Here is a 72089-nt window from a genome sequence, read left to right as displayed (position 1 = left end):
TAGCGGTGTAACCTCTCTCTTAGCCGCTATAATCTCTACTTAAACATGGTGCTCAATGCTATATATTATTTCCCAATGATGTATGGCTATCCTATGATGTTTGAGTAGATCCGTTTTGTCCTAATGGTTATTTGATGATCATGATTGGTTTGAGTTGCATGTTTTATTATTTGTGCTGTCCTATGGTGCTCTTCGTGTCGTGCAAGCGTGAGGGATCCCTGCTGTAGGGTGTTGCAATACGTTCATGATTCACTTATAGTGGGTTGCGTGAGTGACTGAAACACAAACCCGAGTAAGGGGGTTGTTGCGTATGGGATAAAGAGGACTTGATGCTTTAATGCTATGGTTGGGTTTTACCTTAATGATCTTTAGTAGTTGCGGATGCTTGCTAGAGTTCCAATCATAAGTGCATATGATCCAAGTAGAGAAAGTATGTTAGCTTATGCCTCTCCCTCATATAAAATTGCAATAATGATTACCGGTCTAGTTATCGATTGCCTAGGGACAAATAACTTTCTCGTAACAAAAAGCTCTTTACTAAAACTAACTTAGTTGTGTCTTTATCTAAACAACCCCTACTTTTTATTTACATGCTCTTTATTACCTAGCAAACCTATCCAACAACACCTACAAAGTACTTCTAGTTTCATACTTGTTCTAGGTAAGGCGAACGTCAAGCGTGCGTAGAGTTGTATCGGTGGTCGATAGAACTTGAGGGAATATTTGTTCTGCCTTTTGCTCCTCGTTGGGTTTGACACTCTTACTTATCAAAAATTGTTGCGATCCCCTATACTTGTGGGTTATCAGTGCTACGTGCTCCTGCCTCCCGTGGCCGGCTGTGATGCCGCGGAGGCCTCACCACCCCTACTACTCCCACCGCTGGCCAGGCCATCCCTCTACTCACCCACACCCCCTGCTATTCTGCGGCGACGACAGCCTCACACCGCAGCTGAACCAGTGAACCCTCGTACTCCTCTCCGCGTGGGCATCCACTGCCGCGTCTTCCCTGGCTCTGCGTCGTCCCCTTCCTAAGCCTCGCCGTTGTCCACCGCCTCGGTGCTCTCGGCGCGGTGTGGTCAATGTGGTCAATGACCGACTTCCATTGGAAGAGTACTGTATGTGGAGAGGCTGACAGCTGGGTCCACAACAGCCATAAGGAAGTGCCTCCTTATTACGCGCAAAATAATTATTCCTGCACCTGACAGTGGGGACCCACCGGACGGGCCACCGTATTTTGCGAAAAAATGTTCCCCCCTGACTGCTGGGACCCACCAGCTACATCTTTGCACGCAAGGAAGTGCGTTCGAAAAAAAACAATTCGCTCCCTGACTGCTGGGACCCACGAGCTATATCTTCGCACGCTAGGAAGTGACTGACAGTCGGGACCCACCTGGTCGAAGCGTACGTAGTGTTGTCATTCTGGTCGCGAACATGTACATACATACTGGTCGATGTAGAGCGCGCATGTGTCATAGTAGAGGCGCGCATGTAGCATGTACACGTACGTACAACGGCCAGTGTGCAAGAAAGAAAATACGGCCACATACGTACATACGGGCAGGGTCTGGAACGCCTACTCGCGCATACCTACGGCCAGGGCTCGTGTACATGGCTGGGTTGGAACAGAGAAACTGCGTCGTCATCATGTTCATGGGGAGCCAACCGGCTGGATCGGAACGGAATGCGTCGTCGTGTTCATCAGGAGGGCTTGGACGGAATAGCCGATGGAAACGAGGCCTGGCGTACCGCAGAACGGAGGAAACGGCCTTGTGTTCGACCAGCCATGGTCGAAATGGGATCCTGTTCATCGAGAGGGGTCTGGCGTACCGTAAAACGAAGGAAACGGACCTCCTACGGTCGAAACGGGGGTCCTGTTCATTGGGAGGGGTGTGGCGTACCGCAAAACGGAGGAAACAGACTTGTGTTGGAGCGATACGGTCGAAACGGGGGTCCTGTTCATCGAGAGGGGTGTGGCGTACCACAAAACAGGACTCCACGGGATACTGTTCATCTCCACCGTCAACCCCGTCCAGCCTCCACAGGCTACTATTCATCCACCATCGACCTCCTCCAGCCTCCACCTGCGACTGTTCATCCACGGGCTCCTGTTCATCCAGCCTCCACCGCGCGCTACTCCAACGGCTACTATTCAACCAGCCCTCTCCACGGGCTCCTGTTCATCCAGCCCTCCATCGTCTACTGTTCATCCAGCCCTCCACCATCTACTGTTCATCCAGCCCTCCACGGGGTGGTCCTGTTCATCCAGCCCTCCACGGGGTCCTGTTTATCCAGCCCCAACCGGCTCGATCGATCGGGGTCCTGTTCATCCAGAGGCAACACCACGGGGTCCTTGTCGGTGTCAAAACCGGCGGATCTCGGGTAGGGGGTCCCGAACTGTGCGTCTAGGCCGGATGGTAACAGGAGGCAAGGGACACGAAGTTTTACCCAGGTTCGGGCCCTCTCGATGGAGGTAAAACCCTACGTCCTGCTTGATTAATATTGATGATATGGGTAGTACAAGAGTGGATCTACCACGAGATCAGAGAGGCTAAACCCTAGAAGCTAGCCTATGGTATGATTGTTGATGTGTATGTTGTCCTACGGACTAAAACCCTCCGGTTTATATAGACACCGGATAGGGTCAGGGTTACATAGAGTTGGTTACAATGGTAGGAGATCTGAACATCCGTATCGCCAAGCTTGCCTTCCACGCCAAGGAAAGTCCCTTCCGGACACGGGATGGAGTCTTCAATCTTGTATCTTCATAGTCCAAGAGTCCGGCTGAAGGTATAGTTTGGCTATCCGAACACCCCCTAATCCAGGACTCCCTCAGTAGCCCCTGAACCAGGCTTCAATGACGACGAGTCCGGCGCGTAGATTGTCTTCGGCATTGCAAGGCGGGTTCCTCCTCCAAGTACTTCATAGAAGATTTTGAACACAAAGATAGTGTCCGGCTCTACAAAATAAGTTTCCACATATTGTCATAGAGAGAATAATATTTACACAAATCTAATCTAGTGACGTACTCCGTAGTGTGACATCACACCACGGCCAAGCTTTTATTCGAACCGTTTTACTGTCCCATCTTAGCGTGTTATGCGAGGCGGTTTCCTTGGCACGTCTTGTTAAAGCAGAGATCGTGTCCCCTTATTCCGAGATTCTCATCAATACGGGCGTGGGTAACCCAACTGCGCCGTTGATTACGGCGCTTGGAGATAAGCGAGTATTACCAGGCTGGTGGGGACACGTAGTTGCGTCCACCCATATAAGGGGATAAGGATCCACCTTTTCACCCACGCCTTCTTCCTCCTTTGCCTATCCATTCTTGCGCACTCGAGCTCCATCGCCCAAGTCCGCACTACCACCTCAACCTTCTCCAGTCATGTCCGGAGCGGGAGGCAAGTGGATGGTCTCCTCCATCACGGAGGGACACATCAAAAAGGTGAGGAAGGCTGGATATCTGGCTAGCAACATTGTGCATCGGCTTCCCGAAAAGGGGCAGCTCATCCCCACTCCTAGGCCCCATGAGAGGGTGGTATTCCTCCCCCATTTCCTCTGTGGACTGGGCTTCCCTCTGCATCCATTTGTCTGGGGGCTCATGTTCTACTACGGCCTGGATTTCCATGATCTGGCCCCGACCTTCGTCCTCAACATCTCGGCATTCATCATCGTGTGCGAGGCGTTCCTCTGCATCCGCCCCCATTTCGGCCTATGGCTTAAGACTTTCAACGTCAAGCCAAAGGTGGTGCGCGGCAGCCAGGCGGAGTGCGGCGGTGCCATGGTTGGCAAGATGGCCAATGTCCTGTGGCTCGAGGGCTCCTTTGTGGAGACCCTGAAGGGGTGGCAATCATGGTGGTTTTACATCACCGAGCCGCGCGACGCCAAATGGGTCGCACCCCCTGAGTTTCGATCCGGCCCCCTACGCGGCTCACCTCCTAGAAGGAGACAGGCCTGTCTTGGGGTAAAAAAGGAGAGCTGACCGGACTCCAAACATGCATCCAAACCCTGGTGGACAAGAAGCTCAAGCTTGTCAACGTAGTCCAGGTTATGCTCATCCGCCTGATCCTCCCGTGTCAACGACGGGCCTTCAATCTGTGGGAGTTCGACCCGGCGCAGCATCAAACTCTAAACAGGCTCTTCGACACGACATACGAAGATGCCTGGAGGATGCTTTTCAAGGGCGCCGAGGCTCCCGCATTCGCTACCGAGGATCGCGGATTCAGCGTGCAGCGTCACGCGCTCGCGGTAAGCTGTTTTTTCCTTTTACAGGATATCAGTTTTCCATAGTTTGACTCTATGCGGGATCTAAACTCCCTTACCTTTGACAGGATTGGCAGGTGACGTTCGGACGGATCAACTATCCGGCTCCTTTGCCCGAAGGCCCAGCGGACGCTCACTTGGCGAAGCTGCTGGTTCCGGCACCCTATGTGGTGCCGGAGAAGAAGGTCAAGAAGAAGGCCACGGGGACTCGAAAGAGTGCCCGACGCCCGGAGGTGTCGGATTCATCATCCAACGAATCCAAGACGCACTCCTCCCGTGAAGACGAGGAGGATGAAGAAGAGACCCCTCCCCCTCCAGCGGGGGAAGGGAAGAAAAGGAAGGCCGCTCTCTCTGAGGAGGCCGGAGGGTCCAAGAAGGGGAAAACCCTTCCTTCGGACTACCCCGCCGACGTCGACAATGGCGGAGATGAGTGGCAGCCCAGGGACAAGCCCTTGGCAAAATCGTAAGTATCCGGACACCGGAGTAATTCATAGTATTCGTTTATTACACATCTTTCCCTTATGTCGAATATGCTTATGCAGCCCACCCAAAGACCGGCTCGACGCGTCGTCGAGCGGCTCACTGGACTCGTCGGATGTGAACTCGCTTCCGACGGCTTCCTCCCCCCGCCCTACGGACGACACCGAGGTGTTGTCCCAACAGATTCCAAGCAGGGAGGAGGTGGTCCCGGAGGCGCTGCAAGGCGACCTCCCGGACTCCAGGAGTAAAGGGGATGAAACCCCCCAGGGCTCCAAGTCCGGCTCTAGGCTGGACACCGCTCCGGAACCTTCAAAGGTTCCAGAGTCCGGCGGGGGACCTCCTTCCAAGAGGAGCAAGTCCACCATGCCGGCGGCCTCCGTCCAACCGGAGGCGCCGGACAATATGCTGGAGGCGCTCCAAGGCGCCTCCATCAACGAGGAGCACCGTGCTATTATGAGTGCGGTGGTCCAGAAGGTTCAGTCTGCAAAAAACGGACTGACTGATGCTTGTACTAGCCTTTTGACATGCTTCGAGGTAAGTAAAGAAAGTGTAAATAATAGTACCGCATAGAAGTAGCCCCTGATGCTCTGTTTGGCGTTTGGGAAGAAAAGCCGAATAGAGGATCAAATAGAATTCGCAGGAGTCTAACAAAAATGAGTCAATATGCATGTGCAGGCTACCCTGCTTGCGTCCACCGCACTGACTGCGGAAGTGGACACGCTAAAGTAGGACCTTGAAAGGTCCGAGCAAGAGCTCGAGCGTGCCAAGAAGTAGCTCGAAGACAATGAAGGTAAGAAATACCTTGTTAAAAGTATATATATATATATATATATATATATATAAAAGGTGCAATTGCAAAAAATGACAGGATTATCGTGGCTATTGTAGGGGCCACGTCTGAGGTGGCGACCCTTAAGCAAGCGTTGGACGAGGCCGAGAAGAATTCGACCTCGGAGCGCACCGAGCGGGAGAAGTATGAGGCCGAGGTTGGCAAGGTGCGGCAAGAGCTCCAGGCTCTCATGGAAAAACATGAGAGTTTGGAGCATGACTCGAAGACGCAAGCGTCCGAGCTTGGGGTGGCTATGGAAAATGCCAAATCTGCCAAGCCGAATCCCAGAAGACCCTCCAGGAGTTGGATGAGGTGAAGAAGATAGCAGCGGGTAAGGCATTCTTTATGCAAAGCAAACACATAAACATGAGTTACGTGTTACTTACCCGAATCCGGAGCTCTCCAGGAGCGTTCGCAGATCTTCCCCGGAGTGTATCCGATGCCGCCGCATTCTATCGAGCCGAGGAGGCCAGCTCGACGGAGAAGGTGTTCTGGTCTCAGTACGCTGAGGCCGGACACCCCGTGCCCCTGAGCGACCAGCTAAAGCAACTGGTCGAGCTCCACAAGGCGGCCGAATAGGCCATGAAGGGCCTCCTAGTTCGGCCGTGGCCCGGAGAGGCTCAGCCTGGGAGCTATTTCGGGCTGGTGCGGCGGCTGGTGGAGGCCTGTCCAAGGCTCGAAGTCATCAAGCGCTTCGTCTGCATTGAAGGAGCCCGTAGGGCCCTTGCCCGTGCTAAGGTGCACTGGGGGAAGCTGGATGCTGAGAAGCTTGTGAAGGATGGGCCACCGCTGGGGAAGGAGCATCACAAGCCTGGGAATTACTATAAGGATGTTCTGAAGGGTGCCCACCTTGTGGCGGATGAATGTTCTATGGATGTAATTTTTGAGTAAAACTCGCTCGTTTTGTCCTGTACGCTGAAAACTTGTTCATATGCGCTAGGCAATGCTGTTTGGAATTTAAAATATTACCTTCTGTGCGGCTGTTTATCAATTCTAAGAGATGGCGAGTCGTCGGCTTCTGCCCCCATGCTGCTAGTGCTGGGGTGTTCGGGGATAAACCTGAGCTTTCTTTTTCCCATGTTTGGGTCCTTCGAGGGAGGCGCTCAGCCCAACGAACAAGGCAATCGGACTATAATGCGTGAACACTCTCACTTAGCCATAGAATTCTATAATTTTAAATTTCATCGAAGCCCCTAGTATTCAGAAGACCGAGTTCGGGGCGCTATCCATGCCTTGGCCGGACATAGCCGGCTCCTCGTCCTAAGCGGCATGAGTCTTTAGGGACTCGAAAAACCTCTCGGACAGCGACCAGCTCTCGCTTCATCATGACAGTCAGTTTTAGCTTTCTCCACTGAGTTGCTCGACCCAGCTCAACCAGGGCACAATCGCAGTGGTTCTCCTAGTGCTACCTTAGCCGATATAGCGGAACGTAAGGCACCAAAACATTGGAGCCGGGAAAACCCAACTATTGACCCAAGACATGATTCGGAGCCGATGCATATAGTGCTATAAGTTCGGGGTGCCGCACTTGTGAAAGTGTTCGGACTTCTCACACCATATTGAGGGGTGTTAAAAGCCCCTAGCGTATTTTGGCCGTACCAAGTTGTACGGGTGCAACATGTCGTTAAGGAACATTTATTTATAAAAAGATAATGCAAAAAATAGACAAAAGCTATGCATTGTTTAAAAATAGCTGCGATCAAAGCAGAACGATACAAGTAATGCGATAAATGAAAAGTTGGACTATTTAACATGTCTGCTCCAGGGGCAAGCTGCGGAATAGTATGCGAAACAGGTATACTGCTCGTGATAGAGACCACCTGGGATTTCCGTAATGCGGCATGGCTTGTCTGCTTCCCTGGTCCTTGCATCGTTTGTGCGGCAATTGAACTGCCCAACAGGCCTTCCGAAGAGTAGAGTCCTGGAAGTAAGAGAAAAGTAAAAAATCGGCAGCCCCTGGTGCGGTTTAAGCCGTGTTTTGGGTGTGCCGTGATGGTGCCCCTCCCCATATGCCCATGGTATTTACAGAGCGTAGTTATGGAAGCGAAGTACTGGCGTCACCTTTTTGCGAGCGTTGGGGTTGGGGCTGCACTGCTACGCCTGCTCAGAACATGCCAGGCGGTCTTGTTGTAGGTTACTCCAGGCGCGCTTGACGGTGTCCGGACGTTTAATGGCCTGACTGGAGAACTGCCTGAAGAGGCTGCTTTGTACTTCCGCTGCAAGGGCCGCCGTGTGCTCCTCCGTTCGGAGGGAGTGTTCGGTGTTTCCATTGACCATAATTACTCCACGAGGGCTTGGCATCTTGAGCTTAAGGTATGCGTAGTGCGGTACCGCACTGAATTTGGCGAATGCGGTTCGTCCGAGCAGTGCATGATAGCCACTGCGGAATGGGACTATGTCGAAGATCAATTCCTCACTTTGGAAATTATCCGGGGATCCGAAGACCACTTCAAGTGTGACTGAGCCTGTACAGTTGGCCTCTACACCTGGTATTACGCCTTTAAAGGTCATTTTGGTGGGCTTAATCCTCGAGGGATCGATGCCCATTTTTCACACTGTATCCTGGTAAAGCAGGTTTAGGCTGCTGCCGCCGTCCATGAGGACTCTAGTGAGATGAAATCCGTGAATAATTGGGTCTAGAACCAATGCGGAAAATCCGCCATGACGGATGCTAGTGGGATGGTCTCTTCGATCAAAGGTGATCGGGCAGGAGGACCATGGGTTGAACTTTGGGGCGACTGGCTCTACCGCGTATACGTCCCTTAACGCGCTCTTCAGCTCCCTTTTGGGGACGTGGGTGGCGTATATCATGTTCACCGTCCGCACTTGTGGGGGAAACCCCTTCTGTCCATTGTTGTTCGGCGGCCGGGGCTCCTCGTCGTCATCGCTATGCAGCCCCTTGTCTTCATTGTCGGTGCTTAACTTGCCTGCCTGCTTGAATTCCCAACAATCCCTGTTGGTGTGATTGGCTGGCTTTTCGGGGGTGCCATGTATTTGGCACAAGCGGTCGAGTATTCGGTCCAAGCTGGACGGGCCCCTAGGATTCTTTTTGAATGGCTTCTTCCGCTGACCGGATTTAGAGCCTCTGAATCCGGCATTAACTGCCGTATCCTCAGCATTGTCGCCGTTAATGCGGCGCTTCTGCTTGTTGCGACGCGACCTGCCACTAATGTCCCTGGTGTCCGAACTACCAGGGTTCTTGGTCATATTGTTGCTACGAGCGAGCCAGCTGTCTTCTCCCGTGCAAAAGCGGGTCATGAGTGTCGTGAGTGCTTCCATAGATTTCGGCTTTTCTTGTCCGAGGTGCCGGGCCAGCCACTCGTCACGGATATTGTGCTTGAAGGCTGCTAGGGCCTCAGCGTCCGGACGGTCGACTATTTGATTTTTCTTTGTTAGGAACCATGTCCAGAATTGTCTGGCCGATTCCTCTGGCTGCTGGATTACGTGACTTAGGTCATCGGCATCTGGGGGTTGCACATAAGTGCCCTGGAAATTGTCGAGGAATGCGGCTTCCAGGTCCTCCCAACAACTGAGTGATCATGTTGGCAAGCTGCTGAGACAATGTCGAGCTGGTCCTTTAAGCTTGAGTGGGAGGTATTTGATGGCGTGAAAATCGTCGCCGCGGGCCATGTGGATATGAAGGAGATAATCCTCGATCCATACCGCAGGGTCTGTTGTGCCATCATATAATTTGATGTTTACGGGTTTGAAACCCTCGGGGATTTGATGATCCATTATTTCGTCTGTAAAGCACAGTGGGTGTGCGGCGCCTCTGTACTGGGCGATATCATAACGTAGCTCCAATGAGCTTTGTCTACTGTGTTCGGCCCTGCCGAATTTGTGGCCAGCGTGACGGTTACCGTCTCGAGCCGTGGGGTGCCCACGCGATCCGTAGATCGATCGTGTTTGCCTTGCCTTGTCCTCCAACATGTCTCGTAAGTCTGGCGCATATTCCTGTGCCTTGGTACGGGGTACGGCTTGAGTGGAGGGCTGGGAGGCCTCTCTGTCGCGGCCACGAGGTGGCTGTTCGGCCGCATCAAGTGCTTCCTCCTCTAATCGGGGTAGCAACTTGCACTTTGGGTGACTCTTGGAGGGGCGTTCAAGTTTATGCTCTTCGGCCGCAAGGACTTCAGTCCATCTGTCAACCAGTAAATCTTGATCAGCTCTGAGCTATTGCTGTTTTTTCTTGAGGCTTCTTGCCGTGGCCATAAGCCTGCGTTGGAAACACTTTTGCTCAACAGGATCCTCTGGCATGACGAATTCATCGTCGTCGAGGCTTGCCTCGTTTTCAGAGGGAGGCATATAATTATCGTCCTCGACCTCTCTGTCTGTCGCTCTCTCATGAGGGCTGGTTTCTCCATCCTCCTGTGCTAAACCTTGCTGGAGGGGGTTTTCTTTGGCACTCTCTGGAGTATTATTATCTCCCGTGCTGGAATCACCGTTTTTGTGTTGGCGGGATTTTGAGCGGCACCGCTGACGCCGGCGCTTGGGCTGTTTCTTGGAGGGGTCATCCTCCGCTGTTCCATCGCCCTCTCCCTCTTTTGGGGTGTCCACCATGTATATGTCATATGACGAGGTGGCTTTCCAGGGCCTAGTAGGCGCTGGTTCTTCATCATCTTCTTCATTGGCGTCCATACCGTCGATGTCTTTGGAGTCGAAGTCGAGCATGTCGGTTAAGTCGTCGACAGTGGCTACAAAGTGGGTGGTGGGTGGGTTTTGAATTTCTTTATCGTCCGTACCCCAATCTTGCTGACTGTAGTCCGGCCAGGGCTCTCCTAATAAAGAGAGAGACTTCAGCGACTTCAGGATATCGCCGAAAGGCGAGTGCTGAAAGATGTCTGCGGCAGTGAACTCCATGACCGGTGCCCAATCGGATTCGACTGGCAGGGGCACGGAGGGTTCGGAGTCCGGAGAGGAGTCCGGCTCCTTGGAGTCACGAGCCTCGCAGAGTACGGGGCTGGTGTTCGGCTCAATCGCCGTTTGGATCGCAGCCCCCGAGGTGGCGTCCAACTGCCCACCCTCGATCGGCGCAGTTGACTCCGAACTAAGGGTCAGAGCCGGTGCGGGTGCGGCCTCCAGGGCACCGTTCGGCGGCAGAGTTAGATCATGCTCGTCATGACAGTGCGGCGCGCTCGTCAGTGGTTCGAATCCATCGAAGATCAAGTCCCCGCGGATGTCAGCCGTGTAGTTTAAACTTCCGAATCTGACCTGACGGCCAGGGGCGTAGCTTTCGATCTGCTCTAGATGGCCAAGTGAATTGGCCCGCAGTGCGAAGGCACCAAAGACGAAGATCTCTCCGGGGAGGAAGGTCTCACCCTGGACTGCATTGCCATTGATGATCGTAGGAGCCATCGGGCCTGACGGCGACGACACAGAGGAACTCTCAATGAAAGCACCAATGTCGGTGTCAAAACCGGCGGATCTCGGGTAGGGGTCCCGAACTGTGCGTCTAGGCCGGATGGTAACAGGAGGCAAGGGACACGAAGTTTTACCCAGGTTCGGGCCCTCTCGATGGAGGTAAAACCCTACGTCCTGCTTGATTAATATTGATGATATGGGTAGTACAAGAGTAGATCTACCACGAGATCAGAGAGGCTAAACCCTAGAAGCTAGCCTATGGTATGATTGTTGATGTGTATGTTGTCCTACGGACTAAAACCCTCCGGTTTATATAGACACCGGATAGGGTTAGGGTTACATAGAGTCTGTTACAATGGTAGGAGATCTGAACATCCGTATCGCCAAGCTTGCCTTCCACACCAAGGAAAGTCCCTTCCGGACACGGGACGGAGTCTTCAATCTTGTATCTTCATAGTCCAGGAGTCCGGATGAAGGTATAGTTCGGCTATCCGAACACCCCCTAATCCAGGACTCCCTCAGTCCTGTTCATCCACCCCCACCGGGAACTATTCATCCAAACCCCCCAGCAACGCTCACTGTTCATCCAGAGGCAACATCGATCGGCTTCAGTTAGCAGCAGTAGCGAAGGAATCGCTCGATCGGGTTCAGTTAACAGCCATCGACCGATCGCTCGGGTTCAGCAACGGGTAGCTTGTAGTGCAATCGCTTGGGTTTAGTAGGCGAACGCCTCGCTCGGGTTCAGTTAGAGCCCAACGCCTCGCACCCACGCACATGCGTGTATGAGAGAAATGCGCAAACCTCCATGCATCGCTCGGCCCCGACCACCCACCGTAACCGGGAACACCCCGATATTTTCCTCGCCTTCGCTTCTACCATGGTTTTTTTGTCATGGACGGCCCAAAGAGTGTCATGTAGCTGCGTCTCCGGCCCGTCCAGGACGAAAAGCACATTTTTTGTCATGATTTTTTGTCATAGAAGTAGGAGCCCACCACATCTATGATGATACCGGGTTTTGTCACAATTATCACCATAGAAGTGTCATAAGTATGACAGAAAAAAAATTTCGTTCGGCCCAAAATTTCATGGATGTGTCTATTTTTTGTAGTGCCCCCATTCTTCTTATGGCCTGGGGAGCAATTTCATCACCTACATCACAAAGACCACTTTGCTCCACTTGGGAGCCGTTATTTTCATCAAACTCCATGTTACATGTCTCCTCAATGAGTCCGGTGGACTTGTTGAGGACATGGTAAGCATGAGAGTTTGTAGCATAACCAACAAATATGCCCCCTTGAGCTCTAGGTTCGGATTTAGACAAACAAACACCTTTCTTGAGAATGAAACACTTACAAGCGAACACCCGGAAGTACTTGAGGTTGGGCTTGTTGCTAGTAAGTATCTCATATGGAGTCTTGTTCAAGCCTTTACGGAGGTAGAGCCTATTGGAAGCATGACATGCGGTGTTGATGGCTTTAGCCCAAAAGTTGTACGGAGATTTGAATTCCGCCATCATGGTCCTTGCCGCATCCATCAATGTCCGGTTTTCCTCTCCGCCACACCATTTTGTTGAGGGGTATAGAGTGCGACATATTGGTGCTTGATCCCCTTGTCACTAAGAAACACATCCAAGGTGTAGTTCTTGAACTCGGTGCCATTGTCACTTCTAATCATCGAGATCTTTGCTTCATGTTGACGTTGAGCTTCATTTGAAAAGTTGATGACGGTTTGTTGAGTCTCACTCTTCCTCTTGAAGAAGTATACCCATGTATATCTTGAGTAGTCATCCACAATCACCAAGCAGTACTTTATTCCACCAAGACTGTCAAAGGATGGAGGAAGAAAGAGATCCATGTGAAGGAGCTCCAAGGGCCTTTTTGAGAAGATGATAGTCGATGGTCGGTGAGCCGTTTCATGAAGCTTTCCTTCGATACAAGCACTGCAAGCATGGTATTTGGTAAAACTCACATTTGTTAGTCCATGCACATGGTCCCCTTTGAGGAGACTTTGCAAAGATCTCATATTGACATGGGCTAGACCGCAATGCCAAAGCCAACCCACATCAACTTTAGCCATTAGGCAAGTCGCGGTCTTAGTGGGTCGCTCCAAAAAGTTCACCACATAGAGACCGTTCTCGACATGCCCAACAAAGGCTACTTTAAGAGTCTTGCTCCACAAAAGGGCCACGGTATCAAGATCAAAGAATGTTGCAAAGCCCATAAGTGCAAGTTGACGAACGAAAAGTAATTGTATGCAAGGGACTCAACAAGCATGACCTTCTCAATAGATAAATCTTGAGATATGACCACCTTGCCAAGTCCCAATACCTTAGAAGTTGAGGCATCACCGAATTGGACATGGGTGGGCATAAATGGAATTGGATGCACATCCACCACTAAGTCCTTGCTCCCGGTCATATGATTTGTTGCTCCACTATCGACCAACCAAGACACCCCACCGGAAGAAAACTCCTACAAGAGATCAATGCTTGGATTTAGGTACCCATTTTTAATTGGTCCTTTAATGTTAGTAACAAGGGTCTTAGGAACCCCAATAGACCATTCAATGTACTCATAAGAAGAACCAACAAATTTAGCATAAACATGCCCATCACTAGCACGGCACAAAACATAAGAGGGGTTAAAGTCACCGGCTTCGTTGATAAGGGCGGTTTTGCCCTTCTTGGCATTACCACCCACTTCGTTGTTCTTGTTCTTGTTCTTGTTCTTCTTCTTCTTCTTCTTCTTCTTCTTCTCATGAGCACCCTCACCCGCCTTGACAAAGGTGTCCTTGAGCGAGAGAGATTGCTTGGTCTTGTTCTTCTTTTTCTTCTTTGACTTGGGTACAAAGCCAAGTCCTTCCTTTCCTACCACTTCCTTTTGATTGCTCAAAAGGTCATTGAGGTTATTCTCGCCTTGTATGCAGGTCACAAGTCCCTTCTCAAGTTGCTCTTTCAACTTAGCATCTTCCTCCACGAGATGCACATGCTCGCAACAAGGGTTAGTAGCATGGGCATTATCAATTAGAACGAAGGGAGGACAAGAGGAAATCTCCTTCGTTAGCCTCACTTGGAGTTGATCATGAGACTCTTTGAGTGAAGCATGAGCACCCTTCAAGATCTTGTGAGCCTTGTCAAGTGTATCAAATTCTTCTTTAAGTCTATCATGGACAACCCCAAGTGCGGCCTGATGTCTACTACACAACCTTCTTCTTGTAGACGTTGTTGGGCCTCCAAGTGCAGAGGTTTGTAGGACAGTAGCAAATTTCCCTCAAGTGAATGACCTAAGGTTTATCAATCCGTGGGAGGCGTAGGATGAAGATGGTCTCTCTCAAACAACCCTGCAACCAAATAGCAAAGAATCTCTTGTTTCCCCAACACACCCAATACAATGGTAAATTGTATAGGTGCACTAGTTCGGCGAAGAGATGGTGATACGAGTGCAATATGGATGGTAGATATAGGTTTTTGTAATCTGAAAATATAAAAAGAGTAAGGTAGCAACTGGTAAAAGTGAGCATAAACGGTATTGCAATGCTAGGAAACAAGGCCTAGGGTTCATACTTTCACTTGTGCAAGTTCTCTCAACAATAATAACATAATTGGATCATATAACTACCCCTCAACATGCAACAAAGAGTCACTCCAAAGTCACTAATAGCGGAGAACAAACGAAGAGATTATTGTAGGGTACAAAACCACCTCAAAGTTATTCTTTCTGATCGATCTATTCAAGAGTCCGTAGTAAAATAACACGAAGCTATTCTTTCCGTTCAATCTATCCTAGAGTTCGTACTAGAATAATAACTTAAGAGACAAATCAACCAAAACCCTCATGTCACCTAGATACTCCAATGTCACCTCAAGTATCCGCGGGTATGATTATACGATATGCATCACACAATCTTAGATTCATCTATTCAACCAACACAAAGAACTTCAAAGAGTGCCCCAAAGTTTCTACCAGAAAGTCAAGACGAAAACATGTGCCAACCCCTATCCATAAGCTCACGAGGTCACGAAACTCGCAAGTTGATCACCAAAACATACATCAAGTGGATCACGTGATATCCCATTGTCACTACAGATAAGAACTTGCAAGACATACATCAAGTGTTCTCAAATCCTTAAAGACTCAATCCGATAAGATAACTTCAGAGGGAAAACTCAATCCATCACAAGAGAGTAGAGGGGGAGAAACATCATAAGATCCAACTATAATAGCAAAGCTCGCGGTACATCAAGATCGTTTCGAATCAAGAACATGAGAGAGAGAGAGATCAAACACATAGCTACTGGTACATACCCTCAGCTCCGAGGGTGAACTACTCCCTCCTCGTCATGGAGAGCGCCGGGATGATGAAGATGGCCACCGGAGAGGGATTCCCCCCCCCTCCGGCAGGGTGCCGGAACGGGTCTAGATTGGTTTTCGGTGGCTACAGAGGCTTGCGGCGACGGAACTCCCAATCTAGGTTATTTTCTGGAGGTTTCAGTATTTATAGGAATTTTTGGCGTCGGGAACAAGTCAGGAGGTGCCCGAGTTGTCCACGAGATAGGGCGGCGCGCTCGGGGGGTAGGGCGTGCCCCCACCCTCGTGGACGGCCCGGGACTCTTCTGGCCCTACTCTTTTACTCTGGGGGCTTCTTTTGGTCCATGAAAACTCATCAAAAATTGGCATGTCAATTGGACTCCGTTTGGTATTCCTTTTCTGTAAAACTCAAAAACAAGGAAAAAAATAGAAACTGGCACTGGGCTCTAGGTTAATAGGTTAGTTCCAAAAATCATATAAAATAGCACATAAATGCATATAAAACATCCTAGATGGATACTATAATAGCATGGAACAATCAAAAATTATAGATACGTTGGAGACGTATCAAGCATCCCCAAGCTTAATTCTTGCTCGTCCTCGAGTAGGTAAATGATAAAAACAGAATTTTTGATGTGGAATGCTACCTAGCATAATTATCAATGTAATTTTCTTTATTGTGGCATGAATGTTCAGATCCGCAAGATTCAAGACAAAAGTTTAATATTGACATAAAAACAATAATACTTCAAGCATACTAACCAAGCAATTATGTCTTCTCAAAATAACATAGCCAAAGAAAGCTCATCCCTACAAAATCATATAGTTTGGCCATGCTTCATTTTCGTCACACAAAATGCTCCCATCTTGCACAACCCCGATGGCAAGCCAAGCAATTGTTTCATACTTTAGTATTCTCAAAAAAAATTAACTTTCACGCAATACATGAGCGCGAGCCATGGACATAGCACTATGGGTGGAATAGAATATGATGATGGAGGTTGTGTGGAGAAGACAAAAAAAGAGAAAGTATCACATTGACGCGGCTAGTCAACGGGCTATGGAAATGCCCATCAATTGATGTCAATGCAAGGAGTAGGGATTGCCATGCAACGGATGTAGTAGAGCTATAAATGTATGAAAGCTCAACAAAAGAAACTAAGTGGGTGTGCATCCAACTTGCTTGCTCACGAAGACCTAGGGCACTTGAGGAAGCTCATTGTTGGAATATACAAGCAAAGTTCTATAATGAAAATTCCCACTAGTATATGAAAGTGACAGAATAAGAGACTCTCTATCATGAAGACCATGGTGCTACTTTGAAGCACAAGTGTGGTAAAAGGATAGTAGCATTGCCCCTTCTCTTTTTTTCTCTCATTTTTTTGTTTTTTTTGTCTTTTTGGACCTTCTCTCTTTTTTTGGCCTTTCTCCTTTTTTTTATTTCCTCACACGGGACAATGCTCTAATAATGATGATCGTCACACTTCTATTTATTTACAACTCAAAAATTACAACTCGATACTAGAACAAAATATGACTCTATATGAATGCCTCCGGCGGTGTACCCGAATGCGCAATGATTCAAGAGTGACATGTATAAAAAAATTATGATCGGTGGCTTGGCCACAAATAAGATGTCAACTACATGATCATGCAAGGCAACATGACAATGATGAAGCGTGTTGTAATAAATGAAACGGTGGAAAGTTGCATGGCAATATATCTCGGAATGGCTATGGAAATGCCATAATAGGTAGGTATGGTGGCTATTTTGAGGAAGATATAAGGAGGCTTATGTGTGATAGAGCGTATCATATCACGGGGTTTGGATGCACCAGCGAAGTTTGCACCGACTCTCAAGGTGAGAAAGGGCAATGCACGGTACCGAAGAGGCTAGCAATGATGAAAGGGTGAGAGTGCGTATAATCCATGGACTCAACATTAGTCATAAAGAACTCACATACTTATTGCAAAAATCTACAAGTCATCAAAACCAAGCATTACGTGCATGCTCCCAGGGGATAGATTGGTAGGAAAAGACCATCGCTCGTCCCCGACCGCCACTCATAAGGAAGGCAATCAAAGAACACCTCATGCTTCGAATTTGTCACACAACGGTTACCATACATGCATGCTACGGGACTTGCAAACCTCAACACAAGGATTTCTCAATTTCACAATTACTCAACTAGCACGACTCTAATATCACCATCTTTATATCTCAAAACAATTATCAAGTATCAAACTTCTCATAGTATTCAATGCACTATATATGGAAGTTTTTATTATATCCCTCTTGGATGCCTATCATATTAGGACTAAATTCATAACCAAAGCAAATTACCATGATGTTCTAAAATACTCTCAAAATAATATAAGGGAAGCATGAGAGATCAATAATTTCTATAAAATAAAACCACCACTGTGCTCTAAAAGATATAAGTGAAGCACTAGAGCAAACGAGAAACTACTCCAAAAGATATAAGTGAAGCACTAGAGCAAACGAGAAACTACTCCGAAAGATATAAGTGAAGATCAAGAGTAGTTGAATAATTATGCAACTATGTGAAGACTCTATAACATTTAAGAATTTCAGATCTTGGTATTTGATTCAAACAGCAAGCAAAACAAAATAAAATAAAATGACGCTCCAAGCAAAACACATATCATGTGGTGAATAAAAATATAGCTCCAAGTAAAGTTACCGATGAACAAAGACGAAAGAGGGGATGCCATCCGGGGCCTCCCCAAGCTTAGGCTCTTGGTTGTCCTTGAATATTACCTTGGGGTGCCTTGGGCATCCCCAAGCTTAGACTCTTTCCACTCCTTATTCCATAGTCCATCTAATCTTTACCCAAAACTTGAAAACTTCACAACACAAAACTTAACAGAAAACTCGTAGGCTTCGTTAGTATAAGAAAATAAATCACCAGTTAGGTACTGTTGTGAACTCATTCTAAATTCATATTGGTGTAATATCTACTGCATTCCAACTTCTCTATGGTTCATACCCTCCGATACTACTCATAGATTCATCAAAATAAGCAAACGACACAATGAAAACAGAATCTGTCAAAAACAGAACAATTTGTAGTAATCTGGAGGTTTCGAATACTTCTGTAACTCCAACAATCCTGAGAAATTAGGAAGTCCTAGAAAACTTGTATATTGATCTACTGTAGTTGGAATTAGTATTTTATCACTCTCTGGCAAAAAAGGAAAATTATTTTTGTGAGCGCATACTTTCTGTTTTTTCCAGCAAGATCAAACAACAATCACCCAAGAAGATCCTAAAGGCTTTACTTGGCACAAACACTAATTAAAACATAAAAAGCACAATCATAACAGAGGATAGATGATTTATTTATTACTAAACAGGAACAAAAGGCAAAGAAGAAAAATAAAATTGGGTTGCCTCCCAACAAGCGCTATCGTTTAACGCCCCTAGCTAGGCATGATGATTTCAATGATGCTCACATAAAGGATAAGAATGGAAACATAAAGAGAGCATCATGGAGAATATGACTAGCACATTTAATTCTAACCCACTTCCTATGCATAGGGATTTTGTGAGCAAACAACTTGTGGGAACAAGAATCAACTTGCATAGGAAGGTAAAACAAGCAAATCTTCAAGATTTTCAACACATAGAGAGGAAACTTGATATTATTGCAATTCCTACAAGCATATGTTCCTCCCTCATAATAATTACATGTAGGATCATAAGAAAATTCAACAATATAGCCATCACAAAACATATTACTAACACGATCCACATGTATGCAAAGTTGACACTCTTCCAAAATAGTGGGATTAACATTTACTAAAATCTTGACTTCTCCAAACCCACTTTCATAATGATCACAATAAGATTCAACACCATCCAAAATAGTGGGATCATTACTTCCTAAAGTTGACAATCTTCCAAACCCACTTTCATCAGTATAATCATCATAAATAGGAGGCATGCTATCATCAAAATAAATTTGCTCATCAAAACTTGGGGGACAAAAAATATCATCTTCATCAAACATAGCATCCCCAAGCTTGTGGCTTTGCATATCATTAGCATCATGGATATTCAAAGAATTCTTACTAACAACATTGCAATCATGCTCATCATCCAAATATTTAGTGCCAAACATTTTAATACATTCTTCTTCTAACACTTTGGCACAATTATCGGAATCCTTATTTTCATGAAAGACATTAAAAAGGTGAAGCATATGAGGCAACCTTAATTACATTTTTTTGTAGTTTTCTTTTATAGAATAAACTAGTGATAAAACAAGAAACTAAAATATTCGATTGCAATATCTAAAGATATACCTTCAAGCGCTAACCTCCCCGGCAATGCCGCCAGAAAAGAGCTTGATGTCTACTACACAACCTTCTTTTTGTAGACGTTGTTGGGCCTCCAAGTGCAGAGTTTTGTAGGACAGTAGCAAATTTCCCTCAAGTGGATGACCTAAGGTTTATCAATCCGTGGGAGGCATAGGATGAAGATGGTCTCTCTCAAACAACCCTGCAACCAAATAGCAAAGAGTCTCTTGTGTCCCCAACACACCCAATACAATGGTAAATTGTATAGGTGCACTAGTTCGGCGAAGAGATGGTGATACAAGTGCAATATGGATGGTAGATATAGGTGTTTGTAATCTGAAAATATAAAAACAGCAAGGTAGCAAGTGGTAAAAGTGAGCGTAAATGGTATTGCAATGCTAGGAAACAAGGCCTAGGGTTCATACTTTCACTAGTGCAAGTTCTCTCAATAATAATAACATAATTGGATCATATAACTATCCCTCAAAATGCAACAAAGAGTCACTCCAAAGTCACTAATAGCAGAGAACAAACGAAGAGATTATTGTAGGGTACGAAACCACCTCAAAGTTATTCTTTCTGATCGATCTATTCAAGAGTCTGTAGTAAAATAACACGAAGCTATTCTTTCCGTTCAATCTATCCTAGAGTTCGTACTAGAATAAAACCTTAAGACACAAATCAACCAAAACCCTAATGTCACCTAGATACTCCAATGTCACCTCAAGTATCTGCGGGTATGATTATACGATATGCATCACACAATCTCAAATTCATCTATTCAACCAACACAAAGAACTTCAAAGAGTGCCCCAAAGTTTCTACCGGAGAGTCAAGACGAAAACGTGTGCCAATACCTATGCATAAGTTCACAAGGTCACATAACTCGCAAGTTGATCACCAAAACATACATCAAGTGGATCACGTGAATATCCCATTGTCACCACAGATAATCACATGCAAGACATGCATCAAGTGTTCTCAAATCCTTAAAGACTCAATCCAATAAGATAACTTCAAAGGGAAAACTCAATACATTACAAGAGAGTAGAGGGGGAGAAACATCATAAGATCCAACTATGATAGCAAAGCTCGCGATACATCAAGATCGTTCTGAATCAACAACACGAGAGAGAGAGAGAGAGAAAGATCAAACACATAGCTACTGGTACATACCCTCAGCCCCGAAGGTGAACTACTCCCTCCTCGTCAAGGAGAGCGCCGGGATGATGAAGATGGGCACCGGAGAGCGATTCCCCCCCTCCGGCAGGGTGCCGGAATGGGTCTAGATTGGTTTTCGGTGGCTACGGAGGCTTGCGGCGGCGGAACTCCCGATCTAGGTTATTTTCGGGAGGTTTTAGTATTTATAGGATTTCTTGGCATCGGGAACAAGTCAAGGGGTGCCCGAGTCATCCAGAGATAGGGTGGCGCGCCCGGGGGGTAGGGCGCGCCCCCACCCTCATGGACGGCCAGAGACTCTTCTGGCCCTACTCTTTTACTCCGTGGGCTTCTTTTGGTCCATAAAAAATCATCAAAAATTGGCACGTCAGTTGGACTCCGTTTGGTATTCCTTTTCTGTACAACTCAAAAACAAGGAAAAAATAGAAACTGACATTGGCTCTAGGTTAATAGGTTAGTCCCAAAAATCATATAAAATAGCATATAAATGCATATAAAACATCCTAGATGGGTAATATAATAGCATGGAACAATAAAAAATTATAGATACGTTGGAGACATATCACGGCCTTGTCAGATTTAAGCACACGAGTAAGAACAATAGCATGATCAACATTGTGTGACTGCTCAAGAGTCAAACGAAGATCTCGCTATTCCTCTAGATCAATGGAAAGATCCGCAATCTCATCTGCATAGTCACGGCTATGCCCCTCCAACTTGGAGACAGTATCCTCATGCGACTCAATGATATCATTGGCCTCACCAAGTTGTCCCAAGAGAGCAACAAAGTGCTTCTTGGACTCACCCTTGAGCTTGCTCATAAACTAATAATCTACACAATCATCTACACAATCTAATAATGAAGGAGTAGTAATGATGGTGGTTTTGATGTTAGGAGTTATCTTGTTGATACCTTTGGCCATGAGACACTTGGCAATGGTATTTTCGTTGGGGGCGCCGAAAAGAGACACCTTAGAGGGAGAAGATGTAGCAATGGCAATGATTGTCGTTCCCATGCCTTCTCCACTTGTATCTTCCTCATCATCATCTTAGGGGTACTCTTCATGTGCCACCAAGCCCTTTGGAGGAGTCTTCTTGGTGAAGTTGTTCTTATTAGGGAAAGACTTGGCTTTGTCTTTGTGAATGAGTTTGCCACCATTGTCTTCCCTCTTCTAGTAAGGACTCCGCCAGAAAGTGACTCACATTGCCGCAATTGTAGCAAGTCCTCACTCGTTGCTTGATCTTTGACCCACTTGAGTTGTTCTTGGTGAAGTTGGGCCTTGAGTTCCTCTTGTTGCTTCAAAATTGCCTCGACGCAAGAGCCATGTGCTCATAGTAGGCATATTTGGTGTCCTCGGGGCAACCCTCCTCTTCTTCTTCCTCTTCTTCTTCCTCTTCTTCTTCCTCTTCTTCTTCTGGAATGGCCTTGGCCTTCAAAGCAAGGGTGGGAGTGCTTTTATTTGATCGGACATGATCAAGAGCATTGTCAGCGGTCTTGTTCATGATGTTCATGGCAATAAAATCATCCAACACTTCACTTGAGGTTAGGGTGTGCAACTCCGGCCTTTGACGAATCACGGAAGACATTGCCTTGTTGAATGGCATGATGGCATTGAGAAACTTACTCTTGATCCAAGTGTCATCCGTCTCCTTGCTCCCATGGTCTTGGAGAGCAACTGCAAGAGTAGTCACCCTCCAGTAGAGATCACGCGGATCCTCATCTTCAAGCATCACGAACTCATCGGCCTCATCAAGGACCACTTCAAAGTTGGACCGTTGGATGCTTGAGCTTCCCTTGTACATGGACACAATGTGCTCCCAACAATCCTTTGCACAAGTGAAAGGACGAAGGTGAGATAGATCTTCGGGTGGGACCGCATCTTGAAGGATGAACAAAGCGGAGTGATTGTATTGATTGTCCACTTCTTCTCTCAGGGTGAAGTTGTTTGGATCATGCGGGTAGAAGCCTTGCTCAATGATTCTCCAAAGGTTAGTTGAGCAATGATTCAAATGAGACTTAATGTGAAAGACATAATTAGTAAAATCTCCCTTAACAAGCTTGGGAGGAGGACCATGAATATTAATGCGAGGTGTAGGGACCGGTCTTCCATAGACCGGGGGAGGGGGAACTGAGGCAAAGGTTCCCGTCCATTCTTGTCATGAGGGGAAGGAACATGAGTACCTTTAGCCGCTTCCTTGGCGTAATTGGCCTCCGACTCCGATGTTGCGGGATTAACCACAAGCAAGCGACCGGGAGTGGATTTCATCCCCTCGAGTAATTCTTTAAACATGGACTTGACTTCGCCCGACATAGATGTATTTAGTGAAGCCATAGCTTCATTTAAGTCATCTCGAGTGATCGAAGTCAACTCCACAGCCTCGGGCACTTCCTCGTCGGTGTCAACCATACTCTTCGGGTGGTGAAACCCTTAATAAAGAGACGAGGCTCTGATACCAATTGAAAGGATCGATGTGTTTGACTAGAGGGGGGGGGGTGAATAGGCAACTACCAAATTTTAGCTTTTCTTAAAAATTAGGTTTAGCAACAAATATGTTGTCTAGATGTCCAACTTGGTGAGCTACCTATATGATGCCAACAATAAACAACAACAAGTGCAAGCAGATGATACAACACAATAAAGGCTTGCACAAAGTAAAGGGAAGAGATAACCACAAGTGGAGCCGGTGGAGACGAGGATGTGTTACCGAAGGTTCTTCCCTTTGGGGGAAGTACGTCTCCGTTGGAGCAGTGTGGAGGCACAATGCTCCCCAAAAAGCCACTAGGGCCACCGTATTCTCCTCACGCCCTCACACAATGCGAGATGCCGTGATTCCACTAGTGGTGCCCTTGAAGGCGGCAATCAAACCTTTACAAACAAGGTTGGGGCTATCTCCACAACTTGATTGGAGGCTCCCAACGATACCATGGAGCTTCACCACAATGGAATGTGGATCCGAGGTGACCTCAACAGTCTAGGGTGCTCAAACACCCAAGAGTAACAAGATCCGTAAAGGATTAGTGGGGGAATCAATTTTCTCTTGGTGGAAGTGTAGATCCAAGTGTTCTCAACCAATCCCTAGAAAATCAACAAGTTTGATTGGCTAGGGAGAGAGATCGGGCGAAAATGAGCTTTGGAGCAATAATGGAGCTTGGGGAAAAGAGGTAGGTCTTCTTGGGGAAGAAGATCCCCTTTTATAGTGGGGGAACCAATCCAACTGTTATCCCCTCTTCAGCCCGCATAGAGCGGTACTACCGCTCAGGGGAGCGGCACTACTGCTGGAGGCAGCGGTACTACCGTGGGTCCCAGTGATACTACCATGAAGACTGAGAGCAGGGGGCTTAGAGGAGGAAGGGGTACAAGAGGGAGAGCCCGGGCGACACTAGCTGTGGTGGTAGGGGTGGTACTACCGCTCGTGAGCGGTACTACTGCCACTACTGCCTCTCCTACTACCGCACAACCCGACACGAGAAGCGACGCTCTCGAATCGAGGCGGTAATAGCACGACATTGAAGCGGTACTACTGCTGAGAGCCCTGGGTGGTACTACCGCTGATGAACAACGGTACTACCACTTGTGGCTCTGGGCGGTACTGCCGCTCGGCGCCGCAGTACTACCACTGGATCACTATCAAGCCCACTTCCGACACAACGAAGGATCCTCCAAAGATGCAGGAAAGATTTGGGGGTGCAAAGGAGATGTGTACGTGTTGATTCCACCCTAACCTTTCTGATACGGACCCCCACTTGATAGTACGGAGTTTCCTACGAATCAAGTACACCAAAACTGAAACGAAGGAAACACACTCTCTTCTCCTTAGACACCGAGGGGAAAGAATCGTCTCGTGCCAATGAACGAATATTTGAAATGCTCAATGCACATGATTAGTACGCAAAAGTATTGTCATCAATCACCAAAACCACTTAGAGGAGACATGCCCTAACAACAGGGATTTGCTTTTGTACCAGAGCTCATTGTTTAAAATACAGAATAATTTATTTTGGGATGTGTAATTTTCAGTCAACGGTTTAATGACTGGGAGTCTCGTCATCTTATATGATAAACATGTGTGAGAGTGTTCCCATGCTTAACACTCCCCCTCCACCTTGACTTTCTACAAGCCATCACTAATGTAGGAAGGTCCTAAGGCGACACATGTATTGGAAACTATTAGACGAAATTGTGTGCGATGACAAATCGCAAAATGGAACAAAATATACTTGTGTGCCAGAAAACGAAATGTGTGCAACGGCCCATCCATCGGGCACGATGATGGTATGCAGATCGTGTGTGATATAGGACACACTGTTAGACGAAAAATTACGTGTGCAATATGTAGTTATAACGCGCACGGTTTCAATGTTCTAAGCGTATGTGTTTATTGGCAAACACTTTATAAAAACAAATTGTTTGCGATGGCTAGGAGCATCGTACACGATGCCTGGTGCAGGTACTGGTTTGTAATGATTTGAAATTACACATACGGTTCCTTATGAAAAACCCTGTGTGATAACATGTGACAACACATATGATTGTGTGTTGGTAATTGTGTGCTCTAATGGGCACAGATTGTAATTAAAGGAGTCATGTGTGATACTAATAAAGAGCGCACACAGTTGATGGAACAAGACATGCTCTAGTAGCTCGTGCCTAGAAGCCGGCCCTAGTCCAACCATTAATGGTGTGCACTAGCTTGTACCAACCCACAAACACCCCAGTGCAGAAATTAATGGCATTATAAACGTGTCATGCAAACCACGCCACCACTTCCCACCTATTCTCCCATCGGTTTCCTGCCAGGAACGAGTGGCTAGCTATAAGCCCCAGGCGGCAACATCAACGCACCGTAGCGACACTCCGTAGCTGCCCATACCCATATACATCTTCCAAGCATGCCTGACTGCTGAAGCATAGCCTCCTTCTTCAACCTCGATAAGGAGAATGAGCCGGAGCAGGCCAGGGAGCAAGAGCATCGTCAGCCAGTGGCGACACAGGTGCCACGGCCCATCGGCGATGTCAACGTGGGCATGGCAGCCATGATGGAGAGGAACCTTGAAGCGGATTTGGCCAGCCACCACATAGACGCGCTAGAGCGGAAACGCCGTGACATGGTCCCATCCCTCCGGCCATTGGCTCTTGTCTCCATCGGGAGGCCGAGGCCCCGTCAGGAATGGGGAGAAGGCATCTACGCGGCAGTTGCACAACATCCTTTCGGCCACGATGTCATTGCCGACGATCATGCCATCCTCGATGCCAACTGTCTGGTCGCGAGGCTCGAGCGTGTCCTTCATGGATATCACGTCCCCGGCGAAGTAGAGGGACATCACCATCGAATTTCGGCGATCTAGCTCTTTGATGAAGTAGGCTACTAGTGGGTCAACATCGGGATGGAGCAATACCACACGCGTGTCATGTGCTTGCTTGCACGCCTTCAAGAGCCACTAGACGAGGCCCATCCGCCCAAGAGTGCCCCAACAGCCCTGCAGGCAAAGACGGGCACCGTGGCCATGGGTCTGAAGACTAGGAATGTACGACGACACCCTTTTTAGCAACGTTGTCGAATAGCGGCGACATTGTCTATCTATTTTATTCTAATTGTATGGAAATGTCACTTATCAACATTTTAAGTCACTAATCATGCGTAAAAGCGGCAAAATTTACCGCTTATTTACAGGTAGTATCATCGTTTGTTTGAGCATTTATGTGTTTTAAAGCCCAGTTGCGGTCAGTTGTGTGTCACACGGTTTTACATTAATAAACCGCGTGCCATGCAAAATGGAAAACCCATATGTGCAAAGAAAAAATTGTAAACAAACACACAATTTTTAAAGCGTCGAAATAGATATGTCACTCATGGGTGCAAAATACGAAGCGCCTCTGATGAGTCATGTAACCACACATGGGTGTAAACAAACAACTATGTGCCATGCATCGCCTCACTGCCTAGCCTTAGCAATGGTGGCTGGTCGCCACTCGTAGGCTCCACTTAGTCTTCCTACGCTCCAGCCAAGGCTTCCCATGCAAGCGCCAACCATAGGGGTAAAATGTCAAATCCCCAATCCCCTAGCCAGTTTCTAGCTATAAATAGCCACAACAATGGTCGTATGTAGCGACTCATTGATCCCCTTGCTAGTTACCACCACACATATTGCCATACCCCCAATGGCTGACGACTGGATGGAGTTGGACGACGGCGGAATTTAGGCTGCCGGCTCAACCACCAGGTTAGCCAGGGTCGTCTTGAAAGTGGCCAGGGATTGCCATCAGGCAATATTGAGGGCTCGGCGTAGAGTGCAGTGGATGGTGCAGGCGACGGAGCAGGAACTGCGATGATGCAAGATGGCGGAGCCCGATCAAGCCGCAACGGCATTCATTACTCCATACGCCCCCTTCTACTTCAACACCATGCCTTTCGGGCTCAAAAATGCCGGTGCGACCTACCAACGCATGATTCAGAGATGCCTGGAAGCACAAATCGGCAAAATAGTGGAAGCATACGTAGACGATGTGGTAATTAAAACTAGACACGTCGAATCTTTGATAGACGACTTGAGGCTCACGTTCAACAATCTCCGAACATATGGCATTAAGCTCAATCCGGAAAAATGCGTTTTCGGTGTACCCGCCGGAAAGCTCTTGGGCTTCATTGTTTCCAACAGAGGAATTGAAGCGAATCCAGCTAAAATCCAAGCTCTATCATAGTTGGCTATCCCAACAAACCTCAAGCAAATCCAGAAATTAACTGGATGTGTGGCTGCCTTAAGCCGCTTTATCTCCCGACTGGGAGAAACGGCATTACCTCTTTATCGCCTTCTTCGGCACACCGAACACTTCGAGTGGACGGACGCGGCTATGGCCGGATTGGAAGAAATAAAAGCTGCCTTGGCCAGCAACCAATCTTGGCCATGCCAAATATCGGCGAACCAATGATGTTATATATAGCGGCAACACACCAGGTTGTAAGAGCAGTGCTCGTCGTTGAACGAGAAACGGTCGGACATAAGTTCCCGCTTCAAAAGCCGGTATACTACGTATCTACTGTCCTCATTCCATGCAAATCCCGGTACCCACATTATCAAAAGATAGCATACACGGTCTTCATGGCATCCCAAAAACTACGACACTACTTTCAAGAGTGTTCAATTACGGTGGCCTCCGAGGTTCCACTCAACGACATTATAAACAACCGCCATGCCACGGGCCAGATTGCTAAATGGGCTATTGAGCTCCTACCGTTCGACATATCATACAAACAACGGCGAGCCATTAAGTCACAAGTACTGGCCGATTTCATCGCCGAATGGACAGAAGCCGAACTCCCTAAAGAATAAGGCGTGTACTCCAACTAGATCATGCACTTCGACGACTCTAAAATGCTGGCGAGTCTGGGAGCAGGCGTCGTCCTGACATCCCCAACCGAAGATACAGTCCAATACGTACTCCAAATATTATACACAGACTCCAACAACGCAGCCGAATATGAGGCCCTGTTGCATGGTCTCCGGATGGCAGTCTCCATGGGCATTCAACGCCTAGAAGTGCGTGGGGATTCGAACCTCGCAATATCTCAATAAATGGAGATTTTGATGCCAAGGACCCAAAAATGGCGGCTTATCGCAATGTCGTCCTCAAAATGTCAGCTCGCTTCGAGGGGCTCGAATTCCACCACGTGGTCCTAGAAAACAATCAAGCGGCGGATATCCTCGCCCGAATTGGCGCTAAGCGCGACCCTGTCCCACCTAATATCTTCTTGGAAAGGCTGTTTAAGCCATCCGTGGTGTGGGAAGGGGAGACCGGCAACAATAGTCCGGAGCCGGCCACAACACCAGACCCCGAACACTCGGACATAATCGGAGGCTCCGCCACTGAGATAACACCTTCGGCCCACGTGATTATGTCTGTCATCGCCCCGTGGACAGAACCCTTCTTGTCTTACCTAAATAGGCAAGAACTCCCTGAGGACCAAAATGAGGCACGTTGCATTGTGTGGAGGTCTAAAGCCTACAAGGTCCACGAGGGAGAGCTTTATAAGAAAAGCGCTACCGAGGTACTGCAAAGGTGCGTCTCCGAGGAGGAAGGACGACAACTTTTGGCAGAAATTCATGCTGGACTCGGCGGCCATCACGCCGCAGCCCGGGCCCTTGTAAATAAGGCCTTCCGTACAGGTTTCTACTGGCCGACAGCTCGAGCAGACGCACATGACCTCGTTCAACATTGCGTCGGTTGCCAGCTCTTTGCAAACCAAAGCCATATGCCGCCTACCGCCCTCTAGACAATCCCCATTACTTGGCCCTTCGCGGTCTGCGGGCTCTATATGGTCGGAGCCCTTAAAGGAGGAAACCATAAGAAAAAGTACCTATTGGTCATGGTGGATAAATTCACCAAATGGATAGAGGCCAAACCAGTTAAAACGGCCAAATCCGGACCACTGATAGATTTCATATCCGGGGTTGTACATCGCTATGGTGTCCCCAACAGTATCATCACTGATAACGGCTCGGACTTTACAACCGATGAGGTAAAAACTTGGTGCGGCCACATGGGCATTAAGCTCGATTATGCATCCGTCTATCACCCTCAAACTAACGGTCAAGTCGAACGAGCAAATGGTCTTATAATGAGCGGCATTAAACCCAGACTAGTGCGGTCCTTGAAGAAATCAGATACACACTGGGTCGAGGAGCTCGACTCCGTACTATGGGGGCTGCGGACCACGCCAAATCGCACTACCGGATACACACCATTCTTTATGGTGTACGGCGCAGAGGCGGTACTGCCCTGCGACATCATTCATGACTCACCTCGCGCGCGCATGTACGAAGAAAAAGAAGCCGAGTTAGATCGGCAGGACAGTTTGGACGCCCTGGAGGTGGAGCGTGACATGGCAAAAGCCCGATCTGCATTCTATCAAGAATAGGCTCGACGGTATCAAAGCAGACAAGTACGGGCCAAAACTTATAATGTTGGCGAACTCGTTCTACGCCTACCAGAGAAGAAAAAGGACAAGCTCAAACCCAAATGGGAAGGTCCCTTTGTTATTGACAAAGTTCTGACCGGTGGAGCGTATCGTTCGCGGGATGCATCGGACAATCGACTCGAGCCAAACCCATGGAACGCGACTAGACTCCGAAGGTTCTACGCCTAGCGCCGAACTCTATGTTCGTCTCCTTACCTCCGTCAATTTTTTATATTTTTGTTATCTATATTTTTCTGTCTTTCTTCCTTTTCTTCGCGGCCTTCAAAGGTTAAAATGTGTCTTGACTGCACAATTTGTACGCGCTAAGCGTGCTCAGTATACCTAGGGGCTTCTTATAGAGAAGCTTAATATAATTATGATCCGGGCTCTATGCCTGCCGCACATGTGTTATTTTTACACATGCACCTTTTCTTTGCCATTATATGCATCGATATGACTTAAGTTTTGGCCAAGCTGGGTTGCCTGGCTCTCGTGTTTATGCCCTACGTTCCCGTTAATTCGGCTAGGGCATAAGGGGAGCACCTCTGCGATTGTTACTGCTGAGTCAGCCGGACGTGTACCTCAGACTGGGTGAAGCCGAAAGCTAGCGTTCTTAAGGGAATATTCGGTCGGCGAACAAAGGATGACTTTTTTACTTATTAGAATACATACCCCCAGATGTTTTATCCTGTGTCTCTTGTCGCAGTTCGCACATGCACATTAATGCATGCGTACCCAGGGAAAGGAACCCTTAACGGAACTATTCTCCCTGGAAGATGTTTCTTACTATCCATGTAATATAACATAACTAGTTGGGTACTTGTCTGTTCAAGCACTTATGACCCCTATGCCTGATTTCCCACGTACCCCGGTTTTTACATAACTGAGCGGGTATTCAGATACACTCCGGACTGTCGGGTCCGGAGGTCGAAGTGAAAAGGTCCGCCATGACAAATGATTTACAATCCGGCTAGGGACAATATATGTCACTCGAAGTACACAGTCACTTAGATTGACTAAATTCTTCTTCTATACCCTCCAACAGGCTGTCTAGCCTACAATCCCGTTGGGAATACTTTGCGGCTAATCTCACCTAATCATACACCAAGCTGACGGGGATCTCTTTCCCATCAGGTCCAACAGGTCTGACCTCGGCCATATGGTTTGGGTCAGCCTTGGTATATCGAGTCTTCACCATGGCCCAGGCTTCCCTTGCACCTTGTCGGCAGGCAGATATCTTCCATAATCAGAAGCGTCGCCGCGCTCCCTTGAGTATCTCTACAAGCTCCCCCATGCCTCTTGGCAGGGAGGCGGATGGCCACAAGGCCTGGGCAAGGTCCTGCATCATCTGCCGAACTTGTTCGTGCAGTTGTCAGAGCTCTGGTAGAAGATCTCCCGCAGACCCGGGCATCTCCTCTCCGGGAGGGCCCGTCAGCATACCTACAGATATAGCTCTGTTAGCTGGTTTCTTCTCCGAACTCTATAGAAGTTCGTGTTGGGGAACGTTGCAGAAAATAAAAATTTTCCTACGGTTTCACCAAGATCCATCTATGAGTTCATCTAGCAACAAGTGATTAGATGCATCTACATACCTTGTAGATCGCGAGCGGAAGCGTTCAAAGAACGGGGATGATGTAGTCGAACACGACGTGATCCAAATCACCGGAGATCCTAGCACTGAACGGACGGTACCTCCGCGTTCAACACACGTACGGAACAGCCACGTCTCCTCCTTCTTGATCCAGCAAGGGGGGAGGAGAGGTTGAGGGAGATAGCACCAGCAGCAGCACGACGGCGTGGTGTTGATGGAGCTGCAGTACTCCGGCAGGGCTACGCCAAGCACTATGGAGGAGGAGGAGGTGTTGGAGAGGGAGAAGGAGGCAACCAAAGGCCAAGGTATGAAGTCCCTCCTTTCCCCCACTATATATAGGAGGGCCAAGGGGGGGTGGCCGGCCCTAGGAGATCCAATCTCCTAGGGGGGCGGCGGCCAAGGGGGGTTTCCCTCCCCCCCAAGGCACCTAGGAGGTGCCTTCCCCTCCTAGGACTCTTCCCCCTCAAACCCTAGGCGCATGGGCCTATGTGGGGCTGGTGCCCTTGGCCCATGTAGGCCAAGGCGCACCCCCTACAGCCCATGTGGCCCCCCGGGACAGGTGGACCCACCCGGTGGACCCCCGGGACCCTTCCGGTGGTCCCGGTACAATACCGATAACCCCGAAACTTGTCCCGATGCCCGAAACAGGACTTCCCATATATAAATCTTTACCTCCGGACCATTCCGGAACTCCTCGTGACGTCCGGGATCTCATCCGGGACTCCGAACAACATTCGGGTTACTGCATATACATATCCCTACAACCCTAGCGTCACTGAACCTTAAGTGTGTAGACCCTACGGGTTCGGGAGACATGTAGACATGACCGAGATCGCTCTCCGGTCAATAACCAACAGCGGGATCTGGATACCCATGTTGGCTCCCACATGCTCCACGATGATCTCATCGGATGAACCACGATGTCGAGGATTTAATCAACCCCGTATGCAATTCCCTTTGTCAATCGATATGTTACTTGCCCGAGATCCGATCGTCGGTATCCCAATACCTCGTTCAATCTCGTTACCGGCAAGTCACTTTACTCGTACCGTAATGCATGATCCCGTGACCAGACACTTGGTCACTTTGAGCTCATTATGATGATGCATTACCGAGTGGGCCCAGTGATATCTCTCCGTCATACGGAGTGACAAATCCCAGTCTCGATCCGTGTCAACCCAACAGACACTTTCGGAGATACCTGTAATGCACCTTTATAGTCACCCAGTTACGTTGTGACGTTTGATACACCCAAAGCACTCCTACGGTATCCGGGAGTTACACGATCTCATGGTCAAAGGAAAAGATACTTGACATTAGAAAAGCTCTAGCAAACGAACTACACGATCTCACGCTATGCTTAGGATTGGGTCTTGTCCATCACATCATTATCCTAATGATGTGATCCCGTTATCAATGACATCCAATGTCCATAGCCAGGAAACCATGACTATCTATTGATCAACGAGCTAGTCAACTAGAGGCTTACTAGGGACATGTTGGTGTCTGTTATTCACACATGTATTACGATTTCCGGATAATACAATTATAGCATGAATAAAGACAATTATCATGAACAAAGAAATATAATAATAATGCTTTTATTATTGCCTCTAGGGCATATTTCCAACAGTCTCCCACTTGCACTAGAGTCAATAATCTAGTTACATTGTGATGAATCGAACACCCATGGAATTCTGGTGTTGATCATGTTTTGCTCTAGGGAGAGGTTTAGTCAACGGATCCGCTACATTCAGGTCCGTATGTACTTTACAAATCTCTATGTCTCCATCTTGAACATTTTCACGAATGGAGTTGAAGCGACGCTTGATGTGCCTTGTCTTCTTGTGAAACCTGGGCTCCTTGGCAAGTGCAATAGCTCCAGTGTTGTCACAGAAGAGCTTGATCGGCCCCGACGCATTGGGTATGACTCCTAGGTCGGTGATGAACTCCTTCATCCAAATTGCTTCATGTGCTGCCTCCGAGGCTGCCATGTACTCCGCTTCACATGTAGATCCCGCCACGACGCTCTGCTTGCAACTGCACCAGCTTACTGCCCCACCATTCAAAATATACACGTATCCGGTTTGTGACTTAGAGTCATCCAGATCTGTGTCGAAGCTAGCGTCGACGTAACCCTTTACGACGAGCTCTTCGTCACCTCCATAAACGAGAAACATTTCCTTAGTCCTTTTCAGGTACTTCAGGATATTCTTGACCGCTGTCCAGTGTTCCTTGCCGGGATTACTTTGGTACCTTCCTACCAAACTTACGGCAAGGTTTACATCAGGTCTGGTACACAGCATGGCATACATAATAGAACCTATGGCTGAGGCATAGGGGATGACACTCATCTCTTCTATATCTTCTGCCGTGGTCGGACATTGAGCTGAGCTCAATTTCACACCTTGCAAAACAGGCAAGAACCCTTTCTTGGACTGATCCATTTTGAACTTCTTCAAAATCTTATCAAGATATGTGCTTTGTGAAAGACCTATGAGGCGTCTCGATCTATCCCTATAGATCTTGATGCCTAATATATAAGCAGCTTCTCCAAGGTCCTTCATTGAAAAACTCTTATTCAAGTAGGCCTTAATGCTGTCCAAAAGTTCTATATCATTTCCCATCAAAAGTATGTCATCTACATATAGTATGAGAAATGCTATAGAGCTCCCACTCACTTTCTTGTAAACACAGGCTTCTCCATAAGTCTGTGTAAACCCAAACGCTTTGATCATCTCATCAAAACGAATGTTCCAACTCCGAGATGCTTGCACCAGCCCATAAATCGAGCGTTGGAGCCTGCACACCTTGTCAGCATTTTTAGGATCGACAAAACCTTCCGGCTGCATCATATACAATTCTTCCTTAAGGAAACCATTAAGGAATGCCGTTTTGACGTCCATTTGCCAAATTTCATAATCATAAAATGCGGCAATTGCTAACATGATTCGGACGGACTTCAGCTTCGCTACCGGTGAGAAAGTCTCATCGTAGTCAACCCCTTGAACTTGTCGATAACCCTTAGCGACAAGCCGAGCTTTATAGATGGTCACATTACCATCCGCGTCTGTCTTCTTCTTAAAGATCCATTTATTTTCTATGGCTCGCCGTTCTACGGGCAAGTCAGTCAAAGTCCATACTTCGTTTTCATACATGGATCCTATCTCGGATTTCATGGCTTCTAGCCATTTGTCGGAATCCGGGCCCGCCATCGCTTCTTCATAGTTCGAAGGTTCACTGTTGTCTAACAACATGATTTCCAAGACAGGGTTGCCGTACCACTCTGGTGTGGAACGTGTCCTTGTGGACCTTCGAATTTCAGTAGGAGCTTGATCAGAAGTATCTTGATCATTATCATTAACTTCCTCTCTAGCCGGTGCAGGCACCTCAGGAACATTTTCTTGAGTTGCGCCATTTTCCGGTTCAGGAGGTAATACTTCATCAAGCTCTACTTTCCTCCCACTTACTTCTTTCGAGAGAAACTCTTTCTCCAGAAAGGACCCATTCTTGGCAACAAAGATCTTGCCTTCGGATCTGAGGTAGAAGATATACCCAACAGTTTCTTTAGGGTATCCTATGAAGACGCATTTTTCCGATTTGGGTTCGAGCTTTTCAGGTTGAAGTTTCCTGACATAAGCATCGCATCCCCAAACTTTTAGAAACGACAGCTTAGGTTTCTTCCCAAACCACAATTCATACGGTGTCGTCTCAACGGATTTCGACGGTGCCCTATTTAAAGTGAATGCGGCAGTCTCTAAAGCATAGCCCCAAAAAGATAGTGGTAAATCGGCAAGAGACATCATAGATCGTACCATATCTAATAGAGTGCGATTACGACGTTCGGACACACCATTACGCTGAGGTGTTCCAGGCGGCGTGAGTTGTGAAACTATTCCACATTTTCTTAAGTGTGTACCAAACTCGTGACTCAAGTATTCTCCTCCACGATCTGATCGTAGAAACTTGATTTTCCTGTCACGTTGATTCTCAACTTCACTCTGAAATTCCTTGAACTTTTCAAAGGTCTCAGACTTGTGTTTCATTAAGTAGACATACCCATATCTACTCAAGTCATCAGTGAGGGTGAGAACATAACGATAGCCACCGCGAGCCTCAACACTCATTGGACCGCACACATCAGTATGTATGATTTCCAATAAGTTGGTTGCTCGCTCCATTGTTCCTGAGAATGGAGTCTTGGTCATTTTACCCATGAGGCATGGTTCGCACGTGTCAAATGATTCGTAATCAAGAGACTCTAAAAGTCCATCAGCATGGAGCTTCTTCATGCGTTTGACACCTATGTGACCAAGGCGGCAGTGCCACAAGTATGTGGGACTATCACTATCAATCTTACATCTTTTGGTACTTACACTATGAATATGTGTAGCATTACGCTCGAGATTCATAAAGAATAAACCATTCACCATCAGAGCATGACCATAAAACATATCTCTCATATAAATAGAACAACCATTATTCTCGGATTTAAATGAGTAGCCATCTCGAATTAAATGAGATCCTGATTCAATGTTCATGCTCAAACTGGGCACAAAATAACAATTATTGAGGTTCAAAACTAATCCCGTAGGTAAATGTAGAGGTAGCGTGCCGACGGCGATCACATCGACCTTGGAACCATTCCCGACGTGCATCATAACCTCGTCCTTCGCCAGTCTCCGTTTATTCCGCAGCTCCTGCTGTGTGTTACAAATATGAGCAACGGCACCGGTATCAAATACCCAGGAGTCACTACGATTACTGGTAAGGTACACATCAATTACATGTATATCAAATATACCTTTGGTTTTGCCGGCCTTCTTGTCCGCTAAGTATTTGGGGCAGTTCCGCTTCCAGTGACCACTTTCCTTGCAATAAAAGCACTCAGTCTTGGGCTTGGGTCCATTCTTTGGCTTCTTCCCGGCAGCTTGCTTGCTGGGCGCGGCAACTACCTTGTCGTCCTTCTTGAAGTTCTTTTTACCCTTGCCCTTCTTGAACTTAGTGGTTTTATTGACCATCAACACTTGATGTTCCTTCTTAACTTCTACCTCTGCTGATTTCAGCATAGCAAATACTTCAGGAATGGTCTTTTCCATCCCCTGCATATTGAAGTTCATCACAAAGCTCTTGTAGCTTGGTGGAAGCGACTGGAGGATTCTATCAATGACCGCATCATCCGGGAGATTAACTCCCAGCTGAGTCAAGCGGTTATGTAACCCAGACATAGTGAGTATGTGCTCACTGACAGAACTATTTTCCTCCATCTTACAGCTGAAGAATTTGTCGGAGACTTCATATCTCTCGACCCGGGCATGAGCTTGGAAAACCATTTTCAGCTCTTCGAACATCTCATATGCTCCATGTCTCTCAAAATGCTTTTGGAGCCCCGGCTCTAAGCTGTAAAGCATGCCGCACTGAACGAGGGAGTAGTCATCAGAACGTGCCTGCCAAGCGTTCATAACGTCTTGTTCTGCAGGGAGGATAGGTGCGTCACCCAACGGTGCTTGTAGGACATAATCTTTCTTGGCAGCTATGAGGATGATCCTTAGGTTCCGGACCCAGTCCGTATAGTTGCTGCCATCGTCTTTCAGCTTGGTTTTCTCTAGGAACGCGTTGAAGTTGAGGACTACGTTGGCCATTTGATCTACAAGACATATTGTAAAATATTTAGACTAAGTTCATGACAATTAAGTTCATCTAATCAAATTATAATGAACTCCCACTCAGATTTGACATCCCTTTGGTCATCTAAGTGTTACACGATCCGAGTCGACTAGGCCGTGTCCGATCATCACGTGAGACGGACTAGTTATCATCGGTGAACATTCTCATGTTGATCGTATCTTCCATACGACTCGTGTTCGACCTTTCGGTCTCCGTGTTCCGTGGCCATGTCTGTACATGCTAGGCTCGTCAAGTTAACCCTAAGTGTTTTCGCTGTGTAAAACTGTCTTACACCCGTTGTATGTGAACGTAAGGATCTATCACACCCGATCATCACGTGGTGCTTCGAAACGACGAACTTTAGCAACGGTGCACAGTTAGGGGAGAACACTTCTTGAAATTGTTGTAAGGGATCATCTTATTTACTACCGTCGTCCTAAGTAAACAAGATGCATAAAACATAATAAACATCACATGCAATTATATAAAGTAGTGACATGATATGGCCAATATCATATAGCTCCTTTGATCTTCATCTTCGGGGCTCCATGATCATCTTGTCACCGGCATGACACCATGATCTCCATCATCATGATCTCCATCATCGTGTCTTCATGAAGTTGTCACGCCAACGACTACTTCTACTTCTATGACTAACGCGTTTAGTAATAAAGTAAAGTAGTTTACATGGCGTTCTTCAATGACACGCAGGTCATACAAAAAATAAAGACAACTCCTATGGCTCCTGCCGGTTGTCATACTCATCGACATGCAAGTCGTGATTCCTATTACAATAACATGAACATCTCATACATGACATATAGATCATTCATCATTCATCACAACTTTGGCCATATCATATCACAAAGCACTTGCTGCAAAAACAAGTTAGACGTTCTCTAATTGTTGTTGCAAGTTTTACGTGGCTGAAGTAGGGTTCTAGCAAGAACGTTTTCTTACCTACGTGAAAGCCACAACGTGATTTGTCAACTTCTATTTACCCTTCATAAGGACCCTTTTCATCGAATCCGCTTCAACTAAAGTAGGAGACAGATACCCGCCAGCCACCTTATGCAACTAGTGCATGTTAGTCGGTGGAACCGGTCTCACGTAAGCGTACGTGTAAGGTTGGTCCAGGCCGCTTCATCCCACAATACCGCTGAAGCAAGATAAGACTAGTAGCGGCAAGAAAGTTGACAAATCTACGCCCACAACAAATTGTGTTCTACTCGTGCAAGAAGAACTACGCATAGACCTAGCTCATGATGCCACTGTTGGGGAACGTTGCAGAAAATAAAAAATTTCCTACGGTTTCACCAAGATCCATCTATGAGTTCATCTAGCAACGAGTGATTAGATGCATCTACATACCTTGTAGATCGCGAGCGGAAGCGTTCAAAGAACGGGGATGATGTAGTCGAACACGACGTGATCCAAATCACCGGAGATCCTAGCACCGAACGGACGGTACCTCCGCGTTCAACACACGTACGAAACAGCCACGTCTCCTCCTTCTTGATCCAGCAAGGGGGGAGGAGAGGTTGAGGGAGATAGCACCAGCAACAGCACGACGGCGTGGTGTTGATGGAGCTGCAGTACTCCGGCAGGGCTACGCCAAGCACTATGGAGGAGGAGGAGGTGTTGGAGAGGGAGAAGGAGGCAACCAAAGGCCAAGGTATGAAGTCCCTCCTTTCCCCCACTATATATAGGAGGGCCAAGGGGGGGTGGCCGGCCCTAGGAGATCCAATCTCCTAGGGGGGCGGCGGCCAAGGGGGGTTTCCCTCCCCCCCAAGGCACCTAGGAGGTGCCTTCCCCTCCTAATGATGTGATCCCGTTATCAATGACATCCAATGTCCATAGCCAGGAAACCATGACTATCTATTGATCAACGAGCTAGTCAACTAGAGGCTTACTAGGGACATGTTGGTGTCAATTATTCACACATGTATTACGATTTCCGGATAATACAATTATAGCATGAATAAAGACAATTATCATGAACAAAGAAATATAATAATAATGCTTTTATTATTGCCTCTAGGGCATATTTCCAACAGTTCGCTCAAGCACTTACTGAAAATGCCGTGTCGAAGCCTTTTATTCTCCTTTACGGAGTCAGCCGGCTAGGCTTGAACATCTTTCAGTTCAACATCTAGCCGGGTATTGGCATCTTGGAGATCATTTTTCTCTCGCCTTACTTGTGTAAGCACGCGCTTGCTAGCCTTCAGCTGCCGTTGAGCATGTTGCTCCTCCGGATTCACTCCGGGATCATCTGCAGAATCTATTGATTGGATTAGCATGCAAGCCAAATATTAACTCGTACATCTCGTTTTTTCGATAGGAACAAGTGTTACCAGATGGGGCCTTCTGGGACTCCTCCATTTTGGCAACTGCGGCCCGTAGCTGGGCTTTGCACTCCTCCAGCTCTTGAGACAACTGGGTATTCTTCTCAGTAAGAACCTATGAAAATAATGATCCTTAAATCAGTTGTGCTAACTGTTTCAAGTCTCAGGGGCTACTGGTATATATATATAATTATCAGATTTTCTTACCCGTATATCCTTTACATACTGGTCCGTGGCTCTAGCAAGACCATTTTGAGCAGCTCGGATGTACTCGTCCCTGAGTTGAAGGCATCAAACGCCTCTTCAGAAAAAACCGGGGTCGCGGAGTACGGCTCGGCGACGCCTGTGCTTCATGGCACTCTCCACTTTGGAATTTGTGGCGGACAGCCTATCCGCATCCTCGGTAGGAGGAATATCCGGCGTTGTCCCCACATTAGCATCTGCCTCCAAGTCCGGCTCTGGAGCCCGGCTGGTGGAGGCATGGCTAGCAGGCTCTCCGGATACGGTCCAACGAGCGTTTTTCCTGGTTCTAACCACGGATGTTATTATACTTTAAAGACAATAACCACGGAGCAAGGTTCTTTTTCATACTTCTGCGATGACATCTCAGTCCTGACCGCCTTCCTTTTAAGCCTACCCAGTTTCGGTGCCCCTTGTTGGTGAGTCACTGCGGGTTCAGCATGGCGTCCCGAGGGCCTTCCCTGCAAAACACCATACGTGTGCGGTGGGTGAAGTGCGAAAAAGGGGATCCTTCTCGGAAGTTGGGACTCCGGTTTTACTTACATGCGATGCAGGGAGCAGTCCAGGATAATCGGCGGTGATGGCCACCAAGGCACCGTCGCAGCTTAACTGATAAAATGTCCTGTCGATGAGCTCCACGAATATGTCCGGATCTTCTTCAAGTCCGAGATCGAGGGCCCGATCAGGGTCCTCTGGCTGTGGAGACGGGCTGTGAATCTCCCTCACAGCTTTTTGTAGTTCCTGCTATGAAATAGCAAGGTAAATATTTATGACAAAGAAAGCGGGAAGGTTTGGAGTAAAAAGCAGCAGCTCACCCAGTTTGGGGGGTTGTACATGGAGAATCCATCCCTGGCTTAATACGGATGAACTCCTCTTCCTCTCCCTTATATAAATCGGACAGTATTTTCGCCAGAGCGGCGGCGGAGTCCGGACCTTTACAGCCGCAGCGGGTGGCATCGTCTTCTCCATTGAAGTGTCACATGGGTTGTCCCCGATATTGAAGTGGTGCACCCCCCGCATTATACATATTGGCATAACCTCGATTATTGTCAGTCCTGATTCGGCCAGTGTCTTTATCCAGCTCATCAGGTAAAGGACCTCTCTGTTATCTTCCTCCTGGGGGCTCCGAGGGCGCCAGCTACGAAGTTTCTTCAAAGGGGCGTTGTTGAACTCAGGAAGGCCCATCCGAATAGGGTCCAGGAGGGGAACGTCCTCCATATAAAACCACTCCGAAGGCCAGTCTTCGGATGTCTTCTTCGGAGTACCAGACAGCTATCCGGGCCTGGTGATGCGCCATAGTTCGGCTCCGCCCACTTGAAATATTGACCCCTCCTGTGTACGGGGCACGAGGCAGAATAGCCTCTGCCACAACTCGAAATGAGCTTCACAGCCCAGAAATGGCTCGCAAAGGGCAGCGTAGCCTGCAATGTGTAATATGGAGGCGGGAGTAAAGTTATGCAGTTGGATGCCATAGAACTCCAGGAGCCCACAAAGGAATGGATGGATTGGAAATCCGAGTCCCCTCAATAAATAAGGGACGAGGCATACCCGCTCCCCCGTGGATGGGTTGGGAAAGCTTTCCGCTTGCTCCCCGCCATTATAAGTGGCTAGACCGGCTCGGACGGGGACCATGTACGCAGGAGGGAGAAACCCCTGGGTCTACAACTCTACTAGTTGGCTATGGGGAACAAAACACTTCTCCCAACTACCTAGCTTAGGGCTATGGGGGCGAGAGGAGGAGCTGCGGTGGCCAGCCATGACAGGATGGATTTTTCCAGGCACGCTCCGATGGATACTCGCTGTGGGAAGGTGGTGTGATCTAGATCTGAAGATCCCTGACTGTTTAAATAGACAATTCACCTACCTGGTTAGGGTGGTAAATGTAAAAACACCCCGACCTCTCGCATTCGCTCGACACGTGGAAGATAGCCATTATTAAGGCACAGAAGCCGAGGAGTGCAACGTTCATGGGAGGCCGGACACAACTCATTACGATAGGTACTCAGGATTTGGAGGAGAACCCGCCTTGCAATGCCGAAGACAATCTGCGCGCTGGACTCATCGTCATTGAAGCCTGGTTCGGGGGCTACTGAGGGAGTCCTGGATTAGGGGGTCCTCGGACAGCCGGACTATATACTTTGGCCGAACTGTTGGACTATGAAGATACAAGATTGAAGACTTTGTCCCGTGTCCGGATGGGACTCTCCTTTGTGTGGAAGGCAAGCTCGACGATTCAGATATGTATATCTCGTCCCTTGTAACCGACTCTGTGTAACCCTAGCCCCTCCGGTATCTATATAAACCGGAGGGTTTTAGTCTGTAGGACAATAACAATCATACCATAGGCTAGCTTCTAGGGTTTAGCCTCTCCGATCTCGTGGTAGATCAACCCTTGTAATATTCATATCATCAAGATCAATCAAGCAGGAAGTAGGGTATTACCTCCATCGCGAGGGCCCGAACCTGGGTAAACATTGTGTGCCCCGCCTCCTATTACCATCCGCCTTAGACGCACAGTTCGGGACCCCCTACCCGAGATCCGCCGGTTTTGACACCGACAGACATGTCTGCAACGTGAGACATCTGAAAGGCAACGGAAACGGGAGATTATACATTTATTGAAGAGGGTCAGTGTGACAGGTACCGTGAGGGCGTCGAGCTCAGCCAAAGATAAAGCACCGCCGAGCACGTCCAAGATGAAGGACGACCTGCTATGAGTAGGTGCGGGAGCCGGTGCAGGAGCTGGTGTGGGAGCCGGTGCAGGAGCAGGTGCTGGTGCAACGCTAGTCGAGCTGCTCCCGAAGAAGTTGGAAAGGGGAAAGTCCGCTGCATCTTTATTTGGATTTTGCCTGCTCCAATTGACGATAGCCGGAATCAGCACACCATACGAAGTTGCCATTTCCTCTTCTGCGGCAGCTACCGCTGCTTTGACTGCCTCAATTGATTTCTTATCAACCGCAATCGCAACCTTGTTGTCGATGTTTTCTTCAGTTAACCTCTGTCTTTGCTTTCTCTCCTCCGTAGTCTCACGATATTACTTCTTCCATGTGGCGCCCTCTTCTACGCCGTGCACGCGTCCATACGACAACCGAGTGTCCACCAGGAGTCCTTTAAATATGTTCAAGGCCCGGTTGAATGGGGTGTCCCACTCGAGCCTCGCCAAAGCCTCAGATGGCGAGTTGATTTCGGCCGCGATCTTGTGCTGCTCTTTCTGCAAAAGGAACAAGGATCATTTACAAATATGACTAAACGTGCAGTCAAATTGATCAGAACTAGGGGGAAATTAAAAATTACCAGCAGTCTCATGAAATCCTTCATGATCTCGTCCGTCTCGAAAACCTTCTTGACTGGGTCCCAATGGTATCGGGCCCTAATGACGTCATGCTCCAGTGGGACGGCGAACTCTGCCAAGGGGTCTAGGATGCCAAGACTTTCACGTTCCGCGTCCTTCTTGGCCCATATGGACCTCTTCCCCGCATAACCACGGCTTCCGAGGTGGTGGCACCCCATGTTCCTCTCTTGAAGCCCCTTCATGTACTCCGACTTTTCTTTGGCAGCTTCGGCAACACAAGCTGCCTTGAATATTTCAAACTGCTCTTTCGTAATTGTCGGATTATCCTTTACAATCTCGGAGTAGGGTTCCTCTTTGTCGATGATCCGATGTTTCACCCTTACTTTCCAGGCGGACAACGCGCCGCTAAACTTGCCCATGGCGCGTCTGTTTATCTTCTTCATTGTCGGGTCTTTATCTGGATTTTTATATTTGATTTCATCCTGGCCCGGGAACAAGAATACCTGGTACAGCTTCGTTAGGAGGGAGTGATTCATATCTGGTATCTTCCTTAGTTTCGCATCGTTGATGGTGGCGGCTGCCTGTAGGATGCAGGCTATTTGATTGTCGTAGCACGCACGTGCTTCTGCAGTCTCTTTTGGCTCAAAATTGCCGTCGTCCACCTCCATCACCACCAGTCTAGTAGTGATGAGCTGGTTTGGGCGCAGTTGCCTCTTTATTTCCGGTTCTATACTGGCTTCGCCACTCTCTGTGCCGGTCTCGGCGCCAGTGTCAGTCCCAGTGCCGGTCTCGATGTCGGTCTCAGTCTCGAATGTGACAGGTGGGCCCTGCAACAACCGTTGCTCACAGAGAAGGTTCAAATAGGCGTGTGCCACCGCATAGACGTTGCAATCACTAGAACCCTGTCCTTCATCGTTGCTAGCCATGTTTCGTACGATTAAATCTAGTCAATTAATTCTAGACCTAATAATATGAATAATGACATACAAAAGTCCAATGTTTTGCAGGAATGTTGATTCATTCCTGTTGCGGCAAATCCCGGGCACTCGATATGTCCTAGTTTGTAGCACAAGTCATGCCGAAATTCATGGTAAATTTCGGCATGACCTTTGCTACAAACTGGACAAATAGAGTGCCTAAAATTTGCCGGAACGGAAATGAATCAACATTCCAGCAAAACATAGGCCACTCGGAATCATTCCCTGCAAACAACAAAGGCCACTTGCGCACAATCGAACCACTTCAATGAAAAGATATAACATGACCACTTCAATGAAAAGATATAATCAACAATAATGGAATATCCAAATGAACATCAATGACATATATCATATAACATCAATTCTGTTTTTTGTTTATAGCTAAATGCCATAGCTACTGTTTTTTATTTTTAGCTAAATGCTTTTGTTTTCTGTTTAAAGCTAAAAGTCTAGGAAGGAATCATCTTTAAAATAAAACTTGCCTAAATTATTTTCCTTGAAAAATAGTGGTCTTTTCAAAAATAAAAAAACCTTTGCAAAATGACCTCACTAAACACTTCTCTGCCTAGCTAGGACATAACCCAAATTCTCTTCTAGCTATTCCTCTCACACACACACATTATTTTCTCTAACCGTTCTCTGCCTAGGACACAACCCAAATTACAAAGGAACTCCATTTTCTCTAACCCTTCTGAACTCAACAAAATTTCCATAGCCCAAATAATTCAAATTCCATTTGAATGAAATTTGAACCAGATTCAGGTCCATAGTCCAAATAATTTTTGCTCTAAACCCTATTGTCCTAGTTAAACCTACTGCCCTAACTAAATGTTTGCTCTAACCTAGCTTGTTAACCTAATGAACCTAATGAATCTAATTAACCTAGCTAGTTAACCTAGCTAGTTAACCTAATTAAACTAGTTAACATAACTAGTTCTCTATGAAAGCCCCAACTAAATTTTTGCACTAACCTAGATAATTAACCTAATTAAAGTAGTTAACCTAGCTAGCTAGTTCTCTGTCCAATGTTTGTGCTATGCATGAGAGAGAGGAGGGGTGGGGGCTTACAGAGGATGGCTTCGATGGTGGCGAGGGAGGCAGGGGCGTCTCTGGTGACGGCGAGGGAGTCAGGCGTAGAGGGTGGCTCCGGTGGTGGCGAGGGCGGCTCCGGTGGCATTGATGAGGCCGCGCGGCTCTGGTGGCGTTGGGGGCGGCTCCGGTGGCGTCGACGGCGTGCGGCTCTGGTGGCTCCGGGGGCGTCGACGTCGGCTGGAAACAGTGGCGAAGTGGGGAGACGGCGGCGAAGTGGGCGAGAGATTTGGGGGAGAAGTGAGGGAGAGAAACCGCGCGGGGGTTAAGTCAAACGCAGTAATAGCGCTGGTAGGAAAAAAACGCTATAGCTAAGTTAGCTATAGCGCTTGTAGTGGGAATTTTAGTAGTAGCGCTTTCTCCAGGAGAAGCACTACTGCTACACCCGTATCTGTAGCGCGTTTCATGTGTCCGCGCTACGGGTAAGTAGCAGTAGCGCTTTCTTTTAACAGACGCTAGTGGTAAAATTCTGTGTACAAGATTTTCCCTAGTAGTGCATGTGCGGGCGGGGCTCCCATGTTTTGTTTTCGCTTTTCTTCTTTCATTTTTTATTCCTTACTTTTTTGCTTTTTAAATTCTAAACAATCTTCACAAATCCAAAATTTGAACAAATGGCCGCAACTTCAAAACATGTTCACAAATCAAAATTTGAAAAAAAAACTGTACATGACTTCAAAACATGTTCCAAATTTTCAAAAATACCATGAAATTAAAAAATGTTCATGAATTTAAGAAAATGTTCCAATTATTTAAAGAAATCAAAGATTTCCATAAATGTTCTTAAAAATACCATGAAATTGAAAAATGTTCAAGAATTTGAAAAGATGTTTCATTTTTAAAAGTTGCTCATGAATTAAAAAAATGTTCCTGATTTCAAAAAATGTTTATAAATTTGAAATAATGATCCAAATTTCAAAATTTGAAAATGGATTTCAGAAAATGATCTTAATTTCAAAATTTGTTCAATGGTTTGAAAAATGTTCCAAAGTTAAAATTTTCTTGAATTTCAAAAAATGTTCTGGCATTCGAAAATGTTCAAGAATTTGAAAAAATGTTTTAAATTTATTAATATGTTCACTAATTTTGGAAAAATTCAAAACTCAAAAAAATGTTCATGAATTTGGAAAAATGTTCTGGATTTCAGAAGTTGTTAGCAAACTAAAATAACGTTCCTAATTTTAAAATGTGTTATGAATTTTAGAAAAATGTTCAACTATTTGATACAATATTCTGAATTTCAAAAGTTGTTCATAAATTTGAAAAAAATCCGAATTTTTAGAAAATTTTCTAAATTTCCAAAAAATGTAAGTTAATTAATGTTCCAAATTTCAGAAGTTGTTCACGAATTCAGTAAATGTTCTTAATGTTAGAAAATGCTCATAATTTTAAAAAATGTTCACTAATCTAAAAAATGTTCCAAATTTCAATAAATATCCCCCTACTTAAAAAAAGTGGACACAAATTTGTAAAATGTTAATGAATTTGAAAATAAAAATATAGAAAAATAAAATAATGTAAAATACGAAAATAGAACATGAAAAAACAGAAATGTAAAAAGGAAAGAATAAAACGAAATGGAAAAGGCAAAAACTAAACCAAAATAAAACACACACAAAAGTGAGCTAGTTGGGTCGGCCCATGTGCACATAGCGTCTCCACGAGGGGTTTACAGTTGGTCGCTATCCAAGTTGCTACATGTGTATTAGGTTTTGCCCATGTAAGGACAAGGGTAACTTAATGGGCCGACACATTTTGTCCATCCATGTCCGTTTGGATCCGCATGGATAAAAAACACAGCCCAACGCACCGACGCATACAATGGTTGTCCGTTTTCATGGCTGCTTCGACTCATTTTCAGTTGAGATTTGGTATTGCTTTGGGTCCGTGTGGACACACTATGTGCGACCGCGGAGGCCTGAAGAACTTCTTTGGCCTTCAAAAGAAGAAGCTCACGATCAACGAGGAAAATGCAGTGTCAAGAGCCAAGGAAGTGGACTTGAAGGAAAAGGAGGTTGAGCTCGCTATAATCACCAAGGAAGTGGAGATCATGGGGGTCGACTTGAGAAAGATGACCCCCCCCCCAAAAAAGCTTGGTTTGGGGGGGGTGGGGGAAGCAAAAGCTCACGTTGGAGCGAGATGCGTGAGTATATTGTTTGTTTTTCATGTATTATGGACACATGCGGGTGTGATTCTTTTGTTTAATGTTGAAATATTGTGGATGTCGCCTAGAGGGGGGTGAATAAGCGCTTTAAAATAATTACGATTTAGGCTTGAACAAATGCAAAATAAAACTACCATTTAATTTGATAAGCACAAAACCTAAAACAACTAGGCTCACCTATGTGCACCAACAACTTATGCTAAGCAAGATAAACAACTAAGTGATAGCAAGATATATAACATGAAACACTATGGCTATCACAAAGTAAAGTGCATAAGTAAAAGGTTCGGATAAGAGATAACCGAGGCACGTAGAGACGATGATATATCCCGAAGTTCACAATGCTCCCCAAAGTGCCACTAGGGCCACCGTAATCTCCTCACGCCCTAACATAATGCAAGATGTCATGATTCCATTAAAGGACACTTATGGGTGGTCATCGAACCCGTACAAATGGCAACCTTTGGGGCAGTCTCCGAAACTGTACAAATTGCTCGGCGCACTCTCCACAACTTAATTGGAGTCTCCCAAAGCTTTACAACACAATGATTGAGCTTTGACAACACCAACCATCTAGGGCACCAAAGCACCCAAGGAACAAGCTCTAGGGTGCCCAAACACCCAAGGGTAATAAATTTCTCAAGTTCATTTCCATGTATTACTGTCGAGAACTCAAACCAGTGCGCCAAATGCAATGGCAAGGGCATACGGAGTGCCCAAGTACTTCTCTCCCAAATCCCACCACCACAACTAATGCTATGAAGGAAATGAGAGGAAGAACACAAGAGGAGAACACAAAGAACTCCAAGATCTAGATCCAAAGGATTCCCCTCACTTAGAGGAGAGATGGATTGGTGGAAATGTAGATCTCCTCTCTCTTTTCCCTTAAAAACTAGTAAGAATCAATGGAGGGATTGAGAGATAGCAAGCTCGAAGAAGGTCAACAATGAAGGGCGGACACAAGCTTAAAGGATAGAAACCATTGGGGAAGAAGACACCCTTAGCACGGTCAGCGCAAACCAACGAGACAAGAAAACAAGAGCAACAGTTCTGCCGGAGCAGTACTACAGCTTGGGGGAGCATTACTACCGCTTAGAGCGGTACTACCGCTCAAGCGGATTGGACAACAGAAGCACCAAAATAAGCGGACGTGGCAGCGATACTGGTTAGGGAAGTACCACCTAAGCGGTACTACCGTGGTCGAGAGCAGTATTGCTGCCTAGATGTTGTAAAACTGCCCAAGCAAAATAGAAGGACGCAAGTAAGACCAAAACTGTCGTAACCTTCTGCAAATGAACTTTGATTTCGATGAACTCAAGCTTGATAAAAGCTAACGACAAGAGTTGTCAAATCATGACTAGAAATCTTCAGAAGTGGCAATAGAAATATGTCAAAGATATAGATGCGTGAAACCTCCATCAGAGAAGATTCTACATAGACTCCAACTCGGAAACATAAAAGACGATGTATATGAAATCCATTCTGATGAACTTGAGCTTGTCATGAAGATGACCAGAAGCTCTAAAATGCTCAAAGAAAAAAAAGCCAGACAAGAACAAATAAAGATGATGCCAAGGATGCAATAATTTGAGCTCTCTACGAACGATGTGATCAAGCTACTCACTCGAGAGCCCGCCTTGATAGTACGACACTCAATCATATAATCCGGTCTCCCAACTAACACCATGAGACCGGTAAAATAAAAACCTATCAAGGACATCATTTTCATTGTGCATAGTCCACTTGAGCTAGATGACAACGATCTTGTCCTCTTCAAGTTGGACCACCTTTCTTGATTGGCATGCTCGATGAAGACTAGTAGATTGCTCCCCCATACTTCATTATGGGTGAGCCACTCTTTGGCACATCTTTCCAAGTCCATTGTCACCACAAAGGACGGCAAGCTTCAAGCAAGGGATCTGTTTGTGATACTCCACTTGAACTTGAACAACACAACCATAATGACTATCACCATTGATGTCATCCTCCATGGAATATATGGGATCTTCCTTTTGATGCACTCCCATGGAAACATACCTAACCCCACAAAGAACTCTCACATAGACCATGTGTTAGTACGCAAAGCGTAATGGACAATGCTTACCATATCATGGGATCACTTGATCCCACTCAGTACAACTTCTACTCTTTGTGTGTTGATCAACTTGATTCACTCTTGACTTACTCTTGATCAACCTTGTATCTTATCTTCTCTCTTCATAAAGGTGATGTCTTGAAGGTAAATATGAATGTTCACACAATCTTCTTATTCAAGACATGCTTGCAATAGGTTCAACTCTCACATGACCAATCTTTGGATAACTCCTTGAATAGGACCTTGGTCAACACATAATCTTCTTCAAATAACCTTGAAACCAACGAATGTTCTTCAAGAAATGTCCATGGACAAACCCTTCAATATAACTCAAGGCAACCATTAGTCCATAGGGATTATCATTAGTTACCAAAAGCAAACATGGGGCACCATGCTCTTTCAAATGTTGTATGCCGGCATGTGATACGTCAATTTTGCATCATGTTTACCTACTATTATTTATAATGTTTCAATCCATAATAATGCTTTTTGGAGTAATTCTAATGCCTTTTCTCTCATAATATGCAAGGTTCACACAAAGAGGGAGAATACCGGCAGCTGGAATTCTGGACCTGAAAAAGCTACGTCAGGTTACCTATTCTGCACAACTCCAAATGAGCTGAAATTTCACGGAGAATTTTTATGGAATATATAAGAATTATTGGAGCAAATAAGTACCAGAGGGGGCCCACGCCAGGGAGCCCAGGCGCGCCCTGGTGGGTTGTGCCCTCCTTGACCCACCTCTCGTGCCCATCTTCTGGTATATAAGTCATTTTGACCAAGAAAAAAAATAAGGAGAGGACTTTCGGGATGGAGCGCCGCCGTCTCGAGGCGGAACTTGGGCAAGAGCACTTTTGCCCTCCGGCGGAGCGATTCCGCCAGGGAAACTTCCCTCCCAGAGGGGGAAATCATCATCATCATCATCACCAACAACCCTCTCATCTTGGGGAGGCCAATCTTCATCAACATCTTCACCAGCACCATCTCCTCTAAAACCCTAGTTCATCTCTTGTGTTCAATCTTTGTACCGGAACCTCAGATTGGTATCTATGGCCGTGGGTGACTACTAGTGTTGATTACATCTTGTAGTTGATCACTATATGGTTTATTTGGTGGAAGATTATATGTTCTGATCCATTATGCTATTTAATACCCCTCTGATCATGAACATGTTTATCACTTGTGAGTAGTTACTTTTGTTCTTGAGGTCACGGGAGAAATCATGTTACAAGTAATCATGTGAACTTGATATGTGTTCGATATTTTGATAATATCTATATTGTGTTTCCCTTAGTGGTGTCATGTGAACGTCTGATACGTGCATTTTGCATCATGTTTACCTACTGTTATTTATAATGTTTTTATACATAATAATACTTTTTGGAGTAATTCTAATGCATTTTCTCTCATAATATGCAAGGTTCACACAAAGAGGGAGAATTCCGGCAACTGGAAATATGGACCTGAAAAAGCTACGTTAGACTATCTATTCTGTACAACTCCAAATAAGCTGAAACTTCACGAGGAATTATTATGAAATAAATAAGAATTATTGGAGCGAATAACTACTAGAGGGGGCTCACCAGGTGGGCCCAACCCACCTGGGTGCGCTAGGGAGCCCAGGCACGCCCTGCTGGGTTGTGCCCTCCTCAGCCCACCTCCGGTGCCCATCTTCTGGTATATAAATAATTTTGACCTAGAAAAAAATAAGGAGAGGACTTTCGGGATGGAGCGCCACCGTCTTGAGGCGGAACTTGGGTAGGAGCACTTTTGCCCTCCGGCGGAGCAATTCCACCGGCGGAACTTCCCTCCCAGAGGGGGAAATCATCGTCATCATCATCACCAACAACCCTCTCATCTTGGGGATGGCAATCTCAATCAACATCTTCAACATCACCATCTCCTCTCAAACCCTAGTTCATCTCTTGTGTCCAATCTTTGTACCAGAATCTCAGATTGGTACATGTGGGTGACTAGTAGTGTTGATTACATCTTGTAGTTCATCACTATATGGTTTATTTGGTGGAAGATTATAAGTTCAGATCCATTATGCTATTTAATACCCCTCTTATCATGAACATGTTTATCACTTGTGAGTAGTTACTTTTGTTCTTGAGGTCACGGGAGAAATCATGTTGCGAGTAATCATGTGAACTTGATATGTGTTTGATATTTTAATAATATGTATGTTGTGATTCCCTTAGTGGTGTCATGTGAACGTCGACTACATGACTCTTCACCATATTTGGGCCTAAGGGAATGCGTTGTGGAGTAGTTATTAGATGATGGGTTGCTAGAGTGACAGAAGCTTAAACCCTAGTTTATGTGCTACTTCGTAAGAGACCGATTTGGATCCAAAAGTTTAATGCTATGGTTAGATTCTATCTTAATACTTTTCTCGTAGTTGCGGATGCTTGCGAGGGGGTTAATCATAAGTAGGAGGTCTGTTCAAGTAAGAACAACACCTAAGCACTGGTCCATCCACATATCAAATTATCAAAGTAGGGAACACAAATCAAACCAACATGATGAAAGTGACTAGATGAAATTCCTGTGTACCCTCAAGAATACTTTGGTTATTATAAGAAATCATTTTGGCATGTCCTTTGCCTCAAAAGGATTGGGCTACCTTGCTGCACTTTTGTTACTATTATCGTCACTTGCTCGTTACAAATTATGTTGCTATCAAACTACTCGTTACTTACAATTTCAGCACTTGCAGACATTACCTTGTTGAAAACCACTTGTCATTTCCTTCTGCTCCTCGTTGGGTTCGTGATACGTCTCCAACGTATCTATAATTTATGAAGTATTCATGCTGTTATATTATCATTCTTGGATGTTTTACAACCATTTTATAGTAAGTTTATATCATTTTTTGGGACTAACCTATTGACCCAGTGCCCAGTGCCAGTTGTTGTTGTTTTGCTTGTTTTTTACATCACAGGAAATCAATATCAAACGGAGTCCAAATACCGCGAAACTATTTGGAGATTTTGTATGGACCAGAACACCCAAGATGGGCCAGAGCGGCACCTGGGGGTGCCCCGAGGCATGCCCTGGTGGGTTGTGCCCACCTCGGTGGCCTCCCGCACCCCCTCTTTACCCTATAAATTCACAAATATTCCGAAAATCCTCGGGGTTAACCTACATCAGAAGTTCTACCGCCGCAAGGCTCTGTAGCCAACGAAAACCAATCTAGACCCCGTTCCGGCACCCTGCCGGAGGGGGGAATCATCTCCGGTGGTCATCTTCATCATCCCGGCGGCCACCACGATGAGGAGGGAGTAGTCCACCCTCGGGGCTGAGGGTTTGTATCTGTAGCTATGTGTTTAATATCTCTCTCGTGTTCTTGAGATGTCATGATCTTGATGTATCGCGGGCTTTGTTAATATAGTCGGATCATATGGTGTTTTCCCCTCTCTATCTTGTTGTGATGAATTGAGTTTTTCCCTTTGAGATTTCGTTGTTATCGGATTGAATACTTTTATGGATTTTAGAACACTTGATATATGTCTTGCAATTGAATACTCGTGGTGACAATGGGGTATCGTATTGATTCACTTGATATATGTTTTGGCACTCAACTCGCGGATTCCCGAGGTGACATTGGGGTAATCTATGCATAGGGGTTGATGCACGTTCTTGTCTTTGTTTCTCTGGTAGAAATATTGGGGCACTCTTTGAAGTTCTTTGTGTTGAATTGAATATTTTGAATCTGAATTTGCTTTGGTGTTATTCTAGTATGAACTCTTGGTTAGATCGATCGGAAAGAATAACTTTGTGTTATTTTACTATGAACTCTAGGATCGATTGATCCGAAAGAATAGCTTTGAGGTGGTTTCGTACCCTACAAACAATTCCGTCTCATGTTCTCCGCTACATAGGAACTTTGGAGTGATTCTTCATTGCACGTTGAGGGATTGCACTAGCGAAAGTACGGACCCTAGGCCTCATTTTCAAGCATTGCAATACTATTTTTGTGCCCGTTTACTATTTGCTACCTTGCTGTTTTTATTTATTCAGATTATAAAAATATATTTCTACCATCCATATTACACTTCTATCACCATCTCTTCACCGAACTAATGCACCTATACAATTTGCCATTGTATTAGGTTTGTTGGGGACACAAGAGATTTCTTGTATTTGGTTGCAGGGTTGTTTGAGAGAGACCATCTTCATCCTACGCCTCCCACAGATTGATAAATCTTAGGTCACCCACTTGAGGGAAAATTGCTGCCGTCCTACAAAACTCTACGCTTGGAGGCCCAACACGAGTCTACAAGAATAAAGTTGCGTAGTAGACATCAGTTCGACACTCTTTCTTATCAAAAGACTACGATTGAGCCCCTATACTTCTGGGTCATCAACGTCGACTACATGACACTTCACCATATTTGGGCCTAAGGGGATGCATTGTGGAGTAGTTATTAGATGATGGGTTGCTAGAGTGACAGTAGCTTAAACCCTAGTTTATGCGCTACTTCGTAATGGGCCAATTTGGATCCAAAAGTTTAATGCTATGGTTAGATTCTATCTTAATACTTTTCTCGTAGTTGCGGATGCTTGCGAGGGGGTTAATCATAAGTAGGAGGTTTGTTCAAGTAAGAACATCACCTAAGCACCGATCCACCCACATATCAAATTATCAAAGTAGTGAACAGAAATCAAGCCAACATGATGAAAGTGACTAGATGAAATTCCCATGTGCCTCAAGAACACTTTGCTTACTATAAGAAATCGTTTTGGCCCGTCCTTTGCCACAAAAGGATTGGGCTATCTAGCTGCATATTATTTGCCATTAACCTTACGTGCTCGATACAAACTATCCTGCTACCAAATTATCTGTTACTTACAATTTCAGCTCTTGCGCACATTACCTTGCTGAAAACCACTTGTCATTTCCTTCTGCTCCTCGTTGGGTTCGACACTCTTACTTATCGAAATGACTACGATTGATCCCCTATACTTGTGGGTCATCAAGGCTCTTTTCTGGTGTCGTTGCCGGGGAGTTGTTCCTACCGCTTATATTGAAAAACCACCTTTCCATGTTAGGATGAAGGAACATGCTAAAGTTTCAACTCTACTCAATAAAAGTTATATTAGAACACCTAAACCAGCTGAACAAATCAAGGTAGAAACTAGTGTTCCTATGGTTAAGGATCTCCTGGCTGAAAATATAGATGGGCATGTTATTTACTTCTATGATGAAGCTGCTAGAATTGCCAAACCCGATGAAAAAGATAAACAAAGACCTGTTGTTGGCATGCCCATTGTCTCGGTTAAAGTAGGAGATCACTGTTATCATGGTTTATGCGATATAGGTGCCAGCGTGAGTGCTATTCCTTTTACCTTATATCAAGAAATTATGAATGACACAACACCCGCTGAAATAGAAGACATAGATGTTACTATTAAACATGCTAATAGAGACACCATCACACCACTTGGGATTGTTAAAGATGTTGAAGTCTTGTGTGGGAAAATAAAATACCCTACTGATTTTCTTGTTCTTGGTTCCCCACGGGATGACTTTCGCCCCATTATCTTTGGTAGACCTTTCTTGAACACCGTTAATGCTAAAATAGATTGTGAGAAACAAACAGTCGATGTTAGCTTTGGTGATGAGTCTCATGAGTTCAATTTTTCCAAGTTTAGTAGAAAACTTCATAAAAAATAATTGCCTAGTAAGGATGAAATTATTGGTCTTGCTTCTATTGTTGTACCTCCTACTGATCCTTTAGAACAATATTTGCTAGACCATGAGAATGATTTGCATATGCACGAAAGAAATGAAATAGATAAGATATTCTTTGAACAACAACCTCTGCTTAAGCACAATTTGCCAATTGAAACTCTAGGAGGTCATCCTCCACCTAAAGGCGATCCTGTGTTTGAATTAAAACAGTTACCTGACACTTTGAAATATGCTTATCTCGATGAGAAAAAGATCTATCCTGTTATTATTAGTGCTAGCCTTTCAGAACATGAAGAAGAAAGATTATTGAAAGTTCTAAGGAAGCACCGAGCTGCTATTGGATATACTCTTGATGATCTTAAGGGCATCAGTCCCACTCTATGTCAGCACAAGATTAATATGGAACTTGATACTAAACCCGTTGTTTATCACCAACATCGGTTAAATCCGAAGATGAAAGAAGTGGTAAGAATGGAAATATTAAAACTTCTGGAAGCAGGTATAATCTATCCTATAGCTAATAGTAGATGGGTAAGTCCTGTCCATTGTGTCCCTAAGAAAGGAGGTATTACTGTTGTTGCTAATGATAAGAATGAACTTATTCCACAAAGAATTGTTACATGCTATAGAATGGTAATTATGTTTTAGAAAATTAAACAAAGCAACTAGAGAAGATCATTACCCTCTGCCTTTTATTGATCAAATGCTAGAAAGATTATCTAAGCACACACATTTTTGCTTCCTTGATGGATATTCTGGTTTTTCACAAATACCTGTTTCTCAACCTAATCAAGAACATACCACTTTTAGTTGTCCTTTTGGAACTTATGCTTATAGACGTATGCCTTTTAGTTTATGCAATGCATCTGCTACCTTTCAAAGATGTATGACTGCTATATTCTCCAACTTTTGTGAAAACATTGTTGAGGTTTCCATGGATGCCTTTTCTGTTTATGGGAAGTCTTTTGATGATTGTTTAAGCAATCTTGATCGAGTTTTGCAGAGATGTGAGCAAACCAATCTTGTCTTGAATTGGGAGAAGTGCTACTTTATGGTTAACGAAGGTATTGTTTTGGGACATAAAATTTTTGAAAGAGGTATTGAGGTGGACAAATCTAAGGTTGATGCAATTGAGAAAATGTCATGTCCTAAAGATATTAAAGGTATTCTAGTTTCCTTGGTCACGCCGGTTTCTATAGGAGATTTATCAAAGACTTTTCTAAAAATTTTAGGCCTCTTACAAATCTTTTTGCAAAAGGATATTCCTTTTGTTTTTGATGATGATTGTTTAGAAGCCTTCGAAACACTCAAGAAAGCCTTAATTTCTGCACCTATTGTTCAACCACCTGATTGGAACTTGCCTTTTGAAATTATGTGTGATGCTAGTGATTATGCTATTGGTGTTGTTCTAGGACAAAGAGTTGATAAGAAACTGAATGTTATTCACTACGCAAGTAAAACTCTAGACATTGCACAAAGAAATTATGCTACTACTATAAAAGAATTTCTAGCAGTGGTGTTTGCTTGTGATAAATTTAGATCCTATACTGTAGATTCAAAAGTAATTGTTCACACTGATCATGCTGCAATAAAGTATCTTATGGAAAAGAAAGATGCCAAACCTAAGATTATTCGATGAGTTCTCTTGCTACAAGAAATTGATTTGCATATCACTGATAGAAAAGGAGCGAAAAACCCCGTGTCCGATAACTTGTCTAGGCTTGAAAATATTCTTGATGACCCACAACCTATTAATGATAGTTTTCCTGATGAACAGTTAACTGCAATAAATGTTTCTCATAACAATCCTTGGTATGCTGACTATGCTAATTACATTGTTGCTAAATATATACCACCTAGCTTCACATACCAACAAAAGAAAAAATTCTTCTATGATTTAAGACATTACTTTTGGGATGACCCAAATCTTTATAAAGGAGTAGATGGTAATATTAGATGTTGTGCACCTGAGCATGAATAGGAACAAATCCTATGGAAATGTCACTCCGAAGCTTATGGAGGACATCATGCGGGAGACAGAACTGCTCACAAGGTATTGCAATCTGGGTTTTATTGGCCTACTCTCTTTAAGGATGCTTGTAAGTTTGTATTATCTTGTGATGAATGTCAAAGAATAGGTAATATCGGTAAGCGTCAAGAAATGCCTATGAATTATTCACTTGCTGTTGAACCATTTGATGTTTGGGGATTTCATTACATGGGACATTTTCCTTCCTCTAATGGGTATACTCATATTTTGGTTGCTGTTGATTATGTTACTAAGTGGGTAGAAGCTATTCCAACTAGTAGTGCTGATCACAACACCTTTATTAAAATGCTTAAAGAAGTTATTTCCCAAGGTTTGGAGTCCCTAGATATTTAATGACTGATGGTGGTTCACACTTTATTCATGGTGCTTTCAGTAAAATGCTTGCCAAGTATGATGTTAACCATAGAATTGCATCACCCTATCATCCTGAGTCTAGTGGTCAAGTTGAACTTAGCAATAGAGAAATAAAATTAATTTTACAAATGACTGTCAATAGGTCCCAGAAGAATTGGTCTAAGAAATTAGATGATGCACTTTGGGCTTATAGAACAACATATAAAAATCCTATGGGTATGTCTCCTTATAAAATGGTTTATGGAAAAGCTTGTCATTTGCCTCTTTAGTTAGAACATAAAGCTTATTGGGCAATTAAAGAACTCAACTATGATTTCAAACTTGCTGGTGAGAAGAGGTTATTTGATATTAGCTCATTAGATGTATGGAGAACACAAGCTTATGAAAATGCCAAGTTTTTTAAAGAAAAGGTTAAAAGACGACATGATAAAAGAATCCAAAAGTGTGAGTTCAAGGTTGGGGAATATGTTATTTTGTACAACTCTCGTTTCAGATTCTTTGCAGGAAAACTCCTCTCCAAATGGGAAGGATCCTATGTTATCGAGGAGGTTTACTTATCTGGAGCTATCAAAATAAATAATGCCAAAGTGTGGTAGCCTGGTTTGTTAGGGATGATAGACTACTCATATCAATAAGGAATTCCTTCTTTTCCGGGAGCCCATTCAGACAGAACTCCAAAGTTAAGCGTGCTCAGCTTGGAGTAGTTTCAGGATGGGTGACCGACCGGGAAGTTGCTCCCGGGTGCGCACGAGTGAGGACAAAGTGCGCAGAAAAGACTAGTATTGATCTGTGAGGCTAGTCTAGATCCCGCCAGGAGTAACGACCACCGGCGGATGTGTCCAGGGCGTTACACAAAGGTACTAACCCGAAGGTTGTTAATGGACAACGAATAAAATATTATATCTCAGGTACGCCCATTAATGTTGAAAGAAATATTATCCAAACTATGACACCGGAAGAACACATAAAAAACCTTCCGGAACACTTCAGAATCGTGAAAAAGAGGAGGTACATGATACGTTAAGTAAACGGACTCCAAAAAATCCGCAAACATATTTTCTGTCCATTTTGGAATATAACAAAAATTAGGAAAATAAGAAACAACCAGGAAGGCACCGCGCCTGGCAAGCCAGGCGCGCCCAGGTGGGTTGTGCCCACCTCGGGTACCTCCCGGACTCCGTTTTTGATTCGTTTGCTTGTTTCTCAAGATAAAAAATCTTTATATACCCCCCAAACCTAATGACCTTCGTATGGCGGAGAAATCTCCTGTTTTCTTTTCCTTGTTGTTTTCTGACAAATCTAATCCACCATGGCCGCTTCAAGCTCCTCCAAGGACAAGTTCTTAGAGAACGTAATCTACCCATATTTGCGGGAGGTGATGCAGCACCCTCAAGCTATCCAGATGCGTGAGGGGGTGCTCCACATCCACGATGTGCAAAGCCCCAAGGGGACTGGATCCGTGGAGGCTAGGCTTGAAGCTATGGAGCAGGAAGTCTTTTGGTGTAAGGGGATGGTGGAACGTGGACTCAATGCCAATCACCTCATGATAGCGGACTACACCCATGATCTCAAGGTGGATGGCAAGTCCATGAAGGACATCGTCTTCTCCTTCAACGAGCAAACCAACTTCCTCAGAGCCAAATCTATGACATTCAAAACCAAGTCTTTGAATATGAGGCAAGGTTTAAAGGTATGAGTTTGGCTTCCAGATGCAGGACCCGTGAGACTCGCTCATCTTCTTATGATGGTGAGCCTCTACCATGGAAACCCGAGGCCAAGATCGCTACCACTTCATCATCGCCACCTCCTTCTTCATCACCAAAAGAAAATTGAGTATCGGGTATGGGCACTCCCCTTGGCTTGCACCAAGCTTGGGGGAGGTGCCCCGGTATCGTATCGCCTCCACTATCTTTTGCCTTTATTTACCTTAGTTCGATCCATAGTTATCTTTTGCTTTAGCTGAATAAAAGTTTAGTTCGATCCTTTCTTTTCGAGAGTTTGGTTAGTGATCTATCTTTGTAATCATGTGCAAGATATATAATAATGTTTAGTTTGAGTTTTGTTTTCTTTACTTTCATGTTCAATAAAAAGAAAGGAAATAAATGAAAAAGATCATATGCTAATCTTATGTTAAGTAATGACACCACACAAGGAAAAGTATAAGTAGAAAATTTTATTGGAGATTGACAAACATATCATTGGTCAATGATGCAATTCATGAAAGAATTAATAAGGGAAGAGAAGATTCACATGCAAATACACTATCTTGGAAATCTTTTGTGATTGTGATCCCCCATCAAAATATTTTATGCCAAAATTGTTGACGTTCGACAAGGAAGACAACGTAATGATTTATGTTTGTTCATATTCACATAGAAGTTATATTGTCATAGATCCTTCAACATGTGGTGCTTGCCCCCCATCTTTGCTAACCAAAAATTCCGCACCATGTAGAGATACTACTTGTGCATCCAAAAACCCTTAAGCCAAAATCTTATTTTCAAGAGTCCACCATACCTACCTAAGGATTGAGTAAGATCCTTCAAGTAAGTTGTCATCGGTGCAATAAGGCAATAAAAATTGCTTCTAAAAGTATTAGATCATTTAGTGTAAGAGAAAATTGAGCGTTGTACGAACTTGTGATGACAAAGAATAAAAGTGACAGACTGCATAATAAAGGTTGCTATCGTAAGGGGTGATATAACATGACGTTCTTTTGCACCAAGGGATTGAGCATACAAACAAAAAGTGCATGACAACCTATGCTTCCCTCTTTGAAGGATCTATCTTTTACTTTTATGTATTTACTTTCATGCAAGAGTCAAAGTTTTCCCCTTTATTGCTTTTTATTTTTCTCTTTTGGCAAGCATCGTGTGGTGAGGAAAGATCTAGGCACATATATTCAGTTGGATATGGGTAGCATGAGTTATTATTGTTGACATCACCCTTGAGGTGAATACATTGGGAGGCAAAAATATAAGCCCCTGTCTTTCTATGTGTCCGGTTGAAACGTTTTGCTCATGTGTATGCAGTGAGTGTTAGCAATCATAGAAGACTATATGATGGTTGAGTATGTGAACTTGCCTCAAGGCTTCGATACGTGACCCTTCCTAAAAATATGATGAATTGTAGTTGCAAAGTTGACCGAGAAAATAGTTTGTTGGTTTCTAATAGAGTTTATGCTTTATACTTCGATGTTGTGATGAATTGTTACTTATTCATGAGAAGTCTATGATAAAAGTTCTATGATAAAAGTTTTATGTTAAAGTTTATTGTTGTTATAATAATTTACATGATGCTTCTATGTTCGTATTTTGTTTTTTATAGACACATCTCTCTCTAAGCATGTGGACATGTTTTCGATTTCGGTTTTCGCTTGAGGACAAGCGAGGTCTAAGCTTGGGGGAGTTGATACGTCCATTTTGCATCATGTTTACCTACTATTATTTATAATGTTTTATGCATAATAATGCTTTTTGAAGTAATTCTAATGCCTTTTCTCTCATAATATGCAAGGTTCACACAAAGAGGGAGAATACCGGCAGCTGGAATTCTGGACCTGAAAAAGCTACGTCAGGCTACCTATTCTGCACAACTCGAAATGAGCTGAAACTTCACAAGGATTTTTTATCGAATATATAAGAATTATTGGAGCGAATAAGTACCAGAGGGGGTCCACCAGGTGGGCAGGACCTACCTGGGTGCGCTAGGGAGCCCAGGAGCGTCCTGGTGGGTTGTGCCCTCCTCGGCCACCTCAGGTTCCCATCTTCTGGTATATAAATCATTTTGACCTAGAAAAAAAATAAGGGGAGAACTTTCAGTACGGAGCACTGCCGCCTCGAGGCGGAACTTGGGCAGGAGCACTTTTGCCCTCCGGCAGAGCGATTCTGCCGGCGGAACTTCCCTCCCGGAGGTGGAAATCACCGTCATATTCATCACCAATAACCTTCTCATCTTGGGGAGGACAATCTTCATGAACATCTTCACCAGAACCATCTCCTCTCAAACCCTAGTTCATCTCTTGTGTTCAATCTTTGTACCAGAACCTCAAATTGGTACCTATTGGTGACTAGTAGTGTTGATTACATCTTGTAGTTGATCACTATATGGTTTATTTGGTGGGAGATTATATGTTTAGATCCGTTATGCTATTTAATACCCTCTGATCATGAACATGTTTATCACTTGTGAGTAATTACTTTTGTTCTTGAGGTCACGGGAGAAATCATGTTACAAGTAATCATGTGAACTTGATATGTGTTCGATATTTTGATAATATGTATGTTATGATTTCCTTAGTGGTGTCATGTGAACATAGACTACATGACACTTCACCATATTTGGGCTGATGATGGGTTGTGGAGTAGTTATTAGGTGATGGGTTGCTAGAGTGACAGTAGCTTAAACCCTAGTTTATGTGCTACTTCGTAATGGACCAATTTGGATCCAAAAGTTTAATGCTAGGGTTAGATTCTATCTTCATACTTTTCTCGTTGTTGCGGATGCTTGCGAGGAGGTTAATCATAAGTAAGAGGTTTGTTCAAGTAAGAACAACACCTAAGCACCGATCCACCCACATATCAAATTATCAAAGTAGTGAACAGAAATCAAGCCAACATGATGAAAGTGACTAGATGAAATTCTCGTGTGCCCTCAAGAACACTTTGCTTATTATAAGAAATCGTTTTGGTATGTCCTTTGCCACAAAAGGATTGGGCTATCTGGCTGCATATTATTTGCCGTTAACATTACATGCTCCTTACAAATTATCTTGCTACCAAATTATCTATTACTTATAATTTCAGCGCTTGCAGACATTACCTTGCTGAAAACCACTTGTCATTTTTTTCTGCTCCTCGTTGGATTCGACACTCTTACTTATCGAAAGGACTACGGTTGATCCCTATACTTGTGGGTCATCATCATGGCATATTGTACCATGCAGAAAGTGATATATTTTGCTAATTATATTTGCTATGTTTGATGAAAATATTTGCTATCGCAAAAAAGGACAGGGCGGACCAAATGGATCACCCCGTTGGGTGTTGTGGCCAGTGGAGTGCGGACATGGCCGGATGCCCCTCCGCTTGATAACCCAAACGCACAAAATGAGGACAAGTCCCGCGTTCGTTTGTGTCAGCTGGTTGGAGTTGGCCTAACAATATGGGATACCAAATCAATCCATAGATTCTAGCTGACCATACATTTGCCCTATCCCAAAAATCAGTTGAGGAACAAAAACTAGGTAACTCCAATCGTCAGATCCTCTTCCGAAGGGATCGGAGAGGAGGAAAATCTTAACGCCAAGTCAGCAAGAGTAGATAAACCCTAACACTGTAAGTGTAGGTGGCTGTGGTCTAAGGTCTGCCTGGTGAAAGGTCATATACGACGTTGCTTGCGCCAAAATGGCGGCCTCGCGCACGATGCTCCCTCGTGGCTGGCCGACGCAATATCGCTAGCTGGTGTACCAAGCATTGTAGCAAGCTTCGCGTCATGTTTTTTTGTTGTGTATGATTTTTTAACTTCTGTAGAAAAAAGTTTTGGATTGGTTTTATTTATTGGTTTCCAGAAAATATGAATATTCTTTTTTTCTAAAAGTGAACATTTTTTTGAAATTTCAATTTCTTCTAATAATTTTTGAACAAAATTTATTTTGGAATTCCAAACATTTTTCACAAATTCCAAACAAATTTTGAAGATTCCAAACATTTCCTATTTTAAAATAGATTTTCAATATTCGGTTTTCTTTTTTAAATCTTAACTTCTTTGAAATTTGAACAAATTTTAAAATTCTAGATTATTTGTTTTTAAAAAGAACACTTTTTGAAATTCTACACATTTTCTGAATTTTTGTTGAATTTATTTTGACTTGTTGGAAAGCGAACAATTTTTCAAATTCCAATCATTTTCCAAAAAATGGAAATAATATTTGAAATTTCAAACATTTTTTAAAAAGTGCAAACCATTTTAATTTAGAATTCCCACTATTTTTTATTTTTGAAAAAGTGCAAAACATTTGAATATGAAATTCAGACAAATACGGCAAGTTAGGGCTTCTTTGAAAAAATCACTAAAGAAATACCACATCAGAAGAACATTTAGTCCATAATTTGAATAGAAATGGAGTTGTTAGGTTGGGATCCTGGGTAGGATCAACTCTGTTTGGTTGCCTGCAGAGGTTCATACATGCTCTAATGAGCTAAGATTTAGTTGTTTTCTTATCCACACGCTTGCCTGCACCTGCACGGCATGAAGCTCAGGGTATCCCTGAACCATGATCCGGGAAAATCCGAATTAACCGTTTCCTCATATGCAGACTCATTGTAACGCAATTTACACTACGAAGAAGGATGCAGACCGGGATGATTGCAGACAATCAAAGAACTCAAGGCTCCATGCCCTCAAACAGGCTCCACTGAGTTAGGCTTCCGGAAAATGCGAAAAACGTGCAAGCAACGAAAGAGGGCCTAATCCCTTTGTGTGTCTCTGTGTGTGCGCCGGCAGGGCAGCCCGATACGGACACGGTCGGCAGGAGCACATCTTCCGCATTGTTGGGTCGGCGCCGTACGTGCGTTTGTTCCTTCCCCGACGTACGCCTGTCTGTTGCCGCTTGTGCATTAGCAGCAGCCCGCAGCGTGTCTCTTTCTTCCTTCCGCAACTCAAACCGTCACTGCTACTTTGAGGCTTTCTTCGGACGGCAACCACAGGGGAGTGATGACAACTTGTTTTCCCTGTCTGGAAGCATCTGCACATACAGTGCAGCCGCATCGCCGCCTTTGAAGTCTCTCCCACGACAGGAAGTAAACGTGACCAAGGACGGGAGTGCCAACCACGTCTCTCTCTCTCTCTCTCCTTTTGAACACGGGAGGCCCTGCCCGTGATGTGGACGGAAAGAGCACCAGTGCCCTAAATTTGTCCTGCATATCAGTTAGTTCTTTTATTATCTGCGGAAGAGTTACGCATCACGAGAACATCTCCTCTCGAACCGCAACTTGCCAAAAGGTACTTCCCTCGACAGGAAACATTGGAAGCATCAGGCGCCGTGAATTCTGATTCTGGGAATCTGTCGTACGGTGAAGCATTTTGCAGGTTTTTCGTGCTTCAACTTTTCTGTAGACACGCCTACTTCCTCCGTCCGATGAAAAGTGTATGTTTGACTTCAAAAAAATTTACAATAGAGTGTATTTCTATCTTTTCAATGCTCTTTAAAGTACATCTCAAAATGTTTTTGTTTTGTTATGTTTAAACTTGGTTTCTTTACACAGAGGTAAAAGAATTGCCCCATTCATTCATTAATTATTAAGCAGAAGAGGATTGCCCGATTAATTGTTAAAAAATCTAGACGAAAACTGATACAAACATGACCACTTGCGGAACCAACCGTCTTTAGGAGGCAACCAATCGTCTTGCCAGAATCAGGGCACGCAGACACTAATCTGGCAATAAATTTACAAAGCTCTTTGGCGTAGAGATCCCCTGGAACTGGTGTCAGCACACAATTGGAAAATAACCGCCGCCGCGTCGCTCCAGTGCGAGCGACACGGGCGGACACCCCAGCCCTAGCCGCCGCCGCCGGCGGCATGCCGTCTTTCCTCTTCGTCGCCACCGGAGGATGCCACAAGGTGAAGCCTCGCGGCCGACGGTGGCGGCGGGGACCTTTCCGCTGGCACTTGGGGCTCTCGGACACGGCGGGTGGTCTTGGTCGTCAGCGCATCGCCCAAGGTGTTGGCGCCCGGATCAGTCCGATCTGATGCGCTTGGCTTCGGCTTCCTGGCCCGTCACCGGCGATGTGCTGCTCGGCACGCGAGCACGGAGCTGCAAGCAGGTGGTCGTCATGGTGCTCGTGGATCCCATCTACCTCACGTGACGACGCAGGCTGCTCCTCATGTGCACGGAGGTGTCCCCTGCTATGGGCAACTCCTGCGGCCAGGGAGGTGGATGGCTTGTGGGAGCCTTCTCTGTGGCGTATCTTGCTGGCCAAGGGCCATGGGTGTTGCGGCCATGTGGGCTCCGTCGCCCTGTTTTTTGGCCGCTAAACAGATCTACTTTCGTGCTCTTAATCTTGGTCTAGGCATGTCCGTCCCTAGAGGCGGCTAGGCCAACGTTACTGGGCAGGGCTCTCGCCGGCGAATGGCAGTCGGTATTGGCGTGCTCTGTCGTTGGTGTTGATCGGTGATGACCACTCCAACTTGCGGCAGCGGTTTCATTGCGGATTGCGGTGGTCACCGAAAGGTCATCGTGAGGTTCCTCTCTCCAGATCCGATGGCTACCTTCGCCGATGAGATGCAATCTATGGACGATGACATGACGCAGAGGAATGGTTGTGTGGCGGCGACGGTTCCACATCGCATGTAGCTCCTGGAATCGTGAAAAAGTGGTGGCGACAACACATAATTGACATCATCGTGGTGCTTCTCGAGCACCCGGTCTCGAGCTCCGGAGTGAAAACTTAGGACTAATCTGAGTTGGTTATACCCAGCAATGGTGATGTTTAGCGTCATTACCTTGTTGAAGGCATTGCTCGGAGATGCTCAGATTGGTTCTTCTACATGAAATCTAGATTCTGGCCCTTGGTGGTTGGATCCGGTGATGGCGGCGCTTGGGCATCGCTCCCTTCCTGAAGGCGTTGCTGTTGAAGAACCTCGTTGTTCTTGTGGTGTCATGAGATAATTGGTGCGGATACAGTCTTTGTTCTAGTTTGCCGATCGCGGATTTGATCGCTTTAGGGTTTTTCTTTCCTCGCTTAGGCATGCTTTGGTCTTACATGACTTTGCTATTTGCCAGCGTGTTTTTGTGCGCGTGTGAGTTGAAGTTGGTTGTGTGCATCCTAGCTATGCAGGGACGGGTGTGTGCTCATTGTGTTTGTATCCTCTTGATGCTTTATTTTGAGTTAATAAAATCCACCCTTTGTCGAAAAAAGACAACCTTGTCACCCTTAAGAACCACACTCCACTATGGACCAAAGCAAGTGAAAGACAACATCATACAAACCTTCACACTCCATAGTGACAAGCTACTGACTAGGCTCTCACGGTGGTGGTGTGGATGTCGAGGTCTCGAGCGAGTCCGCCTCCAGAAGCACCTTAGAAAGAGGCGAATCGGGCTCCCCACACAACACCTAAAGCTCGGGTATGATTTGCAGAACAAGAGCCTCGACCTCGACGGTATCCTTGCTGCTAGAGACGACTGGCACAACAAGCGAGGACGATGGGCAGGATCTACCACAAGGAGAGACACAACAATAGAGGTATGTTTCATGCTCTCCCACGGAATCCACTAGGAGCTCGGCCATCGAAGACACAGTAGGCACAACTGTGAGCCTACCAAGAGCAGCCTCCACTCTCACCAACAAACTCCCAACTCTTGTTAAGCAGTCTTGCAACTTGGAGCGAAAAGTAGCTTGGACTGCTTAGTGAGAACGAACTACATCGACACATCTATTGGCATATATAGCACCATTGTCGGGTGCGCACACTGGGGAGGCGACAGAGCAGCACATTGGAGCAGCGTAGTCTGATCATTGTGGTGCTTTCACTACAAAAAAAAAAGACACATCCGTGACATTTTGGGCCGAACGGAAAAAATTCTGTCATGCTTATGACACTTCTATAACGATAATTGTGACAAAATCCGGTATCATCATAGATGTGGTGGGTCCTACTTCTATGACAAAAAATCATGACATAAAATGGGCTTTTCATCCTGGACGGGCCAGAGACGCAGCTGCATGACATTCTTTGGGCCGTCCATGACGGAAAAAACCGTGGTAGAAGCGAGGGCGAGGAAAATATTGGGGGAGTTCCTTAAGGTGGATGGTCGGGGGCCGAGCGATGCACGTTTCTCTCGTACGTACGCGCGTGTGTGTGTGAGGCGTTGCACTCTAACTGAACCCGAGTGAGATGATGGGCTATAACTGAACCCGAGCGATTGCACTAGCTACGTTACTAAACCCAAGCGATCGATCCCTTGCTGTTAGCTGAACCCGAGTGATTCCTTCGCTACTGCTGCTAACTGAAGCCGATCGAACCCTGCTGCCTCCTTCCCTTGATGAACAGTGAGCGTTGTTGGGGGTTTGGATGAACAGTTCCTGGTGGGGGTTGGATGAACAGGACCCAGTGGTAGTAGAGGTCGTTGCCGCTGGATGAACAGGACCCCGATCGAGCTGGTTGGGGGTGGATGAACAGGACCCAATGGAGGGCTGGATGAACAGGACCCCGTGGAGGGCTGGATGAACAGGACCCCGTGGAGGGCTGGTTGAACAGTAGCCGGTGAAGGGCTGGACGAAAAGTAGCCCGTGGAGGGGTGGTTGAACAGGACCCCGTGGAGAGGGATGGTTGAACATTAGCCGGTGGAGGAGCGGTGGAGGCTGGATGAACAGGAGCCCGTGGATGAACAGTCGCAGGTGGAGGCTGGAGGAGGTCGATGGTGGATGAACAGTAGTCCGTGGAGGCTGGAGGAGGTCGACGGTGGAGATGAACAGTGTCCCATGGAGTCCCGTTTTGCGGTACGCCACACCCCTCCCGATGAACAGGACCCCCGTTTTGACCGTAGCGCTCCAACAAAAGTCCGTTTCCTCCGTTTTACGGTATGCCATACCCCTCCCGATCAACAGAACCTCGTTTCGACCGTAGGAGGTCCAAGAGAAGTCCTTTCCTCCGTTTGCGGTACGCCAGACCTCTCCTGATGAATAGGATCCCGTTTCGACCGTGGGCGGTCGAACACAAGGCTGTTTCCTCCGTTCTACGGTATGCCAGACCTCGTTTCGATCGGCTATTCCGTCCAAGCCGGTTGGCTCTCGATGAACACCACGTATTCTGTTGCCTCCCGATGAATACGACGCATTCCGTTGCCTCCCCATGAACACGACAATGACGCAGTTTCTCCATTCCGACCCAGCCATGTACACGAGCCCTGGTCGTACATATGCGCGAGTAGGCATTCGAGACCCCTCCTATATGTACGTATGTGGCCGTATTTACTTTCTTGCACCCTGGCCGCTGTACGTACATGTACATGCTACGTGCGCGCCTCTACTACTACATGTGCGTGCCTCTACTACGACACGTGCCCTTCCTTACACGGCCACGGTTCATCGTTGCGGCCTGCAGACAGACTGGTCGACGAGTATCTACGTATACGTTCACGACCAGAATGACAACCCCTACGTACACTTCGACCAGGTGGGTCCCGACTGTCAGGCACTTCCTTGCGTGCGAAGATGTAGCTGGTGGGTCCCAGCAGTCAGGTGGGAAACGTTTTTTCGCGAAATACGGTGGCCCATTCGGTGGGTCCCTGCTGTCAGGTGGAGGAATCATTATTTTCCGCGTAATAAGGAGGCACTTCCTTACTGCGGCCGTGGACCCAGCTGTCAGCCTCTCCACGTACAGTACTCTTCCGATGGAAGTCGTTCCTTGACCACGTTGACCACGCCGCGCAGAGAGCACCAAGGCGGTGGACGACGACGAGGCCTAGGAACGGGACGATGCGGAGTAGGGGAAGACGTGGCAGTGGATGCCCACGCGGAGAGGAGTACGAGAGTTCACTGGTTCGGCTGCGGTGTGAGGCTGTCGTCGCCGCAGAATAACAACGGGTGTGGGTGAGTAGAGAGATGGCCTAGCAAGCGGTGGGAGTAGTAGGGGGCGGTGAGGCCTCCGCGGCATCACAGCCGGCCACGGGAGGTAGGAGCACGCGGCACGACCGGCATTAGTTTGGGCGGCTGGAGCAAGAAGACCAGAGGTTGAAGAAGCACTACGGCCGTTGAATGGACATCGTACGGTTACTGGAGCTAGAATCGTTCATATTGACTAAGTTGACAAAGCCCTCCGTCCCCATCAACTTAGTAGGCCCACAAGTCAGCCTCCCACTATGGTGGGTCCCAGCTAGCAGGGGGTATTTATTTTTTTGTGCGTAATAAGAAGGCACTTTCTTGTGTGCGAAGATATAGCTGGTGGGTCCGACCTGTCAGTGGAGGGAACATTTTTTTGCGAAATACAGAAGCAATAGCAATAAAACTAGACGATCATTATGCTAAGCTAACGGATGGGTCTTGTCTATCACATCATTCTCTAATGATGTGATCCCGTGATAGAGGCTAAGGTGTCCCGATGTTTCGACGAGATGGTGGCTATCGTTTTCTGTGGCAGTCGACCTTGACGATCCGACTATGAACGTGCGAGACGTCGCGCCTTAGCAATCACTAAATCAACTTCCGAGGGGTTATTGACCACGCCGGAGCACGATCAACCTGACCACAAGGGTCTGTTTCCTGCGAGCAAACGAAGAACAAACAAGAAACTGAGATTACAATCTGGATATTGCGAATATAAGAGGAAAGCTTTATTAATGAAGGTCGGGTTCTGTGACACCTTTGTCTGGTCGTTGAACACAAACGAAGTACGCGAAGTTGCAGCTATGGTGAACTTTTAATCTAAACAAAACCCAAAGTCTAAACGATGCCCTAAGGGCTGTATATATGGAGGAGAGAGGGGGAATTTCATGGCCCTTGGAGCAGGGGTTCGAAACCAACCCTAACTCTTGTTTCCCCACACATACGGACTCTAAAAACAGCCTATAATCAAATATTTCAAAATTACATGGGCCTGGCCCAAAAATAAGGTGACGCAACACCTAGAATAGCCTCTAGACGAAATTTATGAAGCAGAATCTTGTATATTTCGTCCAAGGCTTCATGCACTTATTATGGTGGCTTCAAAGTCCTGGAATCATCACTTGTAACTCCGTTCTTGTTCCCCTTGCGCATGCCATCATCTCTATACTTGAACTTGCTCCAAGGTTCGTATGTCTTGTCCAAGCTAGGCCCTTCATTTGTAAGCAAAACAAATGTATCCAATTTAGGCAGCATCATATTCTCATGAACATTAGAATCGTTACCAAGAAACGAAAGTACCTTGTAATTCAATTGGCGTGCGTGAGCTCTATTAATTGGTCCAGTATGTATAGCAGCAGGGGCTGTGGGTGTAATAATGGTATTGATGTCCTCATCATCCTCCTCTTCTTGAAATGAATTCTTCCTTGATAGAAGCTCATCTTCCTCACCCAAATAAGGCTTCAAATATGCAATGTTAAAAGTGGGACTAACCCCAAAATCCACAGGCAGCTCCAGTTTATATGCATTGTGATTTATTTTCTCTAACACCTTAAAAGGACCATCAGCACGTGGCATTAGCTTTGATTTGCGCAAATTAGGAAATCTATACTTACGCAAATGTAACCAAACAAGATCTCCAGGTGCAAACACAACATGTTTTCTACCCTTATCTCCAGCAAGTTTATATTTAGCATTCATACGCTCAATGTTTTCCTTAGTTAACTCATGTATTTTTAAAATCAATTCAGCATGTTCTTTAGCATCAAAATTAACCTTCTTCGAAGATGGAAGAGGCAACAAATCAATAGGTACACGAGGTAGGAAACCATACATAATTTCAAAAGGGCACATCTTAGTAGTAGAATGAAATTAACGACTATAAGCAAATTCAATATGAGGCAAGCATTCTTCCCACATTTTCTTATTATTCTTCAAAACAGCCCCAAGCATAATAGACAATGTTATATTGACTACTTCAATTTGTCCATCAGTTTGGGGGTGACAAGTAGTACCAAAAAGCAGTTTAGTCCCCAACTTAGCCCATAAACATCTCCAAAAGTGGCTAAGAAATTTAGTATCACGATCTGAAACATTAACAGCATGCAAGCGAATAATTTCACGAAAGAACAAATCAGCAACATTAACAACATCATCGCTTTTATGACATGGTATAAAGTGTGCCATTTTCGAGAATCTATCCATGACAACAAATATGCTATCCCTCCCCTTCTTTGTTTGAGGTAAACCTAAAATAAAGTCCTTAGATATATCCTCCCAAGGAACACTAGGTATAGGCAAAGGCATATGTAAACCATAAGGATTGAGTCATGACTTAGCTTTTTGCTTTTTGACATGTAGTGCAGCGGGTAACAAAACGCTCAACATCCTGTCTCATCTTTGGCCAAAAGAAATGTGTAGCAAGTACGTCCTCCGTCTTCTTCACGCCAAAGTGTCCCATTAATCCTCCTCCATGCGTCTCCTGCAACAATAAAAAACAAACGGAGCTAGCTGGAATGGATAGCTTGTTAGCACAGAACACAAATCCATCATTAATGACGAACTTGTTCCATGTTCTTCCTTCTTTATAATTCTGCATTACATCTTTAAAATCGGCATCATGCACATATTGATCTTTGATGGTCTCCAAACCAAATATTTTGAAGTCAAGTTGTGAAAGCATAGTATAGCGACAAGACAATGCATCAGCAATAACATTTTCTTCACCCTTCTTGTGTTTAATGACATAATGGAACGTCTCAATGAATTCAACCGATTTAGCATGTCTACGGTTCAGTTTAGCTTGACTTTTAAGATGTTTCAACGATTCATGATCATAAAGTATAACAAATTCTTTGGGCCATAAATAATGTTGCCATGTTTCTAAAGTCCAAACAAGAGTATATAATTCTTTATCATAAGTAGAATAATTCAGACTAGGCCCACTCAATTTTTCAGAAAAGTATGCAACAGGTTTGCCATCTTGTAATAGCACACCTCCTAATCCAATTCCACTAGCATCACATTCAAGCTCAAAAGTCTTATTAAAATCAGGAAGTTGGAGTAAAGGAGCATGTGTCAACTTATCTTTCAACATCGTGAATGCTTCTTCCTGTGCGGTACCCCAAACAAAAGGTACATCCTTCTTTGTAAGCTCATTGAGAGGTGCAGCAATGGTGCTGAAATCTATCACAAAACGCCTATAGAATCCAGCGAGACCAAGAAAAC

This window comes from Triticum aestivum, chromosome 5A, assembly GCF_018294505.1.
Source record: "Triticum aestivum cultivar Chinese Spring chromosome 5A, IWGSC CS RefSeq v2.1, whole genome shotgun sequence".
Classification (NCBI taxonomy): Eukaryota; Viridiplantae; Streptophyta; class Magnoliopsida; order Poales; family Poaceae; genus Triticum; species Triticum aestivum.
This window is presented reverse-complemented; position numbering follows the sequence as displayed.